The sequence below is a fragment of the Vigna unguiculata genome, chromosome 7 (genome assembly GCF_004118075.2).
Source record: "Vigna unguiculata cultivar IT97K-499-35 chromosome 7, ASM411807v1, whole genome shotgun sequence".
Taxonomy (NCBI): Eukaryota; Viridiplantae; Streptophyta; class Magnoliopsida; order Fabales; family Fabaceae; genus Vigna; species Vigna unguiculata.
In genome coordinates, this window is record NC_040285.1 from 24,295,079 (window position 1) to 24,366,332 (window position 71,254).

The 71,254-nt window shown below is 32.9% G+C and overlaps 7 protein-coding genes across 9 annotated transcripts; 5 read left to right on the forward strand and 2 right to left on the reverse strand.

Annotated features, from left to right (window-relative positions):
• The first annotated feature begins 2,495 nt into the window (after positions 1–2,495).
• LOC114192710 (eukaryotic translation initiation factor 3 subunit M-like) lies at positions 2,496–6,506 on the forward strand. 2 transcript variants are annotated; one of them, XM_028082499.1, is made up of 10 exons: positions 2,496–2,694; positions 3,264–3,393; positions 3,695–3,833; positions 3,935–4,147; positions 4,325–4,463; positions 4,887–5,037; positions 5,138–5,247; positions 5,326–5,423; positions 5,598–5,667; positions 6,129–6,506. In XM_028082499.1, exons 1-10 carry the CDS (start codon positions 2,602–2,604, stop codon positions 6,216–6,218), a joined length of 1,233 nt encoding a protein of 410 aa, XP_027938300.1. In that variant the 5' UTR covers positions 2,496–2,601; the 3' UTR covers positions 6,219–6,506. The 2 variants fall into 2 exon arrangements, with proteins under 2 accessions (XP_027938300.1, XP_027938299.1); XM_028082498.1 differs by lacking the exon at positions 6,129–6,506 and having other exon boundaries at positions 5,598–5,978.
• A 1,920-nt stretch (positions 6,507–8,426) lies between these two features.
• Positions 8,427–9,647, forward strand: LOC114190965 (pentatricopeptide repeat-containing protein At4g38150-like). The gene has a single exon (XM_028080064.1). The coding sequence runs from the start codon at positions 8,582–8,584 to the stop codon at positions 9,452–9,454; it is 873 nt and encodes a 290-aa protein (XP_027935865.1). The 5' UTR covers positions 8,427–8,581; the 3' UTR covers positions 9,455–9,647.
• On the reverse strand, positions 9,620–16,841 carry LOC114190964 (DEAD-box ATP-dependent RNA helicase 3, chloroplastic-like). The gene is made up of 10 exons (XM_028080063.1): positions 16,347–16,841; positions 16,139–16,275; positions 15,632–16,046; positions 14,333–14,434; positions 12,442–12,666; positions 11,476–11,853; positions 10,805–10,948; positions 10,591–10,686; positions 10,172–10,443; positions 9,620–10,062 (listed from the first exon to the last, which is right to left on the reverse strand). The coding sequence occupies exons 1-10, from the start codon at positions 16,695–16,697 to the stop codon at positions 9,978–9,980; spliced, it is 2,205 nt and encodes a 734-aa protein (XP_027935864.1). The 5' UTR covers positions 16,698–16,841; the 3' UTR covers positions 9,620–9,977.
• A 4,177-nt stretch (positions 16,842–21,018) lies between these two features.
• LOC114192346 (transmembrane protein 184B-like) lies at positions 21,019–25,453 on the forward strand. The gene is made up of 6 exons (XM_028082041.1): positions 21,019–21,513; positions 22,181–22,254; positions 22,940–23,089; positions 23,376–23,661; positions 24,055–24,288; positions 24,477–25,453. Exons 1-6 carry the CDS (start codon positions 21,367–21,369, stop codon positions 24,894–24,896), a joined length of 1,311 nt encoding a protein of 436 aa, XP_027937842.1. The 5' UTR covers positions 21,019–21,366; the 3' UTR covers positions 24,897–25,453.
• A 23,168-nt stretch (positions 25,454–48,621) lies between these two features.
• Positions 48,622–54,296, forward strand: LOC114192684 (phytochrome A). 2 transcript variants are annotated; one of them, XM_028082466.1, is made up of 5 exons: positions 48,622–49,071; positions 49,701–51,770; positions 52,114–52,930; positions 53,401–53,691; positions 53,907–54,296. In XM_028082466.1, the coding sequence occupies exons 2-5, from the start codon at positions 49,718–49,720 to the stop codon at positions 54,115–54,117; spliced, it is 3,372 nt and encodes a 1,123-aa protein (XP_027938267.1). In that variant the 5' UTR covers positions 48,622–49,071; positions 49,701–49,717; the 3' UTR covers positions 54,118–54,296. The 2 variants fall into 2 exon arrangements, with proteins under 2 accessions (XP_027938267.1, XP_027938266.1); XM_028082465.1 differs by having other exon boundaries at positions 48,762–49,071; positions 49,706–51,770.
• A 795-nt stretch (positions 54,297–55,091) lies between these two features.
• Positions 55,092–59,092, forward strand: LOC114191611 (glutamate--tRNA ligase, cytoplasmic). Its single transcript, XM_028080899.1, has 6 exons — positions 55,092–55,360; positions 55,902–55,998; positions 56,218–56,371; positions 56,689–57,812; positions 57,987–58,454; positions 58,645–59,092. The coding sequence occupies exons 1-6, from the start codon at positions 55,221–55,223 to the stop codon at positions 58,861–58,863; spliced, it is 2,202 nt and encodes a 733-aa protein (XP_027936700.1). The 5' UTR covers positions 55,092–55,220; the 3' UTR covers positions 58,864–59,092.
• A 1,402-nt stretch (positions 59,093–60,494) lies between these two features.
• On the reverse strand, positions 60,495–62,036 carry LOC114190445 (rhicadhesin receptor-like). The gene is made up of 2 exons (XM_028079332.1): positions 61,895–62,036; positions 60,495–61,207 (listed from the first exon to the last, which is right to left on the reverse strand). Exons 1-2 carry the CDS (start codon positions 62,004–62,006, stop codon positions 60,663–60,665), a joined length of 657 nt encoding a protein of 218 aa, XP_027935133.1. The 5' UTR covers positions 62,007–62,036; the 3' UTR covers positions 60,495–60,662.
• Positions 62,037–71,254: the final 9,218 nt, after the last annotated feature.

Consider the following 71,254-nt stretch of genomic DNA (forward strand, 5'->3'; position numbering starts at 1 on the left):
AAAAAGAATTGTTCGGTCCAAAATGTTCCTTAACTCCTCAATTTGACTCGTTTGATTTTAAAAATGATAAGAGATTAATGATAAAAATTAAAACAGAAAGAAGAATAGAGAAAAAGATAAAGATAATGAAAAAAATCAAATAAATAAGCAAAATAAATTACATCAGAAATCAAATAAAAAAGAAAAATAAATTACAAGAAAGCATACTTTTTATATTTATATAAAACTTTTTAAAATTAAATTATATAAATAATATAATGATATATAAATATATTTTTAAAAAATAATATAAATGAAGAAAAGAAGCGTTGGGGAGCGACTCCCCTGTCATGCTTAAATTCCGCCCCTCATAGTGAGTAGAGCCTGAATGTTTGTGCCAAAAATCTAATGTGAGTGTACCGGTCTAACAAAGTTTGAATGTTTATGAAAAGTCATTAGAAAAATACAAAACCTCTAAGTTTAATTTAATATACTATTCTTCAAAAAAATAAACAAAGTGTCTAGTTTATTTTATCTGTAAATATATTATAATGTACCCAATGAGCCAACTCCCTTGATGTATATATAAAGTTGTTACAATAAAATTTTTTAAATAACAAAAAATATTATATTAAATAATCACACCTTTTTAATTATTTTTTACTTATTTTTATTTGTTAAAAATATTATATTAAATAATCAATTTTTTTATTTTTTTCCTTATTTTTCTTTGTTCGAGATTAATAACTTCGCACGGAAAGTTTTGATAGAATCACTTTCTAACTTAAAAATATATTTAAAAAAAAAAAACTTAAACATTCTTTTAATAAAATGGTTACATTATAACTTATGCAGATTGATACTAAATTATGACATATTAAATTAAACCAACCAAAACAAATATTAACCATTTCCCTAGTTTGAATGCAAACAATACAGTATTATTTTATAAAACGTTTTATAAGTATTCATAAAAAAATTAATAATTTTTGGATTATTTTTATTCATCATTTTCTTAATTTATATTTATATTTTTTTCATTTTAAAATATGAAAACTATCGAACAATTGTCATTTAATAGGTAGTTAATTCTAGCGTACAGAAAGAATTATTTGCAAAAATAATAAATTTTGACTATCAATTAGATTAAAATAAAAGTTCTATACAAAATCACAAAATTTAAGCCCGAAAAGATTATTATTTAACCAAATTGATTTACCTAAATAATTGATCTATAAATAAAAATAATACAATCTAAATTAGTGTACACATTAATTATAACTTAAAATTATACCTAAATTAATGAATTGAATTTTTATTTTTAAGGAATTATATATTGTAATTGTGTACCAGAGAACCTAGAAAATCACATTAAAAAAGTGTTTGTGTTTAAAATAATGAGATCCTATTATTATTATTATTTTAATAATAAACCGCTTATATATAAATAGAAATTTCATAAAAGATTTCATTATTTAGAAAATACTATTTCTCTAACATTCCGTCCTCTAAATTCTCTTTGACTTCTCTCTAAAATATCTTACCATTCTCTCATCTTTTTTGAAATCAGAGACCGCCAGAGTGATCACTGCGGTGAGATCTCCAAGTCTGTCTGATCAGAACCTTGAATTGAGTAAGTTATAATTATGCTCTTTTTTCGGTCTTTTCTTGAAAACCTTGTATGTGTTGTAATCTGTATCGTATGTGAGGTTTGCGTATCTTGTAAAAAAATTCTCTGTCGATCAGTGACTCTAATGATGTTCACTGATCATGTTTCTGATAATTTTAGGTTGATTTGTGAGCATCGGCAATGGAAAAGGGGTTTTAGGTTTTTGGCAGTAGATTGTGCGAGTTAATCAGGTAAGGGAAGCTGATAATTTAATTTAATTAGAGGATACAATGAATTATGTGTAATTAGAATTGATTGTTTGAAGTATGATGGAATGTGAATTGTTTGATGTTTGGTATAAGTGAAATTGTGATCGTATTGTGTGGATTGAGGTTGAATTGGAAAATGAACACTTGAATCATGGCTCTAATTGGTATCATCCCACTCTGCTTAAAAACCATTTTGAAAATTAGACAACACTGCCATGGATGTGCCAACACCATTTTGAAAACGTCAGATAAACTCAACAAAATTTGGTTAAAAAGACTAAATTTATGCATTTTTAAAGATGAATGACTAAACTGCTAAAAAGTTTTAAAGAGGAATTAATTTCAAATTTCACTAAAACTTGAGGGACAAAAATATATTTAACCCTAATTTTTTTAATATGGATAATTATTTAAGATTTAAAAATAATTACTAAAATAACAAAAACATAAATAATTATTTTATATGAAATAAAATTGAAAATTAATTTTTTATTATAAATTATTATTTAAATTTAAAAAGTAATTAATTATTAGAAGGATAAAATAAAAAAAATAAAAGAAATGGGATATATATATATATATATATATATATATATATATATATATATAGTTATAGATATCATAATATTGTTTATTTTTTATGATTATATTATATTCTTTCTTTTTAAGACCGGGGTTTAATTTGCTCACACCTTCTCCGCAGCGCGACTCAGCTAGGGTTTACAATTTCGCAATACAGAAAACATGGCGACCGTGGTGCCAACCTCCGAAGAAGACGCTGCACTCACCGTCGTTCGATTCGCCTCTGAACTTGCCTGGGCCGACGCCGGTCCCGAGGTTTTTCTTCTTAACTATTCTCTCTATCTTCCACTGTCTTCAGCTTGCTCTGTGCTTTTTATTCCGTGTATTTGTGGATGGTTTCTTTATTTTGCTTATTTTGTTTGTTTTTGTATGAGATATTTGATTCCGCTTGTCTGCTAGGGACATGATAGTTTGTTCACCATATACGGTCTATATGCTTAGTTGAGATGCCCGTAGAACTTAAAATTGAATCCGAATTTGTAAAACAACTGTGATTTTGGATTGAATACTCAGATTTTGGATTTCTGCGGCATTATTACTTTGTTGTAGAAATTTCCAGATTCAATTCACTGTTCAGACAATGAAGAGTGGGAGTGACTTTTAATTGTTCTTTTGGTAGGTTGGATGGGAAGAGATTGATTTAAGATTATCAGGAATAGTATTTTTGTACGTAGTTGTAGGGTTTGTTGGTCTACGTTAATTTTCTCTTTTGCTTCTATATACTGTCACGCTTCTTTTTTATATGTGATGCATTGTTGGGTTCTTGTTTGAATTTGGTGTTTGTATTATTCACTAATTTAGTTATTCCCTTCATATCTTGTCAGGTTGCTGAGCCGCAAGTTAGTAGACTCTGCATGGAAGCTGAAGAGTTCATTGCTATGGGAAAGTGGTTGGAGCTAGCATCATTGATGATTACCTCTGCTGAATTGATTTTCTCTAAGGTTTCTGAAAAAGGTAGAGTTATCTTTCTTTTCTTGATATTGATATAAACAGCTTTTGATGTATGCTATTATCTGTGCCGCATCCTTTTCCAACTCTGCCACTTTGGTTGGTTGTGACATTGTTGACCTGCGATATTCACTGCCTTTTTTTTCTTTATTCTGTTGCATTTGTAGCTTCCTTATTGGTTGTTCATTTCTCACTTTTTGTTTAGAATCCAGTTTGTTATTACATAGAGAACTGCTCAGGGTGACATATGTGCCATTAATGGTTCAGCAAAATGTGTGTTAACAAGTTCTGTCATATCTTGTACCAGATATAGAGTCCATCTTCACTATCATTTGCAATCTTGTTACAAAGACTGCGAATCCAGATGAAGCAATGGAGATTGTAAAAGTTGTGACTGCAAAAATACTTCAGCAGCCAAATGAAAAGCCTGTCGTGCGATTGAAAATGTAATATCACATGCTGCTTGGTTTAAAATTTCTGGTGATGCATTATGGTCTGACTATTTATTATTATTTTCTAAATATCTTTCCGTATCTTTTCTCTACAGTTTGATCAATCTGTATAATCTTTTGGAGACTCCATACTGCCAGTTTTATGTCTACATGAAGACACTGAATTTAGCTGTTGATGGGAAAGTCACTGAATTCATTATTCCTTCATTCAAAAAGATTGACAACTTCTTGAAAGACTGGAAAATTGGGATACCGGAACAGAGAGAGCTCTTTCTTGCTATCTCTAATATTTTGAAGGAAAATAAAAGGTATAGCAGTCAATTTTACTTTTGTTCTCTTTACCTCTCTTCAGAGTGGGAGTACTACTTGGGTTTTTTCCCATGAGACTGCTCTCCTATGCAACAACAATTTTCTATCCATCTTTCAGTCTTCTTACCTTTTTTTTTTCAAACATGTAATTAGTGTTTCGTCTTGATTTATCTCAGTGTGTCAAAGGATGCTTTAAAGTTCCTGACCAGTTATCTGGCAACTTTTGTGGGAGAAGATGCCCAAGTTTTGAGTGAAGCCAAGGAGGAGGCTGCACATGCCATTGTGGAATTTGTTAGGGCTCCTGACATCTTTCAGGTACCTTGTCCAATATGTAATTATGATGTTTGAATGGTTGTATGATCTTACAGTTTCAGCTTCCTATGTTGAACTATTTTTAGGAGTTGAGTTTTTGTTTCGTCGGTAGTAATATCACAAGTTTTTCAATAGGTTCTGTTGCTTTGATGGTGCATGATTATCTGGTCTGTATCTGGATGTGTATAATTATATAGAAGTATGATACAGTGGAAATGACAATTTTCTGACCAGTACTTAAACAGATAAGGTGACTAGGGCACTTTCTTGTTATAGCCTTAATAGGTCATCTTTATTTAGAAATTGCAATTTATTTTTTGTTGTGGAATTTTACATAGATATTTAAGTTTGCCATTTCTAATGCTATTGTTGATCTATATTGCTTCGAGTTCTAGAAGTGCATTCACTAAGTTGATTATCCTGTAGTGTGATTTACTAGACTTGCCGGCTGTTGCTCAACTGGAGAAGGATGCCAAATATGGTTTGTTATATGAGCTTCTTAAGATTTTTGTTACTCAGAGGCTGGATGCTTACTTAGATTATCATGCTGCAAATTCCACCTTGTTGAAAACTTATGGTAAATACTGTTCATGACCGAATATCATTTAGAAGTAGTTACATAATTACGTTCTACTTTATGTTACTATCAAAAAAATTTGATGTTATGATTTTTGTAGGCCTTGTACATGAAGAATGCATTGCTAAAATGAGGCTGATGTCATTGGTGGATCTTAGCTCCGATGCATCTGGCACCATTCCATATGAACTTATCAGGGACACACTTCGGGTAAATTTGTATTTTTATTTTATGTTTTGTAATTGTGTTCTTCCTATCATAATTGAAATCTTGCAATGTCCCTTTCAGATCAATGATGATGAGGTGGAACTGTGGGTGGTTAGAGCAATAACTGCCAAGTTAATTGACTGTAAGTTGGATCAAATGAATCAAGTAGTGGTTGTTAGGTATGTTTTACCTCTATCTATTGTCTTTCTAACCTACTACTACCTTTCTATACACTGGACACGTGAATGTGCACCTCTTGACCATGACTATTTTTGTTGAGCATCATATATCTCCCCATGTCGAGAATTTGTTTTGCTGTTATGCACACTTTAATGCAAGTGTTAAATGTGCAGTCATCCTACTGATCGTGTGTTTGGTCAGCACCAATGGCAGGCATTGAGAACAAAGCTAGCGACATGGAGGGTAAATACTTTCTCGTCTGTAATTTTTAGAATTATAATTAGTTATACCATAATTCACACAAATATTGATACTACTACTATTCTTATACAACCATCCACATAGTACGCGTATGATAATTGAATTCATAAATTCATTTTAAAAGGAAAGAACTATCGTAGCTAATGTTTTCTATTCAGAATTTATTGTGACCTTCAATATCATGAGTAAATATTTTAAGATTTGAAAAGCCTGTCAATTTGAATTATGGTGCCTGTTGTAATGCTTGACATTTTTAATAAATAAAAATAGAGTTTGTGTGCCTCAAACGAAAATTTTCATCTATGAATTATTGTTGGTTTGTACATTTTATACACACATATACATATACATATACATATACATACATATATATATATATATATATATATATATATATATATATATTCCTGGAGAATGTTTGATTAAATATTTTCTATTTCTAGGGAAATGTTGCAAATGTTATCAGTACTATTCAGGCCAACAAAATAACGGAAGATGGGCCCCAGGCTGCCCAAGGTTTGGTAGCTCGGTGAGGACGTTTTCAAGTGAGGCAATTAGCTGAGTATCAAGATTTTATCCAAGTGAAATTTTTTGATTTTGAAACAGAGTTTAATTTGTTTTGTTACAAGTTCATAAATTTATTTTAGTTGACTACTGAGTCTAATTGTACTACCCAACTTTGGGAGAGAGCTATTAGTATTGAATTTTATATTTTGTTGACATGCCTCACGATTGCGTCGAGGATATTCCCCCAGTCTTCGAACGAACAGCTAATTTATGGTTTATCTTCACTAAAAATTGTGCAATGAGTTTTCACATTAGGTCATGGGTGCTTTCACCTTAAGTTTTATTGACTGTACACCATAGCTAGAGTGAAAGTCAGAATTTCCGGTCTTATCTTCTCATCATTTCAGTTGGAGTTTAAAAATACCCTATTTGCCGAATAGCTCTTGCGAAGATGATACCTTTTTGCTGTTTGAATCCGAATGGCTCTTAAGACAATAAATGTTGACTTGTCCTCAATATTATTGAGTCGTGTATCTCGCAATAGCTAGAGGTGATACATGTAATGTGTGATGTTAAAAATTGATATCTAACCATCATTATTCTGCTTAATAAAATTTTGTACAGTTACCAGATTTTATGGCATTTTTTCACTTTCCTCAACAAATAAGAAATTGTCACGTTGAATAATCTCTTCCAAAATTTGCAGACTTTAAAATGAAACATGAACTTATGTGAACTAGAAAGATCAGATACAATTGAAACTTGAAGTAATTTTCTTCTGAACAAATGGTGGTATTTTGGTTACTAGATACCAGAAAATGGTCACTGACTTTCGTGTAATAACAATGATGCACGTTGTAGATATATATATTTATCATATAAGCTTTGTTCATTTGAGTAGATAGATTTGTAGGAGAGGGAAAAGATGGATTTGAATAGATTTAAGAGTGAAATGTGTGTTGTTCTTTTAAGAAATTTAGAGATGATTGTGAGTGAATTTGGAAGTAAAATTTGTGAGAGTTTGTGAATAATTTGATATGATAGATAAAAAAATGTTTTAATATATAAAAAAAAGAGAATTACCATTTTACCCTTTAAGTAATAAGTAGTATAAATTAGTATTTATATGAGTTATAATTACTTTTTAAATTTTTTGTTTAATACTACAAATAAATTACAAAAATAAATAAAACAAATTAACTTTTTTCATAGTATTGTAGCAACACATTAAACTCCACCACCAACCAATGTATCTGCCTTCATTAGTGGACAAGCACACAAAATCTCTACTTCAAAGTCAAATGCTTTATTAGGGTCAAACATGTAATTGCATAATAAATGTACACTATTTTTCTTCTTTTCTCTTCATCGGATCAAATCGGATCAAAGATGGTTATTACTTTTTCCTCCGCAAATCCGTCTCACCATATCACTCAAAATCTATTGAAACGAACGTCTCTTCCACTTGCTTTTCAATCCTCATCTACAGAAAATATTCTGAAACGAACACAGCGTTAATTGCTAGTCAAGATTTCTTTATTCATGCATTTTGAAGGTAATTTAGTAAATATCACTCTTATTTATCTGATAGTTTATAGTTTGTTAATCCACAAATGCATGTATATTTTTTTGTTTTATTTTTACGGAACCGGCTCAATTGATTAGAGTTTAATTCACATTATCAAAATAAGTTGAATCCAACCAGATTGACCACCAATAGAGTGTGGTTGAGACGAACTAATATTTTATCGTGTCTTTCCTAAAACATTTTATCGTGTTATAACACGTTTAGTAAATTATTTGGAATATATTATTTTGGTGAATTGTTTTAAATTTTAGGTTTAATTACTCTTTTGATTTTATTTTTATTTAAAAATGTTAAATTAATTTTTTAATTTTTTTAAATTTTAACTTTATTCTAATTTTAAAAAAATTGATACAATTTGATTTTTTTGTGTAATTTTTATAATAAAATAAAAAATTTTAATCAAAACTGAAATTGTTAAAAAAAGTAATTTATTTTATTAAAATAATTAACATAATCATAATATCAATTTTAATAAAAAAATATTAATTCATTTTAAAAAAAATTAATAATAATTAAATTATATCAATTTTTTTTTAAAATTATGATCAAATTAAAACTTCACAAAACTGAAATCTAATATTTTTAAATAGAAATAAAAAGAAACAAAAGAATAATTAAACTCAATTTTTATTATTTTCTGATATAAAGTGTCGGATGGGATGCTAAATCGCCCGGCCCAGTGTCAGGAAAAGATTTACTCAGGCGGCTGGCAGTGTTGGAAAGTACTAGAAGGATTTCAAAGATGAGTAAAGAGAGATGAAGTGAGTGTTGTGATAACAGCAGAAGGGAACAAACACGACAATGGGTTCTTTGTGTGGCCGAGGCACACTAACAGCAATACGTCGCACTTTAATCTTCACCTCCAACTCTAGCATTAACCCTAACTCCTTTTTCACCACCTCCCTCCCCCACGCTTTTTCCTCACTACTCTTACCCCGCACCGTTCATCGTCATCTCTGTTCCACCAAAACCCCCGTCGACACCAAGCTCAACTTCTCCCTCTCCGACTCAGACTCCGAATCCGACGACCAAAACAACAATACCCACAAAGAGAATAGGGTACTCCCACCCCCTTACGACCCCTTCAGCAAGAAGCCCGCAATAGAAGACCCCAAGGACCCAAAGGACTTGCAACAGATTTTCCATGACATGAGGAGCGGCGATGGGTTGCTCAACCACGCCGTGAAGATGTTCGACGCATTGTCCAAAGAGGGTCTGACCCACGAGGCGCTGGAGCTCTTCGCCCAGATCAAGGACAAGGGCCATATGCCCGACGTGGTGGCCCACACCGCCATCCTCGAGGCCTACGCTAACGCTGCACAGCCAAAAGAGGCTCACAAGGTTTACATGCGCATGCTCGCTTCTGGGGTGTCGCCCAACGCTTACACCTATGCTGTTCTCGTTACGGCTCTTGCTGCTGATGCCAAGTTTGTGAAGGACGCTAGTAAGTACCTTTTGGAAATGATGGATAAAGGGATGAAACCCAATGCAAAAACTTATACCTCTGTGTTTGAGGGGTTGCTAAAGGAAGAGAGGCTTGATGAAGCGACACGCTTGCTGGAACAAATGAAGGCTAAGGGGTTTGTTCCCGACGAGAAGGCTGTGAGAGAGGTTGTAAGCAATAAAAGAGGCCAAGTATTTAGAAACCTCATAAACCTTCTTTTTGGCAGGTAGTGCTATGACGTTGTTTAAACATGTTCGAGTGTGAAAATGAAATGTTTGTCTTTTGTTTGTACGTGGCATTTGTTCGTTATGCATTTCAACTTTGGTCTTCATGGACGTAATGTAATGCCAACACTCAGTCATAAACTTGGTAAAGTTACGGCCGAGTCTGAATTCTATGATAGAAAGTAATATCATTCATGAACTAGTGAAAAGCATATCCTGTCTTTTTTTAAACATGATGGTTAAGCTGACAAAACAGCATTGTACAGTAACTGTTCTTGCCAAAAATGATAAAATGAAATGATAAAAAATAAATATTACAATAAGGGTGAAAACAAAAATGTTCATTCTTTGGACAGGTGGAGACCTCTCTGTAGAATACTTCAAAAAAACAATAGATATGTAATGTAAGATAGATTCGGTGATTCTGTGGGAAAACATCTTCAATTTCTTGAACCCCCATGTTTGGGCATCAATAGTGCAGCTCCCTAGATATGGGGACTAGGTGGTGCCAGAGCGAAAGATGTACAAACTAGAAAAAGTCTCGTTTTTTGCGACAGTCTGCAGCTCGATGGCCAGGTTGTCCACAATTAAAACAGGCCCCTCCGTGCCCGCCTCTGCAAATGCACGTTCAGATTTCATTAAATATACATTTACAAATAGGAAGAAATGTAACACACATAAGTAAAGCAGTTAATAAAGTCTGTAACTTGTGTATAGTATAACCTGTTTGATGATGAAAATCTGTTTGATCGTCCACCTCCGATTAGCCAGTCATCGCCGCTGTTTTTTCCCATTCGAGACCTGTTGTTGCCTGATCTGAAATTTCTACCTCCTCTTCCGAACTCATCATCAGAGTCTTGGCCTCCTTCCCATCCTCGTGAACTTCTAAAGCCTCTTTGATCCCTAGAACTAGAACCCCTTCTGTTACTTCTGTCTCTGTCGGAAAACTTCCCATAGAAATCACTTGCAGGTTCATCGTCTTGCAAAGGAGGTAACTGCCACAAATGCAATGTGAATTTACATTTGTCAAATTGTTACTCAAATTCAATAAACTGATACCAAAATATGGTTGCGGTTTTAGTAAGGGAGTACACTACACAAACAACAAAATTTAGAAAAGATTAGCCAAACTGTTATTTTACTTTGGTGATTTTGGAAATAGTGTTTCCAGAAGGCAGTTCCTTTTTGAGCAACTCTCTAGCAACTTCCTCCGGGAGATCAAAGACAGCTCCTTTAATCTGATACAGGCATTACCAACTTTAGAATAAATTGAATGGTGCGATGATTATCTTAGTAATTCTGAAGTTCCTAAAAAAAAAGCACAATAGAAAAAAATAGTAGTACTCAGCTACAGACCCTCTCATCTGCAATTAAATGTATTTTTCCAACTTCATCAGCAGCTGGAGAATAAACATCAGAAAGAAACCCAGTGACAGATCTTGCAGAAAAAAATCTTCCAGAAGTGTCTGAATCTCGAGTAAGTTGAAGTGTAATCCATCCCTACAACACCAGAGTTTTAATGAACAAAATAACCCATGCACAAACAGAATATGTACACACACACACACCATATATACATACACACAAATACATGAAGTTTGATATTAAAAAAAAAAACTAGTTAACTTAGAACCAATATTGTGTTATAATATTTTTGAAGACTGGTTCCAACTTAAATACTAATCAAACAACGATCAACTCGTAAAAATATTAACCGAGGAGCAAATGTTAAATATCAAAACCAATTCTACCAAATTCCGTGGGTTTTAATGTTAGGAGAACCCTTAGTAAAATTGGTTTAAATAATATAATCTAAAAATTATATTGCAATTGCTATTCTGCCTGGGTAATACTTAGCTTTTTATTGTGCTGAAAAGATTTTCATTAGATTCAGATGGCGCATCCTTTTCATGAAATATAAATCATTATGTATAGTATCACCCAGAAGGAATACGGTTAAAAAAATAAATCCTTTAGAAAATTTCAAGACTTAAATTTCAATTTGAAAACATATGCTTCTACAACACCTGTTCATGATTGATAAGAGACCGACATGATGGAGGTCGAGAGAATCCACTCATCTGCGCTAGAGCAGCTGCAAGGGCACTTGCTCCTTGTTCTTCAACCAGTTTTTGCGCAGTTGCAGTAAAAAACTTAACAGACTCTGGATGAACTCTACTAAGTGTAGCAACAACTTGTTCAGCAGATGACTCCAAAATTTCTTCCATAGCCGGTGGACTAATGAATTCAAATTTGCAGCCAACATCATGCTCAAGGGATCTAACTGTTCTCTTCTGGCTACTGGTGTACATCAATATGGCAGTACCCTCTTTTCCTGCACGCCCAGTGCGACCAGAACGATGTACAAAAGTCTCAGCATCATTGGGAAGTTCATAATGTATAACCTGAAGAAAACAAAGTAACACCAACGAGCTTCTCAATATGCTGACAACAGACAATAATTTGGTATTTGACGAAAGCATTATGATTTGATTTCAAATGTTAGATTTTAAACTTCTGTATATAAACAGAACTGAAATAGAGTCCAAAGAAGTTATCATGGTTACACAAACACATTTTATAAATGACAAGTAGTATAAATACTGCACCGTGATAAAGATTGAATAACGTCAGATATACTGGAAATGTCTCCTTACACAGAAAAATAAACCAGATTGTATTACAACAAGCAAACCAAACTTAAGAATTGAGAAATTTTAATCTCAAATAGGCAATAAAGTTTTAAACCAAGCTAGGGATAAGACTCAAACTACAGAATCCTCATTTTCCAACAATTAAATAAAACATGAATCTTCATTAAAATCCTAACATCTAAATTACAATAATCAAGTGGTCGAGTTTACTACTTCAACATTTGTTGACACAAAGAAAATAAAATAAAAATTTGCTAAAATTTCAAGAAAAATCTTGGTAAAATAAAAAGTTGGAAAAAGAACATTTATGTTGACCAAAAATCACCATTTTCAGCTTACCAAATCAACATTCGGAATATCAAGTCCACGAGCTGCAACATCAGTGGCAACAAGCACTGTGAATTTCCCTTGCCGAAAACCATTCAATGTTCTCTCTCTCTGATGCTGAGATATATCACCATGCAGTGCTTCAGAGGCTATACTACTCGTTAATGCCAATGATACTTCATCGGCATCCTTTTTTGTCTGCGTAAAAACAATAGTCTTTCCACCCTTTGCATAAACCTAAACAGCATGGTAACATTCAGTGGAATTATTGAAATTGAAGTATATTCACTAACATAAAACTAAATTAAATTGCCACAGTAGAATGAACCTTCGAGAATTCTTAGCCATAAGTTTGTGTCAGGGTATTTCACATGAACTACATCCCAATATAAGAATAACGAAAACAAAACTTCCCTGCTTAGTATGCATGCTTCTTTTACCCAACTCAAAAAATCACTAAATGCATTAATAGACATAACTTTTTTAGGCTCAAATATATATTTTAGCACTACATTTTTACACTTGTGCAAATTTTAGGTTGAACTTTCAATTTCGCAAATTTTTACCTCATGAAATTAAAAATAATACACATTTTACCTTTACGCCAAATTACTAAAAGTGTGATAACGGGGCCAATATAAGGTTGCTTTCAGTTCAGGGTGGAATATACATTACATTTTAAAATACACATTTTATCACTAAACTATAGCTATTTTACAAATTCTACTATTGAAAATTCCATCTTGCAAGTTTTAAAACTAAACTTTTAATTTCGTGAATCTTACCATTAAGGTTTCATTTTCAGCAATTTTACCAACTGAATTTCAAAATTATAGACGTCTTACATTTCTATAAGTAATGTCAATTTACTAACAATATAACACCACCATTTCGTGCTCTAATGTGAGTTTGAGGTAAAATAATGACGTTATTTCTTCAAACAAGGTTGAGAAAAGGAAAGTAGATATGAAATGTAGATAATTGGAGTAGTTTTAGACCAAAGTAATATTACTAAGATTAAAACGATTTAATTATAATTTCACAAAAAATCTTTTACTCTAATTCTATTTATTTAACTATGCAACCGTTTAGGTTACACCAGTTATGTCATAAAAACTGTCTCAATAAAATCTCAAAAATAATCATAATTATTTATTATTTAAAACAACTTTCTAGATTTGTCTTATATTTTCCACATTTTACTGTTATATAGCTTTCAGTAAAAGTAGTAGTTATTTCACCGCTACCCGAACATCAAACCAGATAATATATTTAAAAATATGATCCAGGTAGGATTTTAAGCATGAATAGCTAAAGAAATCAAAATCTTAGGATTCTAAAAATTCCCTGGAGTGAAATACAAATTAATTAAACAAATAGATTAATATTAACAGTAGGGGTGTTACTTCACCATTTCTAATTAATACAAGATGAAATATCCACTTAATTTATTGGTCACATAATCACAACTTTGTTGTTCTACCTTATTTATTGGTTATGTCATCACATTTTATTTCTGATCGTTCAGAAATAAAATTAGCAAAAATGAAAAACGTTCAGTCATAAAATGTGTAATTTAAGATATAGTTTATATTTCACTCAGAACTGGAAGTTACCTCACATTGACCACAACAACATATTGTTAATAATTTGACAGCCATTTGACAGAAATTTAAGAATTGAATAATTCTGAAATTCAGAAGATAAAATTTGAGAAATTTAAAGTTCAATGGTAAATTCACAAATGTATTAAAATTTAGTGATAAAATATGCAATTAAGTCTTTTTTTATTATCATATCATACAATAACACCATCCAAATCAGAATTCAGAAATATAAGCTTTTGAAATTACCAAACATCAAGTTAAGATTGTAATTTGTAAAATCATAACAGCAAACTTACAGTTATAAGATCAGAAAGAACTGTCCGTTTTGATGTGGCAGTGGCTGATAAAGCATAAAGTTTGATCCCTTCAGCAAGTTTCTCTTCTTCTTCTTCCCCAACCTTGTTCACCAGAAAAAGGGAAAAACATCATAACCAATTTCCTGTTATTAAAACACATCTTAATCATGACTAATTTTCATTTTACAATAAGGTAAACATTATTAGTATAAACAATTGCATCTATTTGATAAAAAAGAATTAGAAGAAAAAGTCAGTTTATTGGAAATTCATTCATGCTTTCCCTTCATTAGAAAGTGAGTTTAAGCCTAAAACAAAACAGACTTGTAAGCTAAGGATTGTTCCTACTTAAATATTATAAATTGATCTTATATCTAGTCAACATGGGATCTTCAATACACGCTCTCACGCTGAGACATGGACATCTTGTGCATGGGAATATGTAATCATCGGTGGGGTCTCCAATACACCACTCTTACGTTGAGGCATAGACATCTTGTGCATGGGAATATATAATCATCGGTGGTCTGATAGCAACCAAATAATGTATGACATGATAGCCCCAACAAATCGCATTGAGACATGCTATGATACTATATTAAGAAGTGGACTAAAAGTCTAATTCAATCCTATAAAACTGGTTCATAAGGTAAGAATTGTCCCAACTTGTATACTGTAATTTGGTCTCATCTAATCAATGTTGGATCTCCAACACACATCCCTCATGCCGAAGCATGTACATTTTGTGCGTGACAACGGATGAGAGAATAAGCCCATTAAGAAGTGGATTTAAGCCTAGTTCAACCTAAAAAAAACATTGTGTAAGGTGAGGATTGTTTACATCAATAAGTCACAAATAGTACAGTAGGTTACCCTACATCTACAAGACTTTGTAGTCAACACAGATTGAAATGCAATTGAAAACTTACTAATTATGAAATAAATGAAAAATCCACTTGTAAATACAGAACATGTCTTCTATATTAGACAACATTTTTAATCATTTTTTAAAAGTATCCTCACATGCTCACTCATTACCACAGCACACACTGTTTTTGAACCACAATTCATCATATCACACAGAGCCTATTTCCCTGCACAGCACCACTTCTTGTTGATGAGAAATATAAGATGACCATGTTATGTGTCTCGAGGTAAACAATGAGAACATTGCGAACCCAAAAAATATCATACTCTGTAATCTACAGTCGTACTCCATAAATAAGAAAGTACATAGCCAACAACTGTGCATATTCAGAGAGAAGACAAGCCAAAAAAAAAAGTAACAAAAGATTTTACCAAATCAATCGTCAAAGGATTGTTCAAATGCTTTCTGGACAGTTTCTTGACCCAACCAGGCATGGTAGCAGAAAACAGCATGGTCTGGCGCTGCGCGGGGACCTTATCCAAAATGACCTCCACGTCCTCCTCAAACCCAACAGCAAGCATCTGATCAGCTTCATCAAGCACCAAATACTGCACCTCACTCAGAGTAAGGCTACCTCCATTCAATAGATCAATTATTCTACCCGGTGTTCCAACCACCACATCAACACCTCGCGAAAGCGCACTCTGCTGTGTTACATAAGAAACACCCCCATAAACACAAACCGTTTTCACGTAAGGAGCAGATTCTTGTATCTCCTTCTCAACTTGCTTGGCTAACTCCCTGGTAGGTGCTAGGACCAATGCCTTGGGAAGCCTGCTATGCCTCCTGCAAGAATTAAACACACATACATACATAAGTATATGAAGCAATATAACCTTAAATATTAAACAATGTGCATGAATAAAAATGGCATGGACCTGTGAGAACTTTGCTCATCATCATCGGGAGTGAGGCCTTTGAGAATTGGAATTCCGAATGCTAATGTTTTGCCAGTGCCGGTCTTTGCTCGAGCAATGATATCTCTACCTTCTAGTGCAGGCACTAACACAGCTCTCTAATCACACCAAAGAACAATCATTTACATCTGTGGTAGTTGAAAAAAAAAGGAATAAAAAGTACTGATACCTGAATGGGAAAGAGGCTTGTGATTCCACGTTTTTGTAGGGCGTGAACGAGGGAAGAAGGTAAAGACAACTTGGAAATGTCGAGTTCGTGGTCGCTGACGTGGTCGGGTTGGTGGTCATAGCCAAATTGAAGGCCATTGCTAACGTCGTCAAGAGTTAAACCCTCGAAGGGTTGTTGGGTGAGAATGGAAGAAGTGGGGGTGGCAATGGCTGAAGGAACGGAAGATAGCGTGTGGTTACGGGGAAGGGTGTTGAATGAAACGGAGGTGGTTGGTCTTCTGAGGAGTTGGAGAGAGGGGTTTTTGAATATAGAAATGGAAGAAGAGAGAGGTATGGTGGAAGAAGAAACCATGTTTGTGTCGGTTAGAAGATGAAGAAGACGAACAGAAGATTAAGCGGCGAGGGGATAAGGCCACGCGCTTTTTTTCCTCTGAAAGTTTGGCCTTTTAAACCTCTCTGAGGTTTGTCTCTCTGTCAGTGAGTGAGAGATACTTGAATTTCGACTCGGGTCTTTTCCGGGCCGCTAAGGTCTGCAAGGATTTATATGATTAACATTTGATATTTAATCTTTTTTAATATTCATAATTTTGATGCATTTAGTTGACATAAAAATAAATTATGTATTAACAATGTGATTTTATTATTTGTTAATTTTTTGTTAAAAAATATTTTTTATTGATTGATCCTGTAAAATATTTTATATGAAAGCTACGTGACCATATGATTAAGTGGTTATTTTATTATCATCTCGTAATAAAAATGTTAATTAGCTGGTTTTGTTTGTTTTAAGATAAACCAGCACGACATCCCCATGTTTCAAAAAATTGTTTTTTTTATATCGGTTTATATTATAAGTGTCCTATAAATTTGGAAATTATCAAATGTGTCTCTAATTAAATTTTTGTGATTTATTAAGTTTTAAAATTTTAAAAAGTCTATATAGTTAGACTTTTAATGTGAATTATACGATGTGACATGCCAGTTATATTATAATGTTATTTCTTTTGAATGTGGTACATAATATTTTATTATAATATACTTTAATGACGAACATTTATTTTAAGAATTTATTTTGTATTTAACTAACATTAATTTTAAAATAAATTAAAATTATAAAATATAAAATTAAAAGATAACACTAAAATTAATATTATAGGGTATAAAACTTTGTTATTTATAAATATAAATTATTTTCACATAAAAATTTTCCAAACTTTTACAATTTTACCATTAAAAAGAAACTGCAAGTATACATAATGATGAAACTCTAAATAATAATTGCTAAATAATAATTGTGACGTGTCTAATATAACCTAATCAAGAGGGAAGAATTGGTTATTTTGATTTTTCGCTATTTTTAAAAAAATATTGAATACTATTTAATCTTTAAAACCTAAATCATCAGTTTTCTTAATTTGTAATTAATAGACTGATTTAATCAATTAGGAAGGTATAGAAGATGAAAGAAACAAAAGAACACACAAATTTTTATACTGGTTCGATTTAAGATAAATTTACATCCAATCTTCTCCTAAGCAAACCAAGCCTAGGAGGATTTCACTAAATCAATAGAGTTACAAGAATTGCAACAACATTTATGAAACTCAAGACTCTAAAGACTAAGGAGCTTGATCTACAAATCAAGAACTTCTCCTATATGCAATGCCTCCACACAATTGCACCTAGACCTTTGCACACACAACGAATCAACAGTAAACAAAAAATACAATTCAAAAGAGAGCAAAGAACAAATACACCTAATGGATGTGCATATGTGACACTCAATCCTAAAGCCAAGCTTGACCCTCCAAGATTGAATCCATTATCAATCTTCTTGAATGTCCAATTGAATTATCTCCAAGAAAGCAAGAACTTTGTGAATCTCAATCTCAGAAAATTCTCTTAGAAAAAATCTCTTCTTGATTCAATTATGCGTCATTTTCAAACTGATTTCAAATTTGTTTTTAAATCAGAGTTTTGTTGCTAAGATTAGTGGATTAGGGAATTTACCTAATCAATTATCGTGGATGAATTTTCATTGCATTTCAGTGCAGTGCCCTCTAATAATCTATCAGTTAAATATCTAATCCATTAACAAGTTATGCATTTGACATATTTAAGAGTTTGACAGCTAATTTATACAGTTCAAGCTTGACTTACATGTAATCTTAGATATACAACACCTATACAAATGATAAGTTTAGGACTAAGCCTAAAACAGTGATACAAGGTGTTTGTATGACTTTGGACATCATCAAAATCATCTTTGTTGGATTGAGCAGGCTCCCCCTGTCAATAGTAATATGCACATAGATGTACATCATGAATAAAAATAATCAATATTGTTACAATTGACTATATATTTAAAAAAAAATGTCAAAACTTTTACTTAAGAATAAATTGTATAAGCAATAAGTATTAATAAAATAAAACTTTAGCATTTAGATATGACAATGATTAGTATACAATTATAAGTTTTAAATAAACTTACAAAAACTTGAACTTGGACCTTCTCACAAAAAAATTCATCTCTTATATCAATCTTGAATATTTACCTAAAAATAAAAATTATCCATAATAAATATCTAGGATATTATTGAGTAGAAAGGATGTCACTAACTACCTAAAATATATTTGAAAAATATATTAAATATAAGTAAATAATCAATAAATTTTTTAATGAATATTAATAAAATAAGACTTTAGCAATTAAATATCATAATAATCCCCCTTTTCGAGCCCTCGCCTAGGTGAAGTGAGCTCGCTTGAGCAAGAGGACTCTATGGCTTGAGCGAGGCCTTTCTGCCTAAGCGAGAGGTTGGGCGAGGAGTGCATTGGCTCTGTGGTTTCTTTGTTTTTGAATGTTGGTCATATGTTTGGACTGATTGTACATTTTAAAGCATGAATTGAGTGATTCTGTGTGAACAATATGTATTATGGGTTGTGACTTATGAGTTTAATATGATTTGAGTATGAGGCATGTATGGAATGATTCATGGATTGAGAATGATGATGTTGGTATGGATTTGACATGGGATATGAATGAGAGTTGATCAAAAGGTTGACATGAGATTTATATGCACTAAAGTATTTACTAGGTTGTTGGAACATGATTTGTATGTGGTTAGGACGTAATTCCTTGAATCTCTAGATGAGATCTTAGGGTGGTGTCTCAGTTGGTCAGGACGTAATTCTATGACCCCTGTTAATGGGAGTTCATGGTGGTGTCCCATTTATATAATTTAATAAGGATTTTCAAGGTAAGGTAAGGTTGCATCCTGATACTCTAAGAAGTCAGTTAGTCTCACATAGAGCGAACTGACTCTTGTGGTGAGAGTAGTCGGAGACCTGAAACTCATTAAGGGTTAACCTTGTGTGTGGGGGATTGAGACATTGTAACACTTAGCTCGGGAGTGAACAGGAAAATCCACCACAGGTGCAAGCATCAGCTGAATCTGACTAAATTATATGTATTTGGATGAGTCAAGTCTGAGTCTTAGTGTATTATTTGCAAGTCATAAGATGATTGGTTGACTTATATTTATTTGTATGTGAAATAGCATGTATCCATATGATAAATTGTTTTATACTCTAGTTTACCCCTTTTGCTTGTTTGGTTGACTTGAATGTGATTCTTCTCCTTTCGGGATAATCATCAATTTATTGATGTGAGCAAATGCGAGAGGTACTCGGGTCAACAGGAGAACAATGACTCTGCTGCTTAGCCCGCCTGGGCTGGATCCTGCTTAGTAGGTTTTCTCTTAAGGCTATGGCCCATGTATTAACTTGTTTTAAATCTTAATTGTATTACTATTGGATTATGTACATGTGTGTATTGTGTCTCATGATTTTCTTTTATGAATTCTTGAATATTTGTATGGAGTGAGTTTATACTCCGAATCCTTGTTTATAATATTATATTGTGTGACGTGTCATTGAAGTAAATCTATTTATAAAATGGGACGTTACACAGAAGAATACTTTTCTTAACACAGTTGAAAAATTGTAAGAATTAAGAATGTTGCATAAAAAATACATGAACACGAAGAAAACATTAAAAACCTATTTAAAAAGTAAAAAAAAATATATCCTTTATTAAACTTGAATATAAAAAGGAAATTAATTAATCTCAAATAACTTTTAATGTTGAAATTATTTTACATTATTTTTATTTATTTTCTTCATTGTTTATTATGGATTTTTCCATTTTTTTTTACTTTTCATTTAACTTACGATATAGAATATCTTAGATAATAACCTACAACATATTTTGGATTAATGTTTTACTTAAAGAAAATAAAACAAAAATATAAAATTATAAACATATTTTGTAACATTTGTAAAACTACCTTTTTTCCTTGTATATAGTGTAATTTTATCTTGTCATAATAGTTTGACTTTTAATGCTCATCAAAGCAATCCTGTAAAAATGATTTTCTTTAAATGCCATAATTTGAAAGCTTGGAATTAAAGAAGAAAAGTTACCAAAACAAATTAAAAATTAAATGGATAAAGACCATTAACCAGGAATGAACAAACAGACAGAGAATATATAGGAGAAAGAAAAAAGTGTGAAAATTAATGAACTAATAAAATCTTTAAATCAAGAAAAATTGAAAAGCAAATATGAATTAAATAAAGCGTAAAGAATCATGGAAGTTATATTTTTTTACCGTTGTGTCTGTGAGCGCTGGGGGAATAGAATTAGAAGTAGAAAGAAAAGAAGAAATTGAGGTATTGGCCTGTTAGCAGCACTGTGTCTCCCCTTCCAAATTCCGATTCCTTTGTAGCCGCCATTTTTTGGTGTTCACTGCATCGTCCTTTCCTTTTCCCATTCTTTCTCTTCCAACGACTTACCAGATCTGCTCCTTTTCGCTCCAACAATAATTTCTTCCATTCTGCATAGGGTTTACACTTTCCTCTTTCTGCCGGCTCCGGTATCATCCTCCGTGGCATGAATTCGGCTCCGTTGGCACCACTCGCCGGTTTTCGCTGACGGAGATTCGGAATTCGGCTGCAAAATGGTTCCAATTTTGTTGTACATCGTCGCTTTCCTTTGCACGTGCGGAGCTATTGCGTTGTCCTTGCTTCACATTTATAAGCATCTTCTCAATTACACCGAGCCTACTTATCAGCGGTTCATTGTTCGTATCGTTTTTATGGTCCCGGTGAGTCATTCATTATGAATGCCTCTTTTGGAATGTTAGCATTTATCATTGTAATAATTATGATTAACGAAGGTTTTGTCCATTTTATTTTCGGAAAATGAAGATAAAAATTCACTTTTGATTTTTATACTATTGTGGTATAGCAGCTGAAATCTGTGTTGTATTGTTAGGCTTTTGTGTTGTTTGCCGTCTTTAGTAGCTTAAGTGATTGGCTTACATGTAACCTAGTTGAAATATGAAATTAAATGCTCGCGTGGACTGCATGCATGTTATAAAAGATTGTTAAAATGAGGCGTTTGTGTTAATGGAGAAGTGGAGATTGTGCGGTTGTTCCTTTTTCTTCGTCTTTCAAATTGAAAGTTCTGGAAATCCTTGCAGCTCCTTTGCTGGTTGCTGCTTCGTCTATTTGGTTTTGGTTTGGTTGTAGGCCAAACCTGTTTACTTTCTGTATCTGATATGCTTTTGCTGATCATTCGTTACAATGACTTTCCCGTGCTGTGTATATTTGTTTCCTTGTTCATTAAAATCATATGTATATATTTTTTTTACTCTCTATTTTTCATGTCACGTTGCTGTTGATCTTTTACTGGGAAACGTACCGGTTTGCTTTCTGTTTTATGTCTGTATGATTTTGTCCACTCAATTTTGAAATTTAATTTTCTAACAGGTTTATGCGTTGATGTCATTCTTGTCGCTTGTTCTACCAGTTGGTTCAATCTATTTTAATTCAATCCGGGAAATGTAAGTTATCTTATGTTTCTGTTTTTGTTGTGGTTGTTTCTATCTTGATTTTTAATATTTTATTTTATTAGTTTGTTTATGTTCGTTTGTGTATCTTGGTTTACATGCCAAATTATCTGTTCCTTTTGTTCGTATAATTTGGGAGATATCCTGTATCATATTATGGCTGATGCAATTATTCTGCTTAAATGTTACCTGGGTGAATAGCCAGATCAGAAGTAGTTTTAATTGTCATTCTGTCCTGAAACCCCTCGAAGTTGCTTGTGGAACTTACTGGTTTAGTATCCTTCTTCGGATGAAATCAATCCAACCAAACCTAGGATGCAATTTCATATCTTTTCCTTTTAAAAAAATAGTTTAAGTTTTGTACATATCTGATCAAGTAGCCACTGAACAGAGCTTGAGAGTAGTAGTATTATTCATATGTTCTGTTCATTACGTGACTGAGATGTCAAAGGAGGATATTGCTCAGAAACCTTACTTAAATATGTAGTCATAATCCTGAATGGCACCTCCCTTTCCCCTATTCATGTGATCTTGACAGTCTTTTACATTTTTTAGTGCCTCTGCTGACTTTAATTCGTTAATGTCACTTGTTACTTGTTTAAAATATAAATGGGGTTATGACCTATTTTATCAACTGGAAGCAGTGCATTTAATAATATTCTCCTGGCTACTTTTTCAGCTATGAAGCTTGGGTTATTTATAATTTCCTATCACTATGTCTCGAATGGGTTGGTGGTCCTGGAGCAGTAGTCCTAAGCTTATCTGGACGGAATCTGAAGCCATCATGGTTTCTGATGACTTGTTGCTTGCCTCCAGTAGCACTTGATGGGTGAGTTTTTGCTAATCTGATTCATGTTTTTTTTTTGTTAATTTCTGTGCCTGAAAATACTTATTTTCCCTGAAAATTTATACCTAGAATTTTCCTTGAAATTAATGTATTACTCAACTTTTGTAAGTGGGATTATGTCAGTTGTGTTATTTGAAAAACTGCTAAGTTTTTTGTAAGTGTAAATCTTGGGATCCCAGGGAAATAAAAGTATGATTCAAACATGTAATGTGAGAGCTTTATTATTATCATAGTTGATGATCATCCCTTACTCCTGAACTTTCTGCAGGCGTTTTATACGTAAATGCAAGCAAGGGTGTTTGCAATTTGTGATTTTGAAGCCCATTTTAGTTGTTGTTACTCTAGTACTTTATGCAAAGGGGAAATATAAGGATGGAAACTTCAGTCCAAAACAATCATACTTGTATCTTACAATCACCTATACGTTCTCCTACACAATGGCTCTATATGCTCTTGCTTTGTTTTATGTGGCATGCAAGGATCTACTTCAACCATTCAACCCAATCCCAAAGTTTATTATAATAAAATCTGTTGTATTCCTGACTTATTGGCAGGTACTTCTCACGCTTCTTTCTTTGTATGGTCTATCCTTTCCTTTTATTATCAACTCTATTTATTATCAACTCTTTTGCTCAAAAAACAAATTATTTAAAACATTTGCCAACTATATTATAATCTCTCATAAAAAACTACAGTCCATATGATTCTAGTAATAATGGAGTGAGTACTATGACTCGTGGGGTTTGTCTATACATGCTAAGATGTCATTTAGCTATATTATCGTGATTATTTTTTTGGGCTGTATTACACTGTAACTCTTATCAATCATGCAAAAGTTGCTCTGCTGTGCTATGAGATATAATTTAGAGTTTGAAAATGATTCGCTGTTAATTTGACACTGTATTCCAGATAGAGGTTTGACGCAACTTTTGTTTCTGATATTTTAGGGTGTCTTAGTTTTCCTTGCTGCAAAGTCAGAATACGTTAAGGATGCAGATGAAGCTGCTCTACTTCAAGATTTTTTTATTTGTGTCGAGATGCTTGTTGCAGCTGTTGGACATTTTTATGCATTTCCGTACAAAGTATACGCTGGGGCTAACATAGGTGCAAACCGTGGGTTGACAGCTAGCCTTGCTCATGCTTTGAAATTAAATGACTTCTACCATGATACGGTCCACCAGGCCAGTCTCACTTTTAATATTCTTCTCATAGTTTTACTTTTTCATCATAATTCTGTGCATCAGACTTGATGCATTACTGCGCAACCATCATGTTGCAATTCTAGTTCGATGGAATTTTCTGTACGATTCTGTTGTGACTCAATTTGCTTGTTTAATATCTGCTGACAGTTTGATATTGCTTCTGGCAGTTTGCACCGACATACCATGATTATGTTCTCTACAACCACGGTGAAAGTGGTGAAGAGGGAACTAGGAAGTATAGGTCACGAACTTTTGTTCCAATTGGCCCAGAAATGGACACTGTGAGAAGAAATAAGCATTTGTTTGGAAACAAATCAGCAGATGACATACAGCTCTCAAGCTTATCTTCTAGTAGTAGCGCTGCCTCAATTTCTGGTCTCAATTCGGAAGTGTCACAATCTGGTGGAATGAAATCTTCTTTACTCGAGGATGCGTCAAATTCTTTATCTGGTGGCATGAAATCTTCCTTACTCGACGATGCGTCAAATTCTTCATCTGTGCCCTACGATATGACACTTATTGACTTGGATACACCCAGTTATCCTGAAAAAGTTCCAGCAGCTGATAAAGCCGGTACTCGGTGGTAATGAACATTCAGAGAGCCAAGTTAATGGGAAAATTGTCATTGTTGAAGAGAAGAGATAGTAATAGGGGCATCCTGCATCCTTCTCTTCTAGGAGAGAATTGAGTTAAGTGTGGTTTGTTTGATTCCAGGAAAGCATGTAAGCAGGTCTGGCGCTGATCGCTATGTCAATGTTGCTTAAAAGCCCTAATCTCTCCCAAGTCCCAACAAAACCATTGTTTGATAATTGGGCTTTCGTGTTGATACTGTGATTGTCTCCACCGATGCGTATCGTGTGCACAACGTATATACAGAAACAGAAATAGTTGGCTTACTTCAAACAAGACAGACCCTGGGTTGAGTGAATTTGGATTATAACTAAACTAATTGATCGATTGTTTTCTCCGCACCATGAATACAAAACACTGTTGAATTTCATACAATATTTACTGCCATCATTTTTACCTTTTTTTCTAAATGTGCTGTATAGTTTTTTGTTTCGAAGATTTTCTGCTTCGGGAATGTCTTCGCTTGCAGATCCATACGAAGGATGAATGACAATATATATTGTATTACTGCTAACTGCTCATGTAGGCTGAATCACGTGTTTCTTAGTTTTACAAGAAGGATAAATTTTTATTATTGCTCGAGTCAAAGGCCTAACGTAACTGAAACCTTGCACGACCCATCTTTCACAATTTCATATTATGCAGTTTTTTTTAATTATAATGTGCAAAAATAGGTGCTAGCTCATTCGTCCTTTTCTTTCAGTCTTAATAACTAAAATGTAATATTATTCTCTGCATCTACGACAAAGAAAGGAGAAGGTATCATCAATATAGACTACTATTTTCAGAAGACACTAATCTAAACAATAGTTTGCACTTCCATCATGATCACACATGTAATGTAAAATGACCATTAATTCCTTCATAAATTGGGATACCTCAATCATCTTTTAATATTTGTCAAATAGTCGTCGCCTTCATCACTAGCATTTGAAAATAGCTCATGCTTCCGATTCACACAATTAATTATGGTTATCTTCGACATGTAGCATCATCCTCTTCATCATCATCATACATTTCGTTTCATATTGTTTGCCATTTTTCGGTTGTATTCAGGCACTATCTGCTGTTATCGCTCATGTCACAGCGTTTGGTAGTGACAGTAACTACTGGTCCTTTTTGCATTTATTGACACACGCCTTGGCTCATGCTTTGGTTTACCAACAAAGCTTTTGGTCCCACTGGTTTGAGAATGATGCTCCTAGACCCCCCTCATTGGATGTCTCTGTTCCAACCCTACCAAAACATCTATGGAGCCCACAAAAGTAGGAGGAAGATCGTCTCCACTTGCATGGACTTATACGGATAATATATGTAGGAGGAGATGATGGGAGTTTGTTTCTGCTTATATTGTATAACTCATATACATACACAACATAAGCTTCCACAATCTACAAACAGGAAGTAACAAGTGAAGGGTCAAACAAGTAAGGCCGATCACAAAAGTCACCGTCCATATACGTGAATTTTTTTAGATTAAAATTTACTAAGCTCAACCAACCTCTTGGAGTAGTCAAAGTACATGTATGTATTCACTTCATCCAAAATCACTTTAAAACATAAGGTGATAATTTTAGATAAATATTCTTCTGTGTAGACGTGTTTAAAATTGATTGACTTAAAACAACCTTCAGAAATTTTTATGTTTGGATAACAATATTTGTTCTGAATTATGTCATTAACTTCTAGAGTAATAAAACATTCTGAAATCAGTTTTTCAAACTCCTACCCAAATCAATGTCCACGTGTTAAAGTGCTTACAATAATGTTACATGAGAAGAAAGAAGAAAGAAGAAAGAATACGAGTGTTGTGTTTAGACTTTAGCTACCATGGTGGCTTCGCAAACATAGCAAAGTAAAATTAGGGGCGTTGAATTTCTACAGCTGAGATAGTTCATTCACAACCTTTTCTTCCCCTATTTCATATACTTATCTTATTATCTCTGACAAAACTCTCATTTTCTATTAAATTTTTTAATGGCTCTGACTCGAAGAAGACAGAGCCAATTATATTAACTTGTGTGCTTCTTTTCCTTGTGTGTTTTCCCTCCCTTCTTCTTCTTCTTAAGGACCGTTTTCTCTCTGATTCAGAACGGTGGTGAAAATCAGATATCAAGTATCAAGGCATGGCTAGTGTGAGCTTGAACCCATTGTTCAAGAGTGAACCTTTTGGGTGTTACTACAACATTAACAACTACTACTCTGAGCAGAACAACACCATGTTGGAGAAGAGGCTGGTATTCCTGAGAAGCTACCAGTTCTGTAGAAAGAAGAGTCTGACAGAGAGAATCAAAGGGTCTTTGGTTCGCGCCAAGAAAATTGTATGGCTAAGACTAAGGTCTGCTTGCAAACTGAGGAGGTCCTTGATCTTCTTTTCCAGGTTCAAATGCGCTTTCTATTACCGCCGGAGAAGGTTCTTCCAGCTTCTACACACCACCAACAACCGCAAAACCGAATCTTCCTCGTGTTTATGGTAAACCAAAAACAGAAAGACAAACCACAACTTCTCACACTCAGAATCAGACACCTCTATTATTCTTTTGTTTCTGTTTTTTTGTTATTAATCAACCCTCTACAGTTTCTCCATGAGTTTGTGATGGCCAGTTGAAACTGTTACACATATTGTTCATTAATCTCAACAAGTTTGGCTTTGCTTCTGTATATCTTTCCCTCAGTTTAATCGATTTGCTCATAGTCTCGTGACCCATGCCTTTAACTTCTCCCTTTTGCAGAAATAGAAATATGGAAACTGTTTCTTGATTGTTCCTATTAATTTTAGTTGTATTTTCTAGATCAGTGTAGAAGAAAACAGGCAAAGAGACATCTATAACTGTAATTTAATCGTGTTGAGATCACCAAGATTGAAGTGATTGATTAACCAAGTTGGCACAAAGAAAATGGTCAATTCTAATCCAGGATTTCATGCATATTATTAGAATTAGAAACTTCATCCCAATATTATATAGTATATGTATGCACATACACACACTCCAATGAACTTTAACATCATGTTCATTGGAAAGTACTTCGAGATGCTTGGTGGTGTGTGCTCCGGCAAACCTGCAAGGTGTTTGTTAAAAAGATCTGCAATTTAAGTCTAAGGTTTGAGTTCTCTAGAATGGAACAAAGCACAAAAAAGCATTTCGAAGTTCCAGGTTTGAATAACTGCTAGTGAACACGGAACAGAGACTATTAAAATATAGTATTTGTACCTGGTAATTTAGGCAAGTTAATTAGTGAAGTGTGTTTGATATAATTTTTCTAAATTTTCCTTCTAGAAATTTTTACAGATTACTGCATCCACAACAAACCCTAGAACTTAAACCTAAGAAACATTACTCTTGTTCTTGACTTTGAAGGTGTTTCTTTTGAGACATTCATATTCTTCACCTATGTAATTGAATTGACTTTAAGATTCAGGGGCAACTGTGTTTGGTAGCTGCTTCTTCTGACCATCAAATTTATTGATGAAGAAGAGGATGGTGTGAAAAGTTATTAGAATTTGTAGTCAATTTATTCACTGTTCAATATAAGGCACAATGCCAATCCCAAATCTTTTTCTCCAAACTTGCTGCCATTGAATTTTCATCTCTCTGATTTATGGCATTGTAAGAAAATTCAAAAAAGTACAACACTTTTATGATACCAACAAGTATTATCATTTTCCTTGCATAGATATTTTATATGGAAAATATAAATGGCACATTCTTCTAACGATTTTCCATTATTAATATTAAAATGAAAAATAAGAAATTTAAAAATTTGAGAGCTAAAAATATTTATTCTTTATTTATTAAATTAATACCTATTCAAATAAGAAATTTGGAATGTTCGGACAATATAAAAGTTTCTAATACATGCTATTCAATTATTTATCATAATAGAATAAATTTATTGATTGCTATTATAATTAAAGTAATATAAACGAGTTCGTATTGATTGATGTTGTAAAATTCATTTTACTATACATCGTATGCATTTTTAACTTTTAAAATATACCTATTCATGCTAGTTCCGAGTCTTCAGAATTAATTGTTTTTATTTTAGTGTATTTTAGGTTAAAATTTTAGTTTTGAATCCTTAATTTTACCTAATAATATGTTGTTTTTAAGGTTAAATATGTTTTTGATCCCTTAACTTTCACTGAATTTTAAAATTAGTCTATCTTAAAATTTTGGATCAATTTAGTCTTTCATTTTCGAAATAATGTAGTCTTTTTAATCAAATTTTATTAGATTTATTTGATGTTTTGTACGCATTTTAAAATTGTATTTGAGTTGTTTATACAGTTTGACACATCTTTGTTTTAATGTTAAGTCAAATACTATTATGAAACACGTTTGAAATGTCAAATAAACTTAATAAAATTTAATTAAAAAGACTACATTCATGTATTTCAAAAAATGAAAGACTAAATTGATCCAAAATTTTAAGATAAATTGATTTTAAAATTCAGTGAAAGTTAAGGAACATAAACCTTATAATTATTTTCTAAATAGTGATGTATTTACCAAGTATTGACGTGATATTTATGAAGTAATGAGCTAAAGAAATACAAACTATAATGTGTAAAGGCCAAACTATAAGAAATACAAACAAACTTTAGACCAAAAAATGTTTATTGCTCATTGAAAAATGTATTTTTATAAAAAAAAAATAAAAAATCCTTAGCACGTTGTGTTATTATTTTTCATTGCGGTAATCAACCAAGCAAATTGATACGTACCATCTAGAAATAAACAATTGTGAAATTTGAAGTAACATGTTCATCATATTTAAAAACAAGTAAATAAAAGAAAACCTTGAAAATCACGCAATGTTCACCATACTTATTTATTCTGTTTTATAACTAAAATAAAATTTATTTACCCTTTGGACTTTAGCTTGAATTTATTTAGTTTTATATAACATGTGTGTTCCTTCACAAAACCCCATGACTGTGTTCTAGTGGTCAAATTGAATCTACTCAACGTCACTCTCATTAACAAATTACTTAATTTATTTTCGGTGACCAATGTGAATCACCACCTTTCAAAACCCTTTTCTTCACTCCCAATATATATATATATATATATATATATATATATATATATATATATATATATATATATATATATATATATATATATATATATATATATATATATATTAAACATTTTTTTATGAGCAGGTACAGCTAATGAGCTTAGGAAGAAGTTGACAAAATCACCACAAAAATGGAAAAAGGGTTAATGTGAAGTGATGCTGCATTTTCTTCCTTCTACTACAAGAAAATGAAGGCTACCCTCTAAACCTGCTTAAGAAAAAAAAAACACGAATCAAATTTTACATGTATATGTTAATATTGTTAATTTTTTTTTATGTTATAATACTAAATGTCGTATTTTTTAAATATTTATATTCTTTTTTTACCATAATATGATTTATATAAATGAAGAATATTTTTATTAGTTAAAAATTTATTAAACTATGTTAATTTTTTTTTGTTACAATAGGAATAAATATAGATTATTTCGTTTTGAACTTAAATAAGATTTGAGTTAAGAATACCTTATTATCACAGTTTAACTTATTCATTTATATTAGTTTTTTTAATATCTAATCTAACCTAAATAGATCTTCATCTTGACTTACAAGTCTCTTTAACTGATTAATTTGTAATATTTTAACAATTGGGAAAATAGAAAGTAAAAAAAAAAATCTATTAAATTTCATAAGAATTGAAGTCTAATTAATTTGTCTATACATGATCAAATTATTTCAAGATTTAATATGATATTCACGATAACTTATTTAAAAATATATTTTACAATAAAATTTATAAAAGAATATACATTAATTTATCTGTTTATTTTAACATCAATGTAAAACTTTGCATAGTATAAACAATATGTCTAACATTTTCTAAAATATCATGAAGAAAAGAGATTATTCAAGTATATATTTCAATACTCATATATAATTATATAATTAGAGCTGTCAAAACGGGTACTCGGCCCGACCCGGCTCGACCTACCACGGGTTGATCACTTAGTGAGTCAACTCAACCCGACTCATTTATTAGCGAGCCAAAAAAATTTCAACCCGACCCGATCCATCGCAGATTGGTGGGTTAAACGGGTTGCTCACTGGCTCACTTAATTAAAAAAAATATATTTTTTTTTGAGTCAAAACTAGATTAGAATTCTAATTAAAATCTAAATAAATTTTAATACAATCCAAATAAAAACCAAAATCATAAAAATACAAATTACCCAATATGATCCAAATACTTGTGCGACCCTCTATTTGCGGGTTGGTGAGCCAACCTGGTTCACCACTGATTAAACTCGCGTGAGCCGGATTCTAGGTGAGCCGAGTCAAAAATCAACCCGTATTGAAATTTGTAAAAAAAATTTAACCCAACCCGGCCCAAACCTATGGTGAATCAGGTTGGCTCGTGGGTTCCAACCCATTTTGACAGCTCTATATACATTACATATCAGTATTTACAATAATTTCAATTCATACTACTAAGTCGGATATGTTATTTTGAAACAAAGTATACTAAGTAAATTTAAATATGAAATCATCTCATTATTTTCAAGTTGGACCCCTTGGACGAATTCTCATTTGTTGGGTAAATCTATCAAATTTCCTAAACAATTTAGAATTCATTAGACAAATCAAATTTAAAGATATTCATATTTTTTTATGAGATTCATTGAAGAGAATATTTCCTAATAAAAAGAATATAGTTCTACAAAATTTTATCAAAACCAATTTCAAATCTAAACTAACTATTTCACTGATTCCAACAAATCTAAAATACACCAAATAATACCTACAAAAATAAAATTTAGTTTGCTTCATAAATTCACAATCATTTAGTTTGTTCATGTGAATCACAAGTCCATCACCACCTTCAAATATCTCTAAATATCATTTTAAACAATTTTGAAATAAAATACATGATGAATGTGTATTTGTGTTTTCATTTAATCTTTAATTTTGAATCCTTTTATTTTTATGTTTTAAAAGAGTATTTTAATTAGAATTTGTTACAATTGGGTTGATTGAGTTTGTAATACAAAAATATGTTAAAAATAGATTTTTAGTTGCATTTGTTTCCATTGAATATTTTGAAGTGTTTAGTGCAACTGCAACTAAGTTCAACTCATAGAGATATGAAAATAGATCGGCTAAAACTTCATGAAACCTTAAGAGTGTGTTTGGATAGAGTAATTTAATGAGGCAATTCATTTTTTTGAAGAATTTAGATTTCTTTGTAATGAAATGCTTTGTTTGGATACAGAAATTAAAAAGCATTTCAAATGCAAGCATTTTTTGGAGGGATTTCAATTAGCTAAATTAGTAGAAATTCAAATACTCTCATAATAAGTAGAATTTGAAATTCTTCTCACTCAACCTCACATTCTAGACTCTCTGGTAGGCCCGATGACACAAACGAGGTTGACGATCCAGACAGATCCAACGACCCGAATGGACTCGACGATCCAGACGGGTTCGACGACCCAGACGGTCCCGATGACCCAGACAGGCCCGACAACCCGAATAGGCTCGACGATCTAGACGGGTCCAATGACCTAGACGGGCCCGATGACCCAGACGAGTCCGACGACCCGAATGGGCTCGATGATCCAGACAGGCCCGACGACCTAAACGGGTTCGTCGACCTGGGCGGGCCCGACGACGCAGACAGGCCCAACGAACCGGATGGGTTCGACGACCCGAATGGGCCTTACCACCAGAACGGGCCCAATGACTCGAACGGGGCAAACTATTCGGATAAGACCAATGATCTGACGAGCCCGACAATCCAGACAGGTCCAACGACTTGAACAGGCCCTACGATCCAGACGAGCCCGACGACCCGGATGAGCCTGACGACCCGGACGGGCCCTACGACAAGGATTGGCCCGACGACCCGAACGGGCCCTTCTAAACCGTCAGGCCCGATGACCTGGACTGACCCGACGACCCGGACGGGCCCGACAACCTGGACGGGTCCGATGACCTGGAGGGGCCCGATGACCCGGACGGCCTGACGGTTTGGAAGGCCCGTCCGAGTCATCGAACCCGTCCAGGTCGTCAGCCCGTCTAGGTCGTCGTCCTGTCTAGGTCGTCGGGCCCGTCCAGGTCGTCGGACCCGTCTAGGTCGTCAGCCCGTCTAGGTCGTTGTCCCGTCTAGGTCGTCGTGCCCGTCCAGGTCGTCGGACCCGTCCGTGTCGTCGGGTTTCCAAATTTATCATGAACTCAAAACATAATTAAGCCTAAAATAAATATTGTTAAAATTAAATTTTATCTCACAATAAATTCAATTTTCTTTTCCAAACAAGAAATTGAAATGTAAGGTATTTTAATTTCCTTATCCAAACAAATTATTTAAAAAATGAATGAAATTTAATTACAAGCAATTCAAATGCAAAGCATTTCAATTTCTAAGCATTGTTGAAATGTTCCATCCAAACACAAGGTAAAGATAATCAAAAAATAAACAAATAATCAAATTCACAAGTCAAGCCAAGCATTACATGAAGAAGGTGTGAAAAAAATGAAGAAGTTTGGCTAAGCCAAACTGAATTTTGCTAAGCTAGGAAGAGGGAACTGACAACAAAAATTAAACATTGAGATTTTTTCTATCTTTTTCCAGAAAAATTAGTTTGATAATTGATAAATCTTTATGATAAATGATAATTTGGGGACAAATATATCTTTAGTTATTTTATTTAATATTTTTAAATAATTATCTTATTTAATTATATCAATAAATATTAAAACATAATATTTATCAAATATTTTTAAATCTGCCAATAAGTTTTTGTAAAGATAATTGGACTTTTGCATGAGCGTTCCAACTATTCTTAGATGGGTGGAAAATAAGTATTATGTTTTTTTTAATGTTCTTAGATGGGTGGAAAATAAGTATTATATATTTTTTAATGTGATAAAATTTGAAGAATACAACGTGTATGTCAAAGTACGAATATGATAAAAATGTTACATTATCAATTTATCATCCAACTCACGAAAATATTTATTTAATATTGTGAACTTGTTAAAGTTTTTCAATTGATTAAACATTGAAAATTTTATAATAAGAATTAAAAAAAAAATATCAATCCGCGATTCCGCACTTGTGCGAGACGGTCCACATTATCACTCCTATCCACCACTGAATGTACATCTATTTTTCTCTTTAAAATACGGGGAAAACAAGATAAGAAATAGATGAAAATAATGAAAAAAAGAAAAGAGAATGCAAAATAAGAATCTAAGAGGTGAGAACAAATGAAAAATAAAAGGAAAAGGAAATGGGTCACCTCAGTTATTTATTCTTCTGTTGGGACAAACAAATGATATGGGCTATACCGTATCACGGCCCTGTGTAGCCCATTTATTTTTTATAATGAAAACATATAAAACCATTCCCTCATTCAATAGCAAGAAATTCAAATAAATTCTGTGTTGAATAAAGTCAACAGTTTTTGTTTAAAAAGAAAAAAGAAAAAGAAAAAGTAATCTTCATAAGTAATCATCAATAACCTTTAAACGCACGTGAATGAATATTAATTGTCAAACCTGCTACTTGAAAATGAAAGTTATTTTTTTATTTCATACATCTATTCATAGATAAAATAGCCCTCACAATAATAATAAACCTCGGATTGGAACCATATCTACATAATTAATAACGCTGGTGTTTATATCCGATTTTTTCTAAATTTGTAAATAAAGAATGATATGCAAACATATTTTTTAAAATCATAAAATTATATATTTTTATTTTAAATTTTATATTTCATAATTTTATAATTTTTTATTTTGCGATATTAGATATATATTTTTTTGTTTTATAAAGTTATAATTTGCATTACTTTAAGAATAATATTAAGTAAATATATCAACAAATATTTGAGAAAGATCACATTATATATTATGATAATTTATAACAATGAATTATATTATGTGACAATATTTAAACAAATAATCGTAGAAAATAACTGTCACATTTATAGACAACAAAAAATTATGAAAGATAAAAACTCAATTAAAATTTTTTAAAATTTTAAAACTCAATAAATCACACGAATTTAATAGTTAAAAGTTCTCAAATTTATTAAAAATTCAAAACATAATTAAGTTCATGTTATTTTTAAACATTTATATGATTATACAACTGGTGTCATATTTTATTTTAAATTTTATCCTTTAAATACATTCTTTTAAATTAATTTTACTGTCTAAGTATATTTTTCTTTTAAATTCACCTGTTGTTTTTAAATTTAATCACTTTCTACCATTAGAATAACTATTTATCACTTGTGATATGCATTTTGTTTCTCGTTAAATTATTATTCATTTGTATACTAGAAGCAAGTAATCAAGCATTTATTTATATAAGCATTTTAAAATAAAGTTGATGCAACAATACGATTATATTATTGTGACTATTAATTAAGAATTAGAAAATGAAAGGAGAAAAGGTTTGAATAATTGATATTTTTTTAATTAGACTAAATAATTGTAAATAAAAAATATTTTGAGACACGTACAAAACAACTGTTAGCTTTAAACAAATGTTTTTAAATTTAAAAATTCAAAACCAACAAGTAACTTTTAGTTGTTTATTTAAGATCTTATTTCAACTTTTAAGTTTTAAAATTAATTTATGTGTTGAAAATAAGTTGTATCGGATGAATCTTGGTATCTTAAAAGATTAGTGTTTGTTTCTGAAAACAAAATACTACACTTTAACTCCCAACCGAGAGATACTTAAAGTTCACAAGAGAAGAAAGTATAAAGTTTTATCAGTGCAAAATTTCTTTATCCAAATATTTATCACTTATTTATCCTGTTAATACTTCAAACAATAAAAATCATTAGATCTTTCTAACTATGATAAACTCTTAAACTTTTTTGAAAATTCAGAATATAAAAGTTCACCATTTTTTTTTGAAACAAACTTTATGAGATATTACATTTTTTATATAATATTTTAAAAATTTATCATTTTTATATAATGATATCTTTTAACATAAGTTTATCTCGTGAACTAAAATCAATTTGTACACTTAACTTCTATAAAGAAAAGTCTCGTTTGTATTTTTGATGAAATGCATAAATTAATTTTATTAGTACAAGAGATCTTTCTTATCTTCCTTTCTTTTTTGATTAAATATGTAATTAATTTGTTCGGATAATATTTTTAAGATTTAATTATGTTTTATTTCCTTAAAATTTGGAATAATTTTTTTATTTTGATTATATAAATTTAAAAGAAAGAAGTATTTTTGTTTCTTGATATTAAAAATAATAGTTTTATCCTTTGAATACAGTTAGTGAAATAAAATTTGAAGATTTAAAGTTTAAAAATATTTTTGGTCCATTAAATTGGGTTAAAAGACTGATATAGAAACCAAAATCAGAATTACCTCAACTATTATAGACTAAATATATAATTAAACTTATTTTTAACCAATCCAAATAATTGATGATAATGTATTTGTAAAATTGTAATATCTTATGATGCATCGACTTGTTACGTGAAATATTAGATAATAAATATATAATTAAACCTATTTTTAACCTATCCAAATGATTGATGATAACGTGCTTGTAGAAGTGTCATCATCCCTTTTGATATAGAAGTGAACTGCTACTAGGAACATTTTCTTCTTCTTATTCCTTTTGACACAATCAACTTTTTTGCTCTGCATTATTATGCTTGGTACTGACCCTGTTTTCCATCTACTAGTCTAACATTGAATCACTGGTTATGCAGCAGCAACAACATTATACACTACATAGATGTCAAACCAGAATTATACTAAAAACCAAAATTCAGTAATTTTACATTATGTGAAGGGAAATAAACTGTACATACATCACACATAAAACAGTTAAAAATAGTTAAGCAGTACACAACATTACATGATAAACTGAGACATTGCCACCTTGCATTCTGGACTTTGCGAAGAAGAGGACTTATGTTGTTCTTATTGGAACAGAGTGAGAAGATTGAAATTAGCATTGAAGCTACCCAACAAAGGTGGCTTTTGAGGCAAACCCTGTAATGAATAGAACATAAGAGTGTTTGAGTTTGACATGAGGTGCCAAACAACGTACTGAGTTGTCTTTTGCTTGAACCTTCTTCCCCTGCTTCTTTGCCACACGCACATGCATTGGTGATGTCAAAGTCTCTTCACACAATTCTGGCTCTTCCTTAATGGTTGAAAGCTTAGCCCTCAGAATCTCCTCCATGTCCTTTCTGGAATCAGTTCGCAAGCTTTTTCTGCTTGTGCATGGCACTGATCGCCATATTTTCCTACACGCTCTCCTCATTTTTGCTTCTAATTTCAATCTTCACCACTGCACATATTAACAAAACTACGCCTCTTGATGATACCTTGAGTGAATTGTTTGTCATAACTCTTCTCTAAATATATAATTGTAGCAAGAGTTGTAAATGTACATGATAATGATGAAGGAAATTTCCGCGAGTAATCAATCAGATTAGTTGGAAAGCTTGCAGCTGTTGAAAGGGGCCACAAAAAGCAATAATGCTCATTCCTTTACAACGATGTTTTAATCATAATGAGCTTATATAGATTATAGTTTTTTTGGCCAACCAAACCAGCATTGAATAGGAATCATGCAAGGGATTAAGTTTAGATTTCATCATTATCTTTTGAGTAGGTGCTAATAATTAATTACACTTTTGTGTTCCAAGTCCACCTACAGATTTTCAAAATGAACTTGTCTAAAGCAAAAAGTGTTGCCTCAGGGTTTAACTGTCAGTGTCAATTCTGTGGTGGCTCTATATGGTTTTTTTGATCAAGTTGGTTTAACACTTGTGTTTGAAAATTGAACAGCACGATCAAAGAGGAAATTTGAATGCCAACGGTGGTAATCTGCCATAAAATTCTCTTTTATTGAGATAAGATGGTATACAGTGTTGTTTAATTATTGTTCCACATTCTGTGTAGAAGTTTGCCCCCATTAACCACTACAGAAAAGACCCACATCGCTTTAGTGGATAGTTCGTTATACACGAAGCCCTTTATTTCTTCCAGAATAAATGCTTCATTTTGTCCTTTCAATATACAACACCTTTTAACGATTTATTTTATTGTTAAAAATGTTCTTATCATCCAATTAACCTTTAAAAATAATAATAAAAAATTAAGTTATCATTGTTTTGTTAGAATTTTGTGCATTAGCATATTTAATTATACCATTAAATTTGAATTTATCAAAATCAATAATGAAGTTAATAGTATTCTAATCAATAACTATTAGTTTACTTTTACTTATGATGTGAGTGTGATTTATTGCCTTTACATTTTGCTTCATTCTCTCCAAGGTATGCTTGGGTGCTTGTTACTCGTTTCAAAATTTGAATGACTTTTAAATTTATTGATATGCAAGAGAGAAAATCTAAATCTAGATTCATTTATTTATATATATATATATATATATATATATATATATATATATATATATATATATATATATATATATATATATCGCAGCGATCATCGATCCGAATTCAAATTCGATGGTAGAATTTCATTATAGCCATAAGTTATTGTTTGTTTTGTTGTGTCAATTTTGTTACGGTTTTAAATTTTGTTTCTAAAAAGACATTTCGGTGGATAAAAAGCGAAAAAAATATTTAAACTACTTTAACCTTTAATTCTAAATTATGTGAGACTATTAAAAACACGTACTAAGATTCAAATATATCTTTATAATTCCGATGCATATTAATGCATAACTAATAACTAAGTATATTTGTCTGTATTTATATTATATCATTTAAATCCAACAGTAAGTTGAAAAGATTTTAGTAAATTTAAATTTAAATATAATTTCAATAATCATAAACTTAGAAGCACCACTAACCTATCTTTTTGAGTTATGAAATAATTATAAATATTAAAATAAATTTTGTATTTCATACTAATTAAAATATTCTATTTAAATAAAAAAATATTTAATGAACTGGAATTATTTTTTCTAAGTAAAATATGTGAAGAATAAACAACTGAAATTCCAATTTATTATTATTTTTAAAAATTTTTAAAATTCTCTGTTCAAATATATAATTAAAGTTTTTCCAATATTTGCTAAATAAATAAAACTTGTTTATGTAATTTTCATATGCTTCTTCAAACAATTTTTTAAGCTCTGTACAATATTTGTTGAGAGAGCTCAATCCTCAACAAAATTTAAAAATTTTTGGGTTGCCACTTATTCTCTCTTTTTTTCTTTAAATTTCTTTACAAAATTTTGTTCTTCTATAATCACCACAATACTTATAATTAATTTACAAAAATTTATGTAAGATCCATTGTTTTACACTTTATTTACGGACTAATAATGTGAGATATAACAACGTTTTTGAGTTAAAATAAATTAATTAAATTTCCATAAAAATAGCTTGTCTGTCAATATTAAATACGTTGACATAACTACTGCTGAATAAATATGTAATATATAATATAATACTATCTTATTTAATATACGTATTATATTTTTTTGAAACAATCACACTAATTATACACATAATATTTATATTAAATAATATTTTCCCTGATATATTATACTATTCTGATATTTAACAGTAATAGTATTGTACTTTTAAACGTCGTTTTTATGAAACCAGCCCATATTTCATGTCTATTAATCTGCAAAGGCCATTTTCACATTCCCAATTCAGAAACCAAATATTTGTCATAATTGTAAGTGAAATTTATTGTATCACAAACATCAGCAGAAGCTATTATCCTATTTCAAGATGCGTTAGGTCCCACCCCCAAATAAAAAGTTTTGGCCTTGACTCTTTTTTTTTTTTTTTTAATTTTGAAATTATTTAGAAAATTATAAAAATAAATAATTAATTAATTAAACTTCGGACTTGGAAAATTGCATCGCAGTGGCTATTTATTTGTTTACTGTACGAGAGAAAAGAAGAAAAACTCCACATTACAACAATAAATAGCCTCACTTATCATATCTTCACGTATAGTCGAGAAATTATTGTACTCTACTTTCCAATATAATCTCATTTTAATATATATGAAAAAAAAAAGTATATGTACTTTTGAGAGTGCTTGAAATGTTGGTAAGATATTGAGTTTAAGTACACTGGTGGTGGACGAAGAGACACCGATGCTCTCCAATTCACAAAAGCCTGAAAATTCAACGGTTTTCAAAATCCACCATCCATATATATTTTTCATATTTTATATATTAAATACTTAAACATTAAAGTTGACTAAGGGTTTTTCCTTAAAGCCTCCTCCATGTACCAAATTTTCATCCAAAACTAAAATATCTATTAAAATACTGAAATATAGTTTAATTCAACCTTAACAATGTGACAGTGACAGAATAGGTGACGTTTGTCTTTATTTTTAGTTGTATAAGTAAATTTATGTTTAACTCAACATTTTAAACATGTCCAATTGATGAGATTAAAAACATATACTTGTTTTGTTTCCTTTAATTATAATTACTTTTCATGCTTTATTAAATTAGTTGTTACTACATTAATTTCTTTTATTAAAGAAATGTTTAAATTTAATTAGCACATCAGTTTTTTTTTTTAATTTACAACTCAAAGTTCATTTTTAAACATCATTTTTCATTAATTATTCACATATATATTTGATTTAAAAAATAATAATTTATACTCTTTCTTCTTCTGACATAACTAATGACGTATGTATAATTTACTTTTTGATCCCATCATAATCCAAAGTCTCACTTTCAATGCAATGACAAGTTGGCTGTAAAAGTTAGACGGTAGCTGCTGGTAACAATAATCCCACCGAAAATGTTGAGTTCATATGTATTCTTATAAAAAAAAAAAACATTTTTTGGTAGAATAAGTAGATTTTGACTTCTTATTTTTTTTTCGATTTTATAATATAAACTTTCTGTATTCTTTTTCATTAAGCTTATCCAAGCCCCTGAGTAACTACTTTCAGAATATTCTTTCGTAGTTTTACATTATAATGTTAAAGCGTATTTAAAAGATGCAGGAAACCCAATTACACCGGTATTATTAACAGTGTTGGTCAAAGTGTTAGATATTGAAAGCAAGGAAAAGCATCATTATTATGACATTCAAAGTTTTAATCTTAAATCAACCCTCAACCTTACTATGCTTAAATACATTTTTAAAATAAAATTTAGGTGATTTTTAAGTAGGGATATAGATATCACATTCATTAAATAATTTCATTAAAATTCAGAAGAGTTTCTTGAACTTTTTTCATTTTTCTTTTTATTAATTATTACTGTAAGACCTAAAAATAGTTAGTAGGAGGAATAGTCTCATATAAATGAAATTTGAATATTTTATTATTAAAATAAAAAACATATAAATAAAAAATTTTATTTTATAAAGATAAATATTTCTCTAAAATTAGTTATTTTTTATTGAATCTTCTCTAAGATTTTGAAATAATTTGTTCATTTTTTCAAAGATAAGAGTTTGCCAGAAAGATTTTAGAAGTTTGATAGAGTTAGAAAGTTTAGTCCAATTAAGGGAAATAAGTGATTTTTCACAAACACAGAGAATACTTTTTACTTCTAATATTTTATGTTTTTTATGTGTGATTTAGATCATACTTAATTGCAAAAGATGTAAGAGGTAGATTTATGTATGTTAAAACAACATAAGTAAATTTATATTTGTTGTATTTATAATAAATTTTACAACTGTTGTATTTATAACTAATGTAAATTTACGTATGTTAATAAACATAAATTTTTTGCCTATATTTTATAAATCCTATGCAAAATTTTCCTTTGTTACAAATTTATACATGTAAATGTAAATTTATCTTTGTTAATGTATTAAGAGGTGTAAATTTTGTGTTTTTTTTAATTGAATTGGTTTTGGCATGAAACCAAAACCTAAAAACAATAAAAGATCCATAAAAATATATACATTTCAAATATATCTTTTCAATACATTTTACAAAACAAAAATAAATAGCTATTGAATAACAAATTTAGTTTAACTTAAAAGAAAAAAACTAATCAAAACCTAGTCTTCTACATGGTTGAAAAGATAAGTTGACTACTTTTGTTTTATTTCGCTAATGTCTTTCTTTAATATGGGTGAGATATCATAAAATACCTAAAATAATTATACAATGTTACTACATATATCTAATGAATTTAAAATTATCAAACATAACTCATTCAGGCAACAAAAAAATTTAAAATTAATATATCAACCACAAATCATAAAAATCATATGACAAATAAAAAACTCTTAATTCTATTCAATACACGAGTCTTTCAAAAATAAGATTACGTGTCTATAATGATGTAATATAAATATTTGATGAAATGAAAGATAGTCAATTGGACTAATATGTACAAACACTTTGTTTTGATTAATTATGAATGATTAACTAGTTTGATTGGTTAATGAATGAGTTTATAGAAAGGCACGTTTGGATAAGTGGTGTGAATTGCAAATGTATGATACTTTGTAAATAACACTAACTTACCCACTATGTTGTTGTTTCAAGTGTAATGATGTTTTCAAGTGGAGGTTCTCAATAATGATACTTTCTAAATAACACTAACTTACCTACTTTGTTGTTTCAATTGTAACGATGTTTTTTAAGTGGAGGTTCTCAGTAATGATAGGCCAAGAAGTAGTGTTAAGAAAAGAAAAATAAATGTTTTTTATATTAAATGTGCATAAATGTAACTTAATGGAACGTTACATTACTCCCTTTATTTTCTTATCACAAGCCATTTTCTTCTTATTGAAACACTATAAAAACATTTATACTAATATTAATTATTTAATAATTTTTTCAGTTGCTATTATTTTTCACTAATTTAATTTAAGCTAATAAACCAATTTTAACTTCCAGAATTATCACAAAACAAAATCATAATTTTAAACTTATAATATTAACCAAGAGCATAAAACAAGATTTCAATGCATGGAAAACATTGCAGAAAAACATAAAACTATAATCAATTAGCAATTAAAAATTGGTAAAATACATTAGTTTTACATATTTTTAGCCAAACCTTAACTTTTATATTTTCGTCTTATAATTTAAATATTTTTGTGATATTCGTGGATTTTTTTTTAAATTTTATGAATTCATAAATTATTTCAAAAATTTAAATCAATACAATTACGAAATTTTAATCATAAATTATTTTCTAAGAAATATGACAAGTCATTTCTCACCAAATTTTTAAAATTCACAAGATTATTTCTTTACATTAAAATAATCTTTTAAATTTTTAATTTAATACGCACTAGAAATACATGACACCATTCTTTGGAGAATCAAGTTATATAGGCTTAATTATATATTAGCTTAACTGTACTTTTTTATCTCCCAAAATTATTATCATTTATTTTTATTTTTATTATAACATTATTCACTTTTTTATTTTTAAAATACAAATGTATAGCTCTCATTAGAAAAAGGATTTGACTAAAATCACACTTATCATTAAAACATCAAAATAATATATATATATATATATATATATATATATATATATATATATATATATATATATATATTTGGTTTTAAATTTTAATGTAAAATTGGAATTCATTTTATTTAAAATTTTGATATCTTTTTTGTCCTATATTTTAAAAATGAATAGAAATAATCTTTTTAACCAAATTACATAAAAAGAAATTGATGTGTCAAATATATTTCTCAATTAATATTAAAATGATGATGTGTTAAACAGTATAACAACTCATATATTTAATATATAAAAAAAAATTAAAGTAATTAAATTAAAAGCATTATATTCATTATTTTAAAATATGAGAATTAAAATTTATCAAAATTAATGAATTCCAATTTCACTTCCAGATTAAAATAATAAAAACATATTTCACTCCTTAAAACTTACAAATCTCGATAATTTTAAGAACTGAAAAACATAAACCAAGAAAGTACGCGTATAGCCACTTTTACTTTTTTTTTTTACCGACAATTTTCTTTGAATGGACTACCATCTTCTTCAAAAAATTTCAGAACAAAGAAAAAATAGTCTTACATAATAAACTCGATTTATTTACACACGGGTGCATTAATTATTAAGAAGAAAAAGTAAGTGCATAATCATTAATATGACTTAGTTCTAGAATTTGCTAACATATGAAAAATGTTAACTACATTTTATTACATTCTTTTAATATATATTTTTATTGTTGATTAAAAATTATGTCTTTTGTAAGTCTTACTTTCTACTCAATAAGTTTACCTTTTAGCTTTGTAAAATTATAAAAAATATACGTAAAGAAATGTGTTAAAAAACAAAGTTGTGAGTACTTGACTCTGTTATCTGATTTTAATTATAAATTTGATTGGTTGTTTTATATTTTTTTAGTCAAAGTGGGGAAATTCTACCCTACATGTCTTTGTGGATAGAAATGACTATGCTTTTGTAAACAAAGGATGACCACACGTTGCGTTTTAGTTGGACGAAAGGAAAAACAAAAATAAAAAACACAAGAGGTTCAACTTTAGGAAACGTTTTATTCTCCCAGCCACACATTTATTTTAATACAATCAATAAATAAAACTAATAATTTATAATTAACAATCACACTAACCAAGCTCAATCATTCGAATATCTTATTATATTAAATTACATAGCCATATCTCTTCTTACACACAAATTTGACCTGCTTAATATACTATTAACTCTACTACCAATTTATATTAGCTACTCTAATTTTATTTTCCATTTATGATTCTTTTCCAACAATTGTAGAGATTCACTTGAATATTCAAAGAAAAAGTACTACATTAATAGGTTATGTTATTTAAGTTTGATAATTAATTTGAGGAAAGAAAGAAAACAAATACTAAAAATGAGCCCTGAAGCCATACTTTTTTAAATTGTTTCTTTAAATAGTTTATAGATTTTTAAAACAGAAAAGTGATAAAGATAAATTTAACGATGAAAAGTTTGAGAATAAAAGCGTGATAATTTTTCTAATTATCTTCATGCAATATTGTTAAACAATTTATAAATCACTAATGAGCACCTTCTACTATTGAAAGGAAAAGTATAATTAACTTGATATTAAATCATATTAGTCCACGTGCCTAAAGTTTCTTTCACACACACATCAAAATATTATCATTTAGTCTAATATAATTTTTTGCATTACTATTCAATTACAAGTCAATATATATATATATATATATATATATATATATATATATATATATATATATATATATATATATATAATATACTGTGTTTATCAAAATTTACAATAATAACTTATAAAAGTATAATACCATGCTTTCTAATTTGTTAGAAACAATACGATATATTTTGCACTGATAATACATATAAATTAGCCTCTTAAAAATAATATAATTTTGTTTCTCACATTATGGTGGAGAGTTTTTTTATTTTATTTTATTATTATTTAGTTACATTAGTAGTTTATCTCCTTCTTTTGAAAAGAATGTATATTAATATTGTTAGATTAAATAAAATTGAAATACATTGCATTTATGAATATGAATACTAAATTATTTTATGCCAAAACTTGACGTGATAAAATTAAAAAAAAAATCTATAAACAAGTAAAAATAAAGCTTAAATTAATGGATGCAACATTAATAGATATTTTTATTTATCATCTATTTAATGTATATACAACAAAAAATGTATATAATAAATTAAAAATAATATACTTTTAATAGTTATAGTTTGTTTGAAAATCAATTAATACAAACAGGAAATTAAACAAAAAGAAATCATGAGAAAGTCTTATGATATTTTTCTTTGTAAGCTAATTTCTTATGATAACTATAATGAACCTCTTTTAGCTTAAATAAAATTAATGGAATAATACACCATGGTGATAAAAAAAAACACTGGAAAAACATTAAAAAATTTGCAATAATTACGTAACTTCTTTGTTAGAAGTGAGCTTTAAGTCCAACTCAACCACATAAAACCAACTTGTGAGATAAAGTTTGCACCTCACTTATATACTATAAAATTATCTTATTTCTAGTCAACGTGAAACTTTCAACCGAATAAAAAACATTGACAAAATGAAAATGAAATAAAAACTTTATTACTTATATATTTCACTCGCTTTTACCTTATTTTTTTTTTCAAATAAGGGAAAATGAATTTTTTGTTTCATTTAATCGTATCATGTCAAAACAGTACAATCAACATTTTATTTTCATCTTATGTTAATTTATTCTTCGAATTGTAGTATGAAAGTGGAACCCTTATTCGGGCTTCTCCAATTGCAGATGATGAAAAAACAATGAAATCAGTTAAAGATGATGTTGAAATAAAAATATATTTGCAAAGAGACTTTAATATTAAGTAAGTGAATGGAATAATAAATAAAAAGAATAATAAAGTTAGTAAAATGCATTTACTTAGTGATTTTTTGGCTGACATATATAACATCTAAAAATAAAAGGTTTGGTTGTTCAACAAGATGTGTGAGACTTTTCTGTTGTCCCACAAAATCAAATATTGAAACCATTGGAATGTTTGAAAGGGATGCAAGAGTAAGAGTTATGGGTAGTTTGCCTTTCTTGTAACATTTCCACTTTGGCATACCATCAAAAAAATACATAGGATTCAAGTACAACTAAAAGTTAAACTTTTTATTTAACCTCAATTTTGTCGATCAACAATAATCTTAAATCTTCATAATCATAAATCTAACATGAATTACATTTTTATTAATATAGTAAAACATTGTGTGAAAAAGCTTTTGACAATGCATCTGTCTTTATAATTTAGGTCTTTACCAATTTGTCTCAACACTCAATCATATCTTTCATTCTCAAATTGATCAATGAGGTCATGACATTAAATTTTAAAATTATGATATAACTAAAAGAAGCAATGGTAAAATGAGAATTATTAAGGTGAGTCATAAGATAATGATATTAAATTTTAAAGTTATGATATAGCTAAAATAAGCAAATGATAAAATGAAAATTATTAAGGTGAGTTGACTAAAAATGAAAAACCAACATAATATTTAATAAATTTAATGAACTATTAAACTAAATCATATATTTTAACATGTTATCAGAATTATGCCTTAAATCTATTCTATCAAAATTTATTGATTGTTGAATTTATTAATTTATCTCTTATCAAATATTATTGAACATCTATTTCACCTTTATCGAATATTTTATATGTATATATTTTAATACGAGAATGCTTGGAAATTAGTTAAAGATAAAATCAATTTATAATATTTTTTATATTTTGTTTTTTTTTATAACAATGACGTTTGTTTCACACACTTGAAAAATCACCTAAGCATCATCCTCGACATTTTAATTTAATTTATTTAAAAACTTATAGAGATAAGAATGACCTCTTTTTTCTTTGATTCAAAAAATCAACACACCTCTATTTTACCAAACACAAAAAATTAACCTAAATGTCATCTCCTAATAATTAAAGACAACCGGACCAATGCCAAAGGCATGATTGTTGCCTAAAATAAATGGCAATCCTTCAAACAGGTGTTCATTGATTCAACATACTATTTTTACGTTTCTATTATAATTTAAAATTAAAAAGAAATAGGTCGAGTAAGTTCGGTTGGGAACATGCAGTTTGTTGTTTTATGAATAAAAGGAAAAGCAAATAAATTATTTAATGAAAATAGTATAGCTATTAAATAAGGAAAGGAATAAAATAAGAAGAAACCTTAAAGGGTAGGAAAATGACTAGATTCAGAGAAATGTTGTGCAGACCCTACAGTGCAAGATTACAGCGTAACACGGCATGGGCTTATTTGTATGTTTACGTCAGTTATGGTTGTGATGATCCTCACCCAGTCACGCACACACTGTGCCTTGAATTCAAACCCAGAATGTAGCATGGAATTCAAACCATTCTTTTTTCTTTTTTTCATTTTCTTTCTTACTTTATAGTCTTACACACACTCTCACAGCAGCTGCAGCATGACACAGCTTTGAGGAGTGCACGTGACACCCATAACTCACTTTCTTGTTCTTACTATTATTATTCTCTTTCTCTTCTCATCTCCAAACCCAAGGTATGGGACGGCTATCCAATCACAGCGAATTACCCCACAAATATTAATAAAAAAATGACCATTCTTTCTTTCACTCTACGCACTCCTTTTCATTTGCTGATTCATTCACCAATAGCGAGTGACATTATTACATATACTTGGACTGCATCTCCCCGTAAGAGTTAAAAAATTGAATGAGATTTTAACACATGAAATATGGGTCTAATTGGGGGGCACGATGAAATCCGAAATGGAAGGTGAGTGTTGAAAGGAAGTGATGAAGTGAAAGAAGGGGGCAACGGGCGTAGTAAAACCTCCCATCCATGATCCACAACTGTCCTTATTGTCTGTTTTAGTGAACCAACAACAACGCCAAGCCCACTTGCACATTTTACTTACTTTTTATATCATTAATAAATGCACACTTTCTCACACACAATCTGAACTTTTGTCCCTGTAAAACCAAATCTAATTCTTTTTTCTCACAACTCAATGCTCAAATCTTTTTTATTAATCTCTATACTGTAAATTTTTATCTTTTATGTAAACCATGAATCTTTGTTTGCAACTCTAACCTACTGTTCATATACTTTCTAACAGTGTTTAAATGTTATACCCACTCACCTGGCTTGTTTTATCGCTTTTAACATATAACAAGGGGAAAATGATAGTGTTATTCTAAAATAATAAATGTTCATCTTTGTTTATTGGCCACTCATAAATATCGGAAGCATTTAACTGTTGAACGAATAATGATGATTTTGTTTAGTGTTTTTTCTTTTATTATTTATTTCAGTCTGAGTTCGTTCCCCAGTAACTCCCACATTCACATTCACATGGTTGTGGAAGTGGGTACTATAAAAATGATATCTTTATGGCATGGCGGTCCCTGGTCACAGTTGTGGTGAGTTCGAAGAAGGAGTTGGGTTACACGGAGAGGAAGGGGAGACATGGGTGTTGCTGCCCACACCTCTTTTCTTTATTTTAACCCTTGACTTCTGTTATCTTCATTGCTTCCTTCCTTTTGTTCTTCTCACTCTTTCCCTTTCGAGGTTCGTTTCCTTCCACGATTTCTTTTTTCTCCACTCTCTGTTCTCCTGATTTTACTTTTACCTTTCCCCTTCCTCCTCCTTCTATGTGCTATCCCCGTATATGCTATCCTATTGACTTTGCTCCTTTTAACGTATGTCATGGGTGTCTGTTTTTTCAGCTTAATATGTTATTGTTTTACAGGAATTGTTTTGTCGGCTCTTAGTTCTTCTCTGTATTGACTGTATTGACGTACAGCGTGATCAATTTTCTTGAAAATTAAGAATAATAGTGTCCAGTTTTATTCTATCTATAAGCATGTGGAGTTGGATGATTGGGTTGTTGTTGTTCAGAATTTGCATATGCTCTAGAGAAGAGATGAACAATAACGATGTGAATCTATTTACGTGAGGTGTGGGGATTGCTGGTATTCTGTGATTGGGTAATAGAATAAGTTATTAGTGGTACGTTAGCCTCTGGAGACTTTGTCATATTGGAAAGGTTTTGGAATTTTGTTCTTCTCCTGTTGAATTGTTACATGAGCAGGAGCGGAGAGATTGGCATTGGAGTAAATCAATATTAGATTTAAGTTGTTTTCCGAGGTTGTTATATGATTCCAATTAACTTACGCTTGTTATATTTACATTTGAAGTGCAGTTTGAAGTGAAAATGTCTTCCTCGAGGCCCAGCCAATCGTCCAGCAATTCGGGGAGATCAAGACATAGTGCTAGGGTTCTTGCCCAGACAACTGTAGATGCAAAGCTCCATGCAACTTTTGAGGAGTCTGGTAGTTCCTTTGACTACTCCAGTTCGGTGCGAGTCTCTGGAACAGCTGATGGAGTCAATCAACCAAGGTCTGATAAAGTTACGACAGCTTACCTCCATCACATACAGAGAGGAAAGATGATTCAGCCTTTTGGATGTTTGTTGGCTTTAGATGAGAAAACATGTAAGGTCATTGCATACAGTGAGAACGCTCCTGAAATGCTGACCATGGTTAGTCATGCTGTCCCCAGTGTTGGTGACCACCCTGCCCTTGGCATTGGCACTGACATAAAAACTTTGTTCACAGCACCTAGTGCTTCTGCATTGCAAAAGGCTCTGGGATTTGGGGAGGTTTCACTTCTTAACCCGATCCTTGTTCATTGCAAGACCTCTGGGAAGCCCTTTTATGCGATTATTCATCGAGTTACTGGCAGTTTGATCATTGACTTTGAGCCAGTCAAGCCTTATGAGGTTCCCATGACTGCAGCTGGTGCCTTGCAGTCTTACAAGCTTGCTGCCAAAGCAATTACCCGATTGCAATCTTTGCCTAGTGGAAGCATGGACAGATTATGTGATACAATGGTTCAAGAAGTTTTTGAGCTCACAGGCTATGATAGGGTGATGGCTTATAAATTTCACGATGATGACCATGGGGAGGTGATTGCTGAGATAACAAAGCCGGGCCTTGAGCCATATTTGGGTTTGCATTATCCAGCCACAGATATTCCCCAGGCTTCACGCTTTTTATTTATGAAGAACAAGGTCCGTATGATAGTTGATTGTCATGCAAAACACGTGAAGGTTCTTCAAGATGAAAAACTCCCATTTGATTTGACTTTGTGTGGTTCCACCTTGAGGGCTCCTCATAGTTGTCATGCTCAATACATGGCAAACATGGATTCAATTGCTTCCCTGGTCATGGCAGTTGTAGTCAATGATAACGAAGAAGATGGGGATACTGATGCTGTTCAGCCACAAAAAAGGAAGAGACTTTGGGGTTTGGTAGTTTGCCATAACACTACTCCCAGGTTCGTTCCCTTTCCTCTTAGGTATGCTTGTGAATTTCTGGCTCAAGTATTTGCCATCCATGTGAACAAAGAAATAGAGTTAGAATATCAGATTATTGAGAAGAATATCCTGCGCACACAGACACTCTTGTGTGATATGCTGATGCGAGATGCACCCCTTGGAATTGTATCACAGAGCCCTAATATAATGGATCTAGTGAAATGTGATGGAGCAGCCCTCTTATATAAGAACAAGTTATGGAGGTTAGGAGTGACACCAAGTGAATCCCAGATAAGAGAGATAGCTCTGTGGTTGTCCGAGTACCATATGGATTCCACAGGTTTGAGTACGGATAGCTTGTCTGATGCAGGCTTCCCATCGGCTCTTTCTCTGGGTGATGTTGTGTGTGGAATGGCAGCTGTCAGAATTACTTTGAAAGACGTGGTGTTTTGGTTTCGGTCACACACTGCTGCAGAAATCCGATGGGGTGGTGCAAAGCATGAAGCTGGAGAAAAAGATGACGGAAGGAGGATGCATCCGAGATCGTCATTCAAGGCTTTCCTTCAAGTCGTGAAGGCAAGGAGCTTGCCGTGGAAGGACTATGAAATGGATGCTATTCATTCCTTGCAGTTAATACTGAGAAATGCATTCAAAGATACTCCGGGTACAGAGTTACAGACAAATGCAATTAATACAAAACTAAGTGATCTGAAGATCGAAGGGATGCAGGAACTGGAAGCAGTTACAAGCGAGATGGTTAGGTTGATTGAAACAGCAACAGTGCCTATTTTGGCAGTTGATGTCGATGGCCTGGTAAACGGGTGGAACATAAAAGTTGCTGAGTTGACAGGTCTTCCAGTTGGTGAAGCTATTGGAAAGCATTTACTCACACTTGTTGAGGATTCTTCAACTGATAGAGTCAAGAAGATGCTTGACTTGGCACTGCAAGGTATGTTCTTTATCCATCTTATTCTTTTTCATACACTTATTTTCTTTATTTTTCAAGCCCTGTCATCCATAAGCAAAAGCTTTAAAGACGAGTTAGTTTGTGTCTTTTCTCTATTATGTTTCCTAAAGCCACCCATGAATGTTGCATTGATTGAGAATTCTCAGAAGAAAGGTGTCTTGTTGACAGTTTCTTGAGAAGAAATGGAACACCCTAGGATTGTGTTCATTTATATTTTTTGGGTCTCGGTGGGAGGAATTGGTGCAATTTCTCTGATACAATGGGATTAGATTATTTTAACGTGCTTTTGCATATTTTTAAATTGTTGTTTTGTTCTGTTAATTAGGTGAAGAAGAGAAGAATGTTCAATTTGAGATCAAAACTTTCGGGTCAAAGATGGATTCTGGTCCTATTAGTCTAGTAGTAAACGCTTGTGCAAGCAGGGATCTTCGAGACAATGTTGTTGGTGTTTGCTTTGTGGCTCATGATATAACTGCTCAGAAGAATGTAATGGACAAATTCACCCGTATTGAAGGTGATTACAAGGCAATTGTACAGAATCCCAATCCATTAATCCCGCCAATATTTGGCACAGATGAATTTGGCTGGTGTTGTGAGTGGAATCCAGCTATGTCAAAGTTAACTGGATGGAAGCGAGAGGAGGTGATGGATAAAATGCTTTTGGGAGAGGTTTTTGGGACCCAGATGTCTTGTTGTCGACTAAAGAATCAAGAAGCTTTTGTTAATTTTGGCATTGTACTTAATAAAGCCATGACTGGTTCAGAAACAGAGAAAGTTGCTTTTGGTTTCTTCGCTCGGAATGGCAAGTATGTAGAGTGCCTGCTTTCCGTGAGTAAGAAGTTGGACGTAGAGGGCCTAGTTACTGGGGTCTTCTGCTTCTTACAGCTAGCTAGCCCAGAACTCCAACAAGCATTGCATATTCAGCGTCTATCTGAGCAAACTGCCTTGAAGAGATTGAATGCATTAACTTACATGAAAAGGCAGATCAGGAATCCTTTATGTGGGATTATATTTTCCCGGAAAATGTTGGAGGGTACTGAATTGGGAACAGAACAGAAACAATTTCTGCACACTAGTGCTCAGTGCCAGCGGCAACTTAGCAAAATTCTTGATGATTCAGATCTTGACAGCATCTTAGACGGGTATGATATGTGAATATTGTTATATTTTCCCCTTATTTTCAAATTTATGTGATGTCAAGAGTTTATCAGGTGGAGCTCCTATTAAAGCAAAGAAGTTCAAATTTGAAACCTCATAGAAACTGAAGACTACAAAGCTAACCTCATTCATGCAAATAAACTCCAAAAAAAATGTACTAGTATAACACAATTGATATTGGGTGTTTGTCATCGTGTTTTGTTTATCTCATAGTTCTCGTTATGTAGTTTTGTCATGCTCTTTTAGGGTGTTACCTATATAGAATATTCAATTATACGCATTTTTGAGAGAAGGCATAATCAAAGATGGATGCTTACTTTTCACTCACGCTGTGCTTTAGTGCTAGATTAATTTGTGTGTTAATAATTATCAAAAAATACAGTTTCCCTCATTTATTTGTCTTGGCATCTTTCCTTAACAGTTTTATAAATCTTCTCTCCCTTATGTTTAACAGTTACTTGGATCTTGAGATGGCTGAATTCACTCTGCATGAAGTAATGATTGCCTCCCTTAGCCAAGTCATGACAAAAAGTAATGGAAAGAGTATCCGAATAGTCAATGACGTTGCAGAACAAATCGTAATGGAAACTTTATACGGTGATAGTCTAAGGCTTCAGCAGGTCTTGGCTGACTTCTTACTTATTTCCATCAATTTCACACCAAATGGAGGCCAGGTTGCAGTAGCAGGCTCGCTAACCAAAGAACAGTTAGGGAAATCGGTCCATCTTGTCAAGTTAGAGCTCAGGTAACTGTTATATGCTTAATAATTTGATTCATCTTGATATTGTACTTGTACTCAAGTACTGTGCATTTATGTGATTTAAATGGCCGGAGAAAACAGTACATGTACTGAGGCATGATTAACATAAAGAACTTGCATTATAAAATTATTTACAGCTCAACTTAGTTTGCATTACCACATAAAGATCTAATCAGTGTTTTCTTTTGGTATTTATGTAGCATAACACATGGTGGGAGTGGGGTGCCGGAAGCATTACTGAACCAGATGTTTGGAAATAATGGACTAGAATCGGAGGAGGGTATGAGCCTACTGATCAGCAGAAAGCTGCTGAAGCTTATGAATGGAGATGTTCGCTATCTAAGGGAAGCAGGGAAATCAGCTTTTATCCTCTCTGCTGAACTTGCTGCAGCCCATAATTTGAAAGCTTAAAGTTTTGGAAAAGAATAAGATGATGCAACACAATCTGTTTTGTATATCATAAAGAGGATGGAGCTAGAAATTAATTGCATCCAATGTAACTCTTTATTTGTTTCACGTTTCTTTAACTACTTCTTGTAACGAACGTTGTAGATAATGTATTATTAATCTTATTCTCATTCCTTGATCTATTCTGAGTCCAGTTTTTCTTTCTTTATTCCTTCAGCAAACAGCAATCATCATGAATCATTTGTTGCAGAATAGAACGTTAAAACCTCTCCTGCTTTTTAACTTTACTTTTTACCCATGGTTTTTGACGTAACCTCAATCTGCATGCAGCCGTATAAGTTGTCTTCAATTTGTTGGTTTGTACACAGACTACATGTTTATATTTGTCCACACAGTTTTATTTATGGGTTAGTCTTGTTTCTTTTATCTAGCGAGTACGTTGTACAACAGTACAAGTAATGATGATTCACATTAATGGCCAAAAAGAAGCTGGAAAAAAACAGTTGAAATATTTTGGACATAAAATAAATTCACTTGAACTTGCAATAAGCATAAACTAATAAATTGCATGGTTTTAAGTTTTATGAAAAAGGATGTTATAATAAAAATATTTTAGTCTTGTGATCTAAACATAGGGTAAGACTTTTATTTGTTTAAATCTCTTTCATTTCCTTAGCATTCAAAATCCCCCCCCCCAATTTTTTAGCATTAAATATTTTGCACTAAAACTCCAACAAAAAGAGGAGAAGGAAACTAGGTAAGGCTTGGCCAGTGCATTGAAAATTTGTAATATTTTGACTAGAATTTCCAAAACTAGGTGCTGAAATGGAAATGTTGCGTTTAAAGTAAAATCACTTTTCTCTTCATCTCAAGATGATGAAAATTTTTCAATGGGCCAAGCCTTTCGAAAATCAGGAGTAGCGGGCTCGGGTTCAAAAACTCCCAGTTGGATAAAAGAAAAAAAAAAGTCAAAATTGGAATGTAGAAAAGTGAAGATAAAAAACCAAGTTTTCTTCAACACCATAACACCTTAACCTAGACGAACCTATTAAGGAGCAATCAACAAAGTTCTGTGTAGTGTCTATTTAGTGTTAATCTAGCGTAGTATGGACATCAAAACCTTTGCTTTCGCTGCATCTTCTCCGCCGTTACCAGTAATCGCCGCTGCCAGGCTCGCCGGAATATCTCCCTCGATCGATACCTCTCTCTCTCCCGACTCGGCCCCTACATTTCTGTTCTCCGATGGGTACATTTCCGATCTCCGCTCTATTTGTTTTTTTCTGCAAATTCTTCAAGTTTTCGCATCCCCAAAGTTCATTTCTCCGAAGTCTTCAACTTTTCACACCCACTTTGTTTATTTCTCGGAATAACAACTAGCAACACTGCTTAAATGTTTCGATATAAATAATCAGAAACGTTGTATTTTCTATGTGCGTTGAATTTCGTTTTCAATCTTGATGATTGGCAATTTTTTAAAATTGAATTTCGGTGCTCCCACTTTGTGTAGGATCGACAATTTTGGAGCCATGGTAAACATTTAGTACGCTTATGTATTGTGATGTGGGTTTTAAGTCTCATGAATTTCATTTCCGTGTGGTTACCGTTTTAAATGGATTGTGGCAATGTTCAATTTGGTTTCTGTGTCTATTGTACTAATAATATCCCTAAATTGAAGGGAGATAACACAAGGGTTTATGTGGTGGCTAGATATTAACCCGTATTCTTCTACAAGCAGTGCACCCTTGTCTGCTATCTATTATTTGTTGATGAGTGCATTTACTTTGCAGGCTAAAGTTGCGAGGAACTTTTGCTCTTCTACGTTATATTGGGCGGGTTGCTAGTCTTCCCAATTTCTATGGGCAAAATGCTTTGGAATCTAGCCAGGTGATTTTCTTTGTGTAACATAATATCGTAATGCATGAAGTCCTCGAAGATGTTTTAGTGAAAATGGAAAGATGAGTATTTTAAAAGACAAATATATTGTGTTGCATTAGATTAATCTCTTGAATTGTTTTTCAAATAAGTCCTTTTGTGCGAATCCTTTTACTTCTAGTTATAAACTCACTATCATCTTTTTTCTTCATTTCCCTTCTGCCTTTTCAGATTGATGAATGGCTGGAGTATGCTCCTATCCTCTCATCAGGCCCTGCTTTTGAGAATGCATGCAAATATATAGATGAGTACTTGGAGAAGCGTACATTTTTGGTTGGTTATTCATTGTCAATTGCAGACATAGCAATCTGGGCGGGCCTTGCAGGTAAAGATTTTTAATAACGTCTATTTTTTACACAATCTGCCTATGGAAGCGAAAATCATGGTGTTTATGATTGCACTTTGAGGTTATGGCTATGCTGTATCCATGCCAACAAACTAACAGGATCTACTAGGTTTAGTGTGTGGATGTGTCTGTTGAACATAGGAACTATATTGTGGCCAATAATTTTACATAATGCTGTGGCAGTGTATACCCAAAATACATCTCTTCCATTTCTCTATTTTTATCATGTTAGCTTGGCAGCCAATAGGTTATTACCCAGTATTCAGATAGATTCTATTTTTGCTATTGTTTTGCAGGTACTGGAAAGAGATGGGAAAGTCTAAGGAAGTCAACGAAATATACAAATCTTGTACGATGGTTCAACTCAATAGTGACAGAACATGGTACTGCCTTGAATGAAGTCACGTCAGCATATGTTGGCAAAAAAGGATTGGGAGAGCCAACAGCAAACAAGTCAAAAGACCAGTCCGTAATCACTGATAGAGCGAAGAATGTGAATGGGGCTGTATCTGAGATCCAGAAGGGAGTAAGCAAACCTTCAGCAGAAATAGATCTTCCAGATGCTGAAGTTGGAAAAGTCCGCGTGCGATTTGCGCCCGAACCAAGTGGCTATCTTCATATTGGACACTCAAAAGCAGCTCTGTTAAACAAATATTTTGCTGAGAGATACCAGGGCCAGGTTATTGTGCGTTTTGATGATACCAATCCTGCTAAGGAAAGCAATGAATTTGTGGACAACCTGTTGAAAGATATTGATACTTTGGGTATTAAATATGAAGAAATTACGTATACATCAGATTACTTCCCCGAGTTGATGGAAATGGCTGAAAAATTAATTCGCCAGGGTAAAGCATATGTTGATGACACTCCACGTGAACAAATGCAAAAGGAGAGAATGGATGGCATAGAATCCAAATGCAGAAATAACAGTGTAGAAGAGAACTTAAAATTGTGGAAGGAAATGATTGCCGGAACAGAGAGGGGCTTGCAGTGTTGTGTCCGGGGCAAGTTGGATATGCAGGACCCCAACAAATCACTTCGAGATCCTGTTTATTATCGTTGCAATCCAATGCCTCATCATAGAATTGGATCCAAGTATAAAGTGTATCCAACTTATGATTTTGCTTGTCCATATGTTGATGCTAGAGAAGGAATCACACATGCCCTCCGATCAAGTGAATACCATGACCGCAATGCTCAGTATTACCGCATTCAAGAGGACATGGGTCTTAGAAAAGTTCTTATCTATGAATTCAGCCGTTTGAATATGGTCTACACTCTCCTCAGCAAACGAAAGCTTCTATGGTTTGTACAAAATGGGAAAGTTGATGGATGGGATGATGCACGATTTCCTACTGTTCAAGGAATTGTGCGAAGAGGTTTAAAAATTGAAGCGCTGATACAGTTTATTGTTGAGCAAGTAAGTAGAAGTTCTTGCTTTCATTTACTAAATAAAGAAAAAGGATGCATTCTCTTTCAGATTAGAAATGATGAGTAGAATTTGTTTATCAATTGCTGTCCTTTTTTTGTGTGTGCATTCTTGTATTAGTCATATGCTTAAGAATATTGATGATTCTTCTCTGATACTATACAGGGTGCATCAAAAAATCTCAATCTTATGGAATGGGACAAGCTCTGGACCATTAATAAGAAGATTATTGATCCTGTCTGTCCTAGACACACTGCTGTCATTGCAGACAAACGTGTGTTGTTGACTCTCACTGATGGTCCTGAGAAACCATTTGTCCGCATCATACCTCGACACAAGAAATATGAAGCTGCCGGAGATAAAGCTACAACTTATACTAAAAGGATCTGGATTGACCATGTTGATGCAGAGTCTATATCAGCAGGTGAGGAGGTAACGCTGATGGATTGGGGAAATGCCATAGTGAAGGAAATAGAGAAGGACCAAGATGGAAATATCACAGGGTTGAGTGGTGTTTTGCATCTTGAAGGATCTGTGAAGACAACCAAATTGAAACTCACTTGGCTTCCTGAGATAGATGAACTAGTTAGCCTGACATTGGTGGAGTTTGATTACCTAATTACAAAGAAAAAGGTATGTGTTCATCCAGTTGTTTCAGCCCATTGGTTTCTATCGCTAAAAATTTAGGAAAGAGAAATTAAGAAAAAACATAGGTGTTGTTTGGTTTGAAAAAACGATTGTTTTTGGGTAAGAAAATATGAAAAGAATAAAAGTTGTTTCCAATATTTCCTACAGAATATTTCATGTTATTGTTTGACTGCAGCTTGAAGAAGGAGAGGATTTCATTGACGTGCTTAACCCATGTACCAAAAAGGAGACTTTAGCATATGGAGACTCCAACATGCGAAATCTTCAGCGTGGAGATGTATTGCAGCTTGAGAGGAAGGGATATTTCAGGTGTGATGTACCCTTCATTCGCCCCTCACAACCCATTGTGCTATATGGAATCCCTGATGGCAGGCAGCAGACAGGTTCGAAGTGATATTTTTGACCTTAAAACTGTTTGGAACATAATCCACTTTCAGACTCAGCATTGTTGGTAATGAGGATAACAATTTTGTGGAGCTATTATGTTTACTAGGGCACTGTAATATGTTTTGTAAGCAAACAATTGTAAGTGGATTTTGACTAGCAATTGGATAAGTCTTTGTTTCTCTTTTGTGACAAATTGCTGTAGCCTTTATGAAAATGCTTCTACTCATTTGCCGAAACAATTGACTTGATAGCTTAGTATGTTATCCTCTCTGTTTTTTCAGAGGAAAGAAAAGAAGATAAGAAAAAAGTAAACAAATCTGAATGAGGATATTAAATGTGAGAAAAATTCTGAATTTTTATTTTTTGAAGTTAACTTAATTATCTCTCTTAACTAAAAAAATGTATCGTTCTTATTGTTTATTTGTTTTGTTCATCAAAATAGATTACGAAGAAATGTTTGTGAGTAGGGTTTTCTAGACAAAAAGGTTTTTTTTTTTTGGGAGGTTTTGAATTAAGAAAGCTATATAACAATAAAAATATTATGACATAAGTTTGCTGTAGTTTATTATATTATTTATTACAAATAAAAAGTTTGACGCCGTTCCTTTCCAAAATTTTATTTATTACCTTGTGATGATTTACAGAAGGAGATAGTGTTATTTAGCTGTCACTCTTAATTTTTGTTTATTTTAATAAAAAGTGAGAAAGAAAAATAAAATCAAAATAATTTCATTTAGCGTAGCGCATATTATAAACAAACTAGAAATTGAAAGCATAAATTATTTTAAAATCAATGCTTGAAATACAATAGTAACTTAAGGAATTAGTATAAATGCCGTTAATATTACTCCAACACCACTTTATTGCTATAACGGTAGAGACACAATAATGAAAGATGGTTGTGTTATAATCATGGAGCTTTCAACCAAAATATTTCTAGATAAAGTATTTTTTTTTCATTTTTTATAAATTATATAGTTAAATTTATATTTAGGTCTTTTATTTTTTTGTTGATTGTTATGATTAAAATCATAGCATGCCTGTTTCCATTATTCTAAGTGGTAATAAGGATTTGTTGAAACAACTAAATTTCCGGCGACTAAAGTAAATCATAAGATACTTTTTGGAGGACTATAATCAAATTAATTATATATCACCATAAAATGGTAATGATTTAAACATAAAATTTGGCAATAAAATATATTAACTTAATTAACAGGCTACTTTTGGTTTACCCTAACGGATGCAAAGTCACTCATCAAGATTGTGTAGATTAAAATATTAGATACTTTAATTTTGAAAATTTTGAAAATTCCATCACTCTAACCTTGTCATGTCAGTTTTTTAATTTTTACCATTACTAAGTACTAAAATATATTTGTTTTTACAAATAATAAAAGACTTTTCAAATTCTACATATTAAAATAGTCTATCTGTAACAATTGAAAACCTAATTTAAGATTTGGTTTGTGCAATTGGATAACATAATATCTGTGACTCAGCTAGTTCTTGTGGGATCCATTTACCTATTATATGGTTACGTATTAACTAATGGATAAGTAAAGGTAAAGGTAAAGGAAAAAGAAAAAGAAAAAGAAAAGTTTAAAGCATAAACACGAACAATCTACACGTAAGAAGTCATAAACCTATAAACCTTTATTTTTAGGTTTTAGTTCAAAATACCAATAACCGGAAATGTAATATCTTTCAAATTTAAATTATTAAACAAATTATCTTCACATAGTTTTCAATTTTTCAGAAAGAATGAATAAGGTGTATTTATTGTTTACAAGACGCAAGATAGCTTCAGTTCTTAGGTGCAAGCCTGGTCTTGATTTTCTGAACCTCTTTGGTTCCGACCTGGAAGGTCTTGGTCAAGACATGGTCCGGAAGCGAAGGTGTGGCAGCAAACAAGGTTGTAGCAACGGACTGTGTCCCAGGAAGTTGGCTGTTGAAGGCTGAAATGACAGCAGCAGGGACGTTGGCATTGTTCTGTTGGAAGTGAACCAAGCCTTTGGGAAACACAAAGATGTCACCTTTGTTAATGGTCTTTGATATGAGGACATTGGAAGTGGTTATGAACCCTACATCTAGTTGTCCTTCAAGCACAAACACAACCTCAGTGGCACGAGGGTGAGTGTGAGGAGGGTTGATACCATCTGGGGCATAGTCGATCCTTGACAGAGACACACCAAGTGTGTTCAGTCCTGGCACTTTTTCAACATTGGCTCCAGTTACTTTGGACCCAAAGGTGTTGTTGGTGGATCCTTCTTTGGCTAGAATGCTGGAGAAGAAATCTGCGGCATTTACCTTAGATGCTTCTTTGCACGTGAATCCATTCACTTTCACACCTGTTTTTTTGTCACAGTCACAACCACACTGATTAATTATTACCATTAGAGTTAAGTAGAGTAATGACATTTTTGTTCATACAGTTCAAGTCTTTTTGTGGCTATCCGGAACATAATTGCTAAGGTACATAAACATTAATAATAAGTGTGTGCCTTACACAATTGTGAATAATGTACAGTGTTAAGGTTGTTTTTAGAAGAAATGAAAACAAAGGAAGTATTCACGTGTGATGATGAGTTGATGAATGCAGAAAAGAGACAAATAAAAATTAATCATGTAAGTGGGAATGCTATTATACATTTGAGTTAAAATGATTAAACACTGGAGTCAGGACAAAGCAAAATTAAAGTAGTAGGTAGAAGTGTAATGTCTTGGACAGTGATGTTGAGTTAGGTGTGGTTTGAAGAGAATCAATCGAAGCAAAGAAAAATAATTCAAGAGTGAAGAGAAAAGATCAAATATAATTATTCAAAGAGGAAAAACTAGAAACAGAAAAAGAGAGGAGGAAGAGAGATATTTCATTGCATGTCTTAAAAAAAAAAAACTGGAAATTTATCTGCATACTGAGTTTTGTGTCAGTAACTCTTCATTTTCTTCCATTTCAAACTGAAGTGTTGGGTAAAATTGAGGAAAAAACTAAAATTTTGAGATCCAAAATATAAAAAGTGATTTTAAAGGAGGAGAACCTGAGGAAAGGTCAGCGACACAGAGGTCTTGAAGAAGGTCAGGATCTGATGAGACGGCGGTGGATAAGAGAAGAGGCGATGTGAGGAGAAGAAGGAAGTTGAGGAGCTTCATAGTTGGTAGTTGGAAAGTCTTGGGAAGATCAACACTAATATTTATAGCATCACAGACACAGAAAATAAAAAAAAATGGGGTATTTATTTATTTCTTCATCTTTTGGGAACATCCCTGTTGTTTCTTGAATTTAAAGAAAAGTTACAACAAAATTTGCTTTCCTTTGCTTTACTTCATTAATCAAATTCTAAGTACTTTCAGAATTCATTTTATCAATCAAATGTGTTTCTTTGACACATTAACGGAACATATTTAATCTATAAATGTATTACGAAGTATAAATAGCAAGTTTTTTACATCTCACGCATTTTTATTAATTTACATACAAGATTTAAAAGACACATTCTTTTACTTCACTAAAAGAAGAAACTAATCTACCTACTAATGTTGAGACGTTTACTTTTCCTACATGACATCACAACAATTCCTTGTCACATCACACAAGATATTAATTTATATACTAATAATAATAATAATAATAATTCAAACTAATAATTAATAATTTAAGTAGAAACTTAATGATTACTGATTTTCAATGAATAATATAATAAATTGTAATAATATTTTCAGTTTAATTTTTATAAAAACAAATATGAATTGAGATATAAAGATAATTAATGATAAAATAACTAATTTTAGTAATTAATTTAATATTATATATTTAATATATTTAATCTAAATTACTAATTTTCTGTTATAAATTTAAAATATATGACTTGAGGCCATAAGACTATAATGTAAATAAATATGTTCAACCAAAAAAATTAATTAACTAATATAATAAATTGTAATAATAGTTTTACTTTAATTTTAATAAAAATAAATTTGAATTGAGATAGAAAGATGATTAATGATAAAGTAACTAATTTTAGTAATTGATTTAGTGTTATATGTTTAGTCTAAATTGTTGATTTTCCATTATAGATTTAAATTATTTGACTTGAGACCATGACATTATAATGTAAATGAAAATTTTTAACAAAAGGGAATTAGTTAACTAATATAATTAATTGTAATAATAGTTTTAATGTAATTTTAGTATAAATAAATATGAATTGAGATATAAAGATGATTAATGATAAAGTAACTAGTTTTAATAATTGATTTAATGTTATATGTTTAATCTAAGATTTTCTGTTATGGATTTAATTAGGACCATTAAAACAAAATTCGGATTATCAATACTAAGGTTGTGTTCTTTCGCAGATATACCGTTATAGAATAAGGTATTTGCGATAGATGGTTGGGTGAGATTATCTTTGGTATGGGAGGAATTGCTACAGATGGTGAATATTTTTACTGAATTGCCCTAAATTGTTATGTATAATTTCACATGCAGATTTTACTATTTTGTCTGTGATTTTCATGTGATGTGTGTGGTTAATGAATTTGTGTTAGTGAGGTAAGCATGGATTAATAAGGAGAAGGTGATTTGAAGAGTGTTCGTGTCTTCAAAGAAGAAGAACAACATATAATAATAATAATAATAATAATAATAATAATAATAATAATAATAATAATAATAATAATAATAATAATAATAATAATAATAAAATTAAAATACTTTTTTGTCATCTAATTTTTATACAAAATCCAATTATATCCTTACTTTTTATTTGATTCAATTTTGTTATCTAATTTAAAAAATATTCAATTAGGTCGTTTTTGTTAAATTGGTGTTAGATTTTCATTAAATTTAATACAACAAATCACTTCACTTAAAAAGTTTAAATATTCAAATTTATTTTAGTGTGTAAATAGAATGATTTGATGTATTAATTATAAAGAAAGTTTAATGTGAATCTAACCAAACAAACTTAATTAAATATATTTACAAATTAGAGGATTAAATTAAAAAAAATAAAAATTATGGATCTAATTAAATTTTTTTATTAAAATTAGAGAACCAAATTAGTATTTTAACTTAATAAATAAATAATAATAATAATATATTTACTTTTAACTATAAGGTAAAATAATAATCTTACATTTTAATCTATTAAATTTTTTTTATATCTATTATATGAGTCAAATCACTCACAAACTTTATCCTAAAACTCACTCTCTTTCACCTCTAAATCATTCAAAAGAATAACAAAAACTTTAACCTCAAAATTGTAAGCCCCATTTTTTTTCCAGCTCATATGTGTTTAGGTCTGACCTTTTCGTAGGCCTAAGGCCAGCCCATGAAAGGGACTTCCAATACCCTGCCCAGATCTCACACTCTCACTTTTTACTTTTTTCAGAAAAGCAAATTCTCTTCCATCTCCCAGCTGGAACTTGAGAGCTCTGCTAGGGCACAATGAACTTCCCTCCTTGAGCTAGCTAGGACCATTTTCATTTCCAAGTAAGTAACCCTTAAGGTTTCCCGGTCTTTCCCCTCTTATTCTTCACTGTTTGGATACATGGGTTGGATTAGAGTTTAACCTTATACCATGTGTTGTCTCGGTTTTCATGTTGTAGCTCACTATTGTAGTTCCTGGAGCTGTGGTCCTCCTTAGTTGTGGGCTTATTGCATTTAGCGTCTAAAAAGGTAAGGGAAGCTAGGGTTTACGTTTTTCTTTGAAGTATTCTGCGTATTTCTGGACTGCTATTGTGTCTTTGGTGCTTGAACCTTGTTGTTGGATGTATGAAAATGGTTGTTGTGTGTGTGTGTGTGCGTGTTTGACTGAATGAGAAGATGCATGTGCTGGCAGGTGAGAAACCTGCTAATCTTGCCCAAGCGAGTAACCCTCGCCTAAGCGAGAGTAGCAGGGACTCACCCCTGGATTTCAGCTCGAGTGGTCGCCTAAGCGACTTACTTTGTTTTTTAGCGAGGCACAGTCTCGCTTAGGCGAGACACTGTCGCCTGAGCGAGAACTTGATGAAATTCTTACAGTGGCCACTGTTGAGCTCTCGCTGAGGCGAGAAGGGGTCGCCTGAGCGAAAGGAACCCTTTCGCCTGGGCGAGGACCTTTAGCTTGGACGAAAAGACCTTGACAGGGGCTATTGTGTTAGCTGATATGGCTCCCTGCTGGTGTTAACTATTTTCATTGCTCATTGTATGCGACTATGCTTGACATGTATGGTTGAATTTTGGACTGGGATGAAAGGGCTGTTATGTATAAACTGTGATAATTAGTGGATGGTATATTGGTGTGCATGTGATAAGTATGAATTGAGAAGCATGATATATTTGGTGATGGAATTGCATGAGAATTGGGTGTTTGATAAGCATGTGAAATGTGTTGGTGAGGGAGTTTCATGGAAAACTCTTGGTGATATATATATATATATATATATATATATATATATATATATATATATATATATATATATATATATGTGTGTGTGTGTGTGTGTGTGTGTGTGCCTAGTGTATATCTTGATATAGGAGATGTATAGATAAATGAGGGTATCTTGAACTCTAATAAGCATTCACGCTCACATAGAGCAGAATGACTTATGTGGTGAGAGCGGCAGGAGGTCCTAGTCTTGGGACATTTTGGGTCCAAGACAATAGATGATTAACCCTGTGTGTGGTTGGGTGATAACCCCTTGTGTCTAGACTCTGCAGAGTTTAGAAACCAACACAAGTGCATACTTCCTTTAGAATTCTATATCAAGAGTATGATCCAGATATCGAGTCGTAGTAATTTGCATCTGTTTGCCCTCACATGATTTGAATGTTTACGAGTAAATTGTTAATAACTTGCTTTGCCTTGTACATGCTCTATAATATGTTAAAGATATTTTTCACTAGCTTACCCTTTCATTCTCTGTGTTCTTGTCTTGCTTTCTCTTTTGCGATGATCACCTTATTGGTGGGAGCAGATGGGGCTAATCCTGGTGATAGATCTGATGGGGGCAGCATCGCTGTTTAGCTGGACTTGTTCCTTGTGGCTCTTAGGAGAAATGTCTTGGCCTTAGAGCCTTTCTGAAATTTCTTGCTCTAGAAGCAACCTCTTTTGAAAAACTGTTAAATCTCTTTGGACTTATGTTTGGTTTAAGGCATTGTGGTTTTGCCTAAGTTTCTTTTAAAGCACATTTATGAATGACTGTAACGGTTAATTGTTTAAGTATGTTATTCTTCTGGTTGCTCTTGTTATTACTATGATTATGTGATGTTTTTATTTAGTATAATTAGTCTATTATAAATGTGATGTCACATTTTATGGTATTAGAGCCTTCGTTCCTTAGTCTGTGGGTTATGTGCTTGATTAGCTTTCGTCGTGCCTTCTTTGTCATGTTTTAGCTGAGTTTCTAGTCTAACCGAGTCCTCTAATGGTTCTTTTTGTGTGTCCAGTGATATGACACCCCCTCGTATAGCTCCTTCTCCACCCCCTCAAGGCGACGTACAAGATTTGGCTAGGGCGATCGGGGCTATGGCTGCAGCCCTGACGCAACAAAGCAACGCCATGTTGCAACAGCATGAGGCGGCCATGCAACGTCAGGAGGCCTCTCTGGATCAACAACACCTAGTGATGCAGCAGATGGAGGCTGCGAGACTAGCTTCTGAGGCTGCCTAGAGGCAGCATATGGATGATCTCCGCTAGTTAGGGGAGAATGTGACTGGTGCTCCCGTGTATGGTCCTTATCCCCAACCTCCACCCCTTGAATGGAGTTTGGAAGATTTCTTGAAGCACCAACCTGCCAAGTTTGATGGCAAAGTCAGTCCCGATCATGTGGACCAGTGGATGAAAGATATGGAGCGCATCTTTGATGCCAAGAGGTGCCCAGATGAGAGTAGACTCGCCTTCACGGTTTACATGCTCACATGGGAGGCTGAGCACTGGTGGGCCAGCATGAGGCTGGTCAAGGAGGAGAAAAATGAGCAGATCACCTGGGAGGCCTTCAAGAGGAGGCTTTTGTCTGAATACTTCCTTGACAACGTGAGATACGCTAAAGAGGTAGAATTCCTTCAGCTTACACAAGGAGACAACTCGGTGGCTGAATACGCCGAAAGGTTCAAGCATCTGGGACACTTCTACACCATGCCACTGGATGAGGAGTGGCGATGCAGAAAGTTTGAAAATGGACTACGGGGAGATATCAGGCTAATGGTGGCAGCACTCTCCATCAAGGATTTTGCAGCTTTGGTGGAGAGAGCTCGTGTTATGGAGCGGATGAAGGCTGAGATAGAAGCTTAGCAAGTTCAGTAGAAGGCCAATGGATCATCTGGGTCCCGACCTAGAGTGGAAGAGAGGAAGAAACCCTATTCTACGCCGCAACCTCAGGTGGCTAGGGGTTTCGCATCCCAGCAGTCGTTAGTGCCTAGATGTTAGCAGTGGAATGGGCCACATTTGAGGAATGCATGCTTGCAGTTGGCTAGCACACGGAGATGTTATGGCTGTGGGAAGACGAGACATTTGATTAAGGATTGCCCCTCCTCTAGAGGAACTACGATGAGGTCCCTGGCTCAAACTCCAGCTCAGACTCGTTAGGGGAGAGGGGGCAACAAGCCCCAAGCGGCAGGCAAAGTGTATGCTATGACCGGGGCGGAGGCGACAGACTCAGGTAATCTTGTTGTTGAATGTTGTTTGATTACGGGAAAATCCCGATGTGTGCTGTATGATTCTGGAGTGACACATTCTTTTGTGTCAGAGTCTTGTGTTCATGAGTTGGGTCTGCCGGTTAGTGAGCTACAATTAGATCTTGTGGTGTCTACGTCGGCATCTGGGTTAGTCAAGACGTCTTCTGTGTGTGCTAGATGTCCAGTGGAAGTAGAAGGGCGCATGTTCAAGGTAAATCTGATATGCCTACCCCTACAAGGCTTAGACGTAATCTTGAGAATGGATTGGCTCTCTGCCAATCGCATTCTCATTGATTGTCGAGAGAAGAAGTTGTTATTCTCCGACATATAGGAGCCTGAGTTGTTGTCCTCTCAGGGTGTTTTAAAGGAGATCAAGGATGGTACCCAATGTTACATGATCTATGCTCAGTTGGAGGTGGAGAAAGAGGAAAGAATAACAGTGATCCCCGTGGTGCGGGAGTTTGAGGATGTGTTCCCTAAAGAACAAGTACCCCTTGCCGAGAATCGATGATCTGATGGATCAGCTGCATGGGGCGTCAGTGTTCTCTAAGATCGATCTGCGGTCGGGTTATCACCAGATCTTGGTGAAGGCAGAGGATGTCCAAAAGACAGCCTTTAGATCCAGATACGAGCATTATGAGTATGTGGTTATGCCTTTCGGTGTGACCAATGCTCCCGCCTTGTTCATGGACTACATGAACAAGATCTTTAGATCGTTTTTAGATAAGTTTGTCGTGGTCTTCATAGACGACATACTCATATACTCCAGGACTCACGAGGAGCATGCCGAGCATCTAAGGATAGTGCTGGGAATCTTGAGGGAGAAGCTATTGTTCACCAAGTTATCAAAGTGTGATTTCTGGATGAAGGAAGTACAATTTCTGGGGCATGTGATATCGGCTCACGGTATAGCTATAGATCCAGCTAAGGTGGAGGTTGTGATATAGTGGGAAAGTCCCAAGTTCGTGACGGAGATTCGAAGCTTTGTGGGTCTAACAGGCTACTACAGGAGGTTTATTAAGGGGTTCTCCAAGATAGTAGCACCCCTGACATAGCTAACCAGGAAGGACCAACCTTTTGCATGGACCGATAGGTGTGAAGAGAGCTTCAGGGAGCTTAAGCAGAGGTTGACGAGTACTCTAGTTTTGATCATTCCGGACGTGAGTAAACCCTTTGAGGTTTACTGTGATGCCTCTCATCAGGGTCTTGGTTGCGTCTTGATGCAAGAAAGGAAGGTGGTGGCCTATGCTTCAAGGCAGCTGAAGGTTCATGAGAAGAATTACCCCACTCATGATCTAGAGCTACCGGCGATGGTCTTTACTTTGAAGATTTGGAGGCACTACCTGTATGGTGCGCAGTTTCAGGTGTTTAGTGACCACAAGAGCCTGAAGTATCTCTTTGATCAGAGGGAGTTGAATATGAGGCAAAAATGATGGATAGAGTTCCTAAATGACTATGACTTTGAGCTCCTATATCTCCCGGGGAAGGCGAATGTGGTGGTCAACGCACTGAGTAGGAAGACAGTGCATGTGGCACACTTGGTGATGAAAGAGTTATAGTTACTTGAGAGTTTCAGAGATATGAAGATACAAGTTGAGTTGGAACCATAATCCATTAGGTGTAGCACCTTAGCTATATCTAGTGATTTCCTGAGCTTGATTAAAGATAAGCAAGCAGAGGATGTTAGTTTGCAGAGGGTAAAAGAGCTGTTTGGATCTGATCAGGCAAAGGAGTTTGCCTTGGGTGGTGATGGCGTGCTGAGGTTCAAAGGCAGAGTTTGCGTGTCTAGTGATGCAGAGGTGAAAAGGTTAATTCTTGAGGAAGGGCACAAAATTCGTCTTAGTCTGCATCTTGGTATGACTAAGATGTACCAAGACCTCAAGGAAAACTTTTGGTGGCAAGGAATGAAGAATGAGGTTGCACAGTTTGTATCTACCTGTTTGACTTGTCAAAAGGTAAAGGTGGAGCATCAAAAACCCGGTGGGACGCTCCAGCCCTTGAATATTCCGGTGTGGAAGTGGGATAACATAGCTATGGATTTTGTTACCCACTTGCCTCGTACCGTGAGAGGACATGATGCTATATGGGTGGTGTTGGATCGGTTGACCAAGAGTTCTCACTTCTTAGCGGTGAATCTCAGAATGTCTATGGCCAAGTTGGCCCAGCTCTACATCCGGGAGATAGTGAGACTTCATGGGGTGCCCGGTAGCATAGTGTCTGATAGAGACCCCCGGTTCACTTCGAGGTTCTGGCAGACACTGTAGGATGCCTTGGGTAGTAGTTTGAGGATGAGTTCTGCCTATCATCCTTAAACGGATGGGCAATCAGAGAGGGTGATTCAGTCCTTGGAGGACTTGTTGAGGACGTGTATCATGGACCACCTTGGCAGTTGGGATGAAATGTTACTGCTGGTGGAGTTCACCTATAACAACAGTTACCAGGCGAGTATAGGAATGGCGCCTTATGAGGCTTTGTATGGGAGGAGGTGTAGAACTCCCTTATGTTGGTACCAGGATGGGGAATCCGTTTTGGTAGGGCCAAAGTTGTTGTAGCAAACCACAGAGAAGGTGCAATTGGTGAGAGATAGACTGCAGGCATCACAAAGTCGATAGAAAGCTTATGCAGATCGGAGGAGAAGACTCCTGGAGTTTGAGGTTGGGGAACATGTGTTCTTGAGGGTGACCCGAACCACCAGCGTGGGAAGGGTTATCCGCTCCAGGAAGCTGTCTCCTAAGTTTTTGGGTCCATATAAGACCTTGAGGAGGATAGGACCTGTAGCTTATGAGAATGCTTTGCCACCCCAGTTGGCTAACCTCCACCCAATGTTCCATGTCTCCCAACTACGAAAGTATGTTTTTGACCCATCACATGTGTTGGAGGCAGAAGATGTGCAAGTCAGGGAGAATCTCAGTTTAGAGGTACAACCAGTGGAAATAGAGGATCGCCAAGTCAAGGAACGAAAGGGAAGAGCCACCAGTCTTGTTAAGGTCATTTGGGACCGGAGGACAGGTGACTCTACCTGGGAGCTAGAGGAGGACATGAGGAGTTCATATCCACATCTTTTCTGGTAAGTTGTATTTTTCGAGGACGAAAAATTTTTGTTGTTGGGGAGATTGTAAGCCCCATTTTTTTCCAGCTCATATGTGTTTGGGCCTGGCCTTTTCGTAGGCCCAAGGCCAACCCATGAAAGGGACCCCCAATACCTTGCCCAGCTCTCACACTCTCACTTTTCACTATATATGAAAAATTTTTGTTGTTGGGGAGATTGTAACCCGAAACCGGACACTCGTAACCCGAAACCCGAAACCCGAAACCCGAAGCACAAATCCCGGAACCCGAAACCAGAAACATTTAACCCCAAACCCTAAATTGGAAAGCCGTAATCCGAAACCCGAAACCCCAAACATCAAACCCGAAATCCGAAACCCAAAACCCCAAATTCGAAATCCCAAACCCAAACCCCAAACCTGATACCTGAAATTCCAAACCCTAACCCCGAAACCAAAACCTTTAACATGAAACCGGAAACCGGAAACTCGAAACCTGAAACTTGAAAACCGTAACCCGAAACCCGTAACCTGAAGCCCCAAACCCGAAACCCAAAACCTCAAACCTGAAACCTGAAACCCAAAATCCAAAACCCGAAACCTAAAACTCGAAACCCTAAACTGGAAAACCGTAAGCCGAAACCTGAAACCCGTAACCCGAGTTTAGGGTTTTGGGTTTTGAGTTTGGG

Excerpts from the sequence above, each read along its gene's own strand:
- LOC114191611 (XM_028080899.1), top strand. The coding sequence starts at position 55,221 with ATGGACATCAAAACCTTTGCTTTCGCTGCATCTTCTCCGCCGTTACCA. Across the intron at positions 55,999-56,217 it reads ATGCTTTGGAATCTAGCCAG|ATTGATGAATGGCTGGAGTA; the intron begins GTGATTTTCTTT and ends CTGCCTTTTCAG. Across the intron at positions 56,372-56,688 it reads AATCTGGGCGGGCCTTGCAG|GTACTGGAAAGAGATGGGAA; the intron begins GTAAAGATTTTT and ends ATTGTTTTGCAG.
- LOC114190445 (XM_028079332.1), bottom strand. The coding sequence starts at position 62,006 with ATGAAGCTCCTCAACTTCCTTCTTCTCCTCACATCGCCTCTTCTCTTA. Across the intron at positions 61,208-61,894 it reads TGTCGCTGACCTTTCCTCAG|GTGTGAAAGTGAATGGATTC; the intron begins GTTCTCCTCCTT and ends ACAAAAAAACAG.
- LOC114192346 (XM_028082041.1), top strand. The coding sequence starts at position 21,367 with ATGGTTCCAATTTTGTTGTACATCGTCGCTTTCCTTTGCACGTGCGGA. Across the intron at positions 22,255-22,939 it reads TTTAATTCAATCCGGGAAAT|CTATGAAGCTTGGGTTATTT; the intron begins GTAAGTTATCTT and ends CTACTTTTTCAG. Across the intron at positions 24,289-24,476 it reads ACCATGATACGGTCCACCAG|TTTGCACCGACATACCATGA; the intron begins GCCAGTCTCACT and ends TGCTTCTGGCAG.
- LOC114190965 (XM_028080064.1), top strand. The coding sequence starts at position 8,582 with ATGGGTTCTTTGTGTGGCCGAGGCACACTAACAGCAATACGTCGCACT.
- LOC114192710 (XM_028082498.1), top strand. The coding sequence starts at position 2,602 with ATGGCGACCGTGGTGCCAACCTCCGAAGAAGACGCTGCACTCACCGTC. Across the intron at positions 3,834-3,934 it reads CCTGTCGTGCGATTGAAAAT|TTTGATCAATCTGTATAATC; the intron begins GTAATATCACAT and ends TTTTCTCTACAG. Across the intron at positions 4,464-4,886 it reads GGGCTCCTGACATCTTTCAG|TGTGATTTACTAGACTTGCC; the intron begins GTACCTTGTCCA and ends ATTATCCTGTAG.
- LOC114190964 (XM_028080063.1), bottom strand. The coding sequence starts at position 16,697 with ATGGTTTCTTCTTCCACCATACCTCTCTCTTCTTCCATTTCTATATTC. Across the intron at positions 14,435-15,631 it reads ATCCTTTGACGATTGATTTG|GTTGGGGAAGAAGAAGAAGA; the intron begins GTAAAATCTTTT and ends CTGGTGAACAAG. Across the intron at positions 11,854-12,441 it reads ATATTCCGAATGTTGATTTG|GTTATACATTATGAACTTCC; the intron begins GTAAGCTGAAAA and ends TGTTTTCTTCAG.
- LOC114192684 (XM_028082466.1), top strand. The coding sequence starts at position 49,718 with ATGTCTTCCTCGAGGCCCAGCCAATCGTCCAGCAATTCGGGGAGATCA. Across the intron at positions 51,771-52,113 it reads GCTTGACTTGGCACTGCAAG|GTGAAGAAGAGAAGAATGTT; the intron begins GTATGTTCTTTA and ends TCTGTTAATTAG. Across the intron at positions 52,931-53,400 it reads CTTGACAGCATCTTAGACGG|TTACTTGGATCTTGAGATGG; the intron begins GTATGATATGTG and ends TATGTTTAACAG.